The sequence below is a fragment of the Pelophylax lessonae genome (genome assembly GCF_965119305.1).
Source record: "Pelophylax lessonae genome assembly, chromosome: 4".
Lineage (NCBI taxonomy): Eukaryota > Metazoa > Chordata > Amphibia > Anura > Ranidae > Pelophylax > Pelophylax lessonae.
The window spans coordinates 274,567,125-274,639,213 of record NC_138771.1 but is presented as its reverse complement, the minus strand read 5'-3'; the positions used below and the strand labels follow the sequence as shown (position 1 = coordinate 274,639,213).

At 43.0% G+C, this 72,089-nt stretch overlaps 1 protein-coding gene across 1 annotated transcript; it reads left to right on the top strand.

Moving 5' to 3' along the window:
* Positions 1-20,189: 20,189 nt before the first annotated feature.
* LOC309552607 (plexin-C1-like) lies at positions 20,190-70,570 on the top strand. Its single transcript, XM_082253550.1, has 7 exons — positions 20,190-21,213; positions 31,648-31,782; positions 35,483-35,617; positions 37,205-37,305; positions 43,869-43,947; positions 46,886-46,933; positions 70,413-70,570. Exons 1-7 carry the CDS (start codon positions 20,263-20,265, stop codon positions 70,509-70,511), a joined length of 1,548 nt encoding a protein of 515 aa, XP_082109676.1. The 5' UTR covers positions 20,190-20,262; the 3' UTR covers positions 70,512-70,570.
* The last annotated feature ends 1,519 nt before the right edge of the window (positions 70,571-72,089 follow it).

The following is a 72,089-nucleotide window of genomic DNA, read 5'->3' as shown; positions in this document are numbered from 1 at the left end:
ATTAAATCCTTTGGAAGGAGGCAATTCCACTATAAAGTCCAAGGACACAACTTCCCATGGAGTTTGGGGTATTGGTAGACTGCATAGTAGACCGGATGGTCTCGTAGTGTCAATTTTGGACCTGGCACAGACATTGCATGAAGAGACGAATTTTTGTATAGATGTTTTCATGTCAGGCCACCAGAATTGCCTGGCAATCAGATTAATAGTCTTTGTCATACCCATATGTCCTGCCATTGGCACATCATGCGATAATTCCAAGATCTTGGTGCGTATGGTAGGTGGTATGTAAAGTTTGTCGTTGTAGTAGAGGAAGCCTTCTGCATCAGTATTTAGTTGTGGTGGGGGTTAATCCAAACTTATACCATGCAAAACCTCTTCCTTCAAGGAACGGACAACTCCAATAATGCGTTTGTGAGGTATTATAGGAACGGAAGGGATTTCGAAGTACAGTAAAACCTTGGTTTGAGAGTAACTTGGTTTGAGAGCGCTTTGCAAGACAAGCACATTTTTTAAATAAATTTTGACTTGATATACAAGCGATGTCTTGATATACAAGTAGCGTCATGTATAAAAAAGAGAGGAGCCTCTAAAGTGTAGCAATATGGTTACATTTAATGAAGGTTCAATATTTAGCAACTCATATGGTTGATGATTAAAACAGGCAACTCTAAGTATGCAGGCATCCGGGGTAAAGCTGTCCACAAAAACCATCCTCTGCACAGAGATCTTCATCATCCCTTCCCCGCTGCACTCCACGAGTGATCCAAAGCCTCACTTTCAGATCACTCTAATGCAGGCTATTCTTCCCGGTCACGATTGCAGACTGACAGTGGTGAGAGTCAGTGGTTCAGAAGATGGTCTATGTGGACAGCTTTACCCCGGATGCCTGCATACTTAGATGTGCCTCTTTTAATCACCAACCATGTGAATACTAAATGTTGAACCTTCATTAAATGTAACCATATTGCTACACTTAGAGGCGCCTCTCATCTCTCTTATATTCTGTAGCTCTGCTAGATTTTGCTTTTAATCCCTTTGGGAAGGCTGCATATTGTGGATGGGCATTTTATGGTTACACAACCTATCACATTGCTATAATCTTTGTATATAGACTATAAACTGAAGGACTTGTGGAACGAATCATCTGAGTTTCCATTATTTCTTATGGGGAAATTCGCTTTGATATAAGAGTGCTTTGGATTACAAGCATGTTTCCAGAACGAATTATGCTCGCAATCCAAGGTTTTACTGTAGTTTTCTTCAGTTAGTCGTGATATTGCATCCGCCTTTTTGTTCTTAGCTGCTGTGGAAGAAGTGGAAGGTCTAATAAAACCTTTTTCCAAATTCTCATCCAAATAGTCTTTGAGATGGGAAAGTTCATCCTGTGAAAGAGGATAAACATGACCGAATGGCAATTTGCTATTTGGGAGTAGATCAATGCTACAATCATAGTCTCGATGGGGAGGTAGTGCTTGAGCATTTTTCTCAAGAAAAACCTCAGAGAGATCCTGATAACATAGTGGTGCAATCTCATCTGTCACCACAGACAGGATCTTCCCGAAAGACGGGAGGTTACACTTACCCTCGCAATAGCAAGAGAGGAAGGTCAGGGTCCGTTCCTTCCAATCTATGGTTGGTTGATGTGTGTGCAACCAGGGAAGTCCCAAAACAATGGGAAAGTGGGGTGAAGATATTAGATCGAAGGTAGTGGTCTCCATATGAGACCCGTTAGTAGTGACTAGGAGTGCCTGTGTCTGATCAGTGATCGGACCAGAGGATAAAGGAACACCGTTAATAAGACTCACTGAGACAGGTTTAAGTTTAGAAATAATAGGAACTTTATTTAAAGCAGCAAAACGTATGTCAATATAATTTCCACAAGATCCTGTGTCAATCATGGCCTTAGTAGTAATCCTGTTCTGGTCCCACTGTAATGTCAAGCAAACAGAAAGGTAAGGGTTAGTGATTGAAGTTGTCAATCCCCCTAGGAGGACATGTGAACACTCACCCTTCTTTTTGTAGACTAGGGGACAGACGTTTATCTTGTGATCCGGGGATGCACAGTACAAGCAGAGATTACCAGATAGTCTTCTGGCTCTTTCCATAGTTGATAGAGGTGGGCGTATGGTTCCTATCTCCATAGGAACGGGGTCAACGGCCGAAATCCGAGAAGAACTGGATAATGGCATTCCCATTTTCTCAGCCTTTCTTTCTCGTAGTCTTCTATCTATGGTGATACTGAGTTGTATCAATGCATCCAGGGTTTTTGGCAGATCCGCTCGGGCGAGGTCGTCTTTAACGGCCTCTGATAGGCCAAGCCTAAATTGGGTTTTCAGAGATGCATCATTCCATTCTGAATCAAGGGTCCATCTCTTGAATTCTGCGACAAAGTCTTCTACAGGTCTCCCACCCTGTTTCAAGGATCTTAATTGAAGATCGGCAGTACTCTGCCTATTGGGATCATCATATAGGCTAGTGAGTTCTGCTAGGAACAAGGCATAGGAGTTGAGAAGCTTTTCTCAAAAAGAGAGTCTGCCCAGGCCCGAGGATCGCCTGTTAGGTAAGAAATAATAGTACAAACCTTAATGTGATCAGTAAGGTAGGTGCGGGGTTTTAGCAAGAAAAGTAACTCACATGCGTTTTTAAATTCGCGAAATTTTTTGCGATCGCCTGTAAATACCAAAGGAGGATTTATTTTGGGTTCAGGGGACTGAGCAGTGGTAAGTTGTGTCAGTCTAATTACCTGCTGCGACAGAGCCTGATTGTCTTCTTTTAATTCAGCAAATGCGTGTATTAACGCAGTTACTTGCTGTTTTAATTGTGTCATCTGAGTGGTTATTTCTGCTGAATCCATTTGTGGTTCGTTCAATCTGTAACGCTCCTGCGTTTTATGTATGATGGGGATTTTCAGCTGCAGAAATATTCCACTTCAGTAGTCATGTAGAGAAACGCTGAGACACCATTCCCAACTCTCAATGACTCATCATGTGTGGAGGATCTCAATTCAGCAAGTAAATACACAAACTCAATAAGATGTTTCCTAGAGTGGCTTATGTATATAGTAACACAGTGATGATAGGCTGAAGAGACAGGTTGGGTAGAGATGGTAGATGACAGACACTTGAAACAAAATGTTCTTGAAAGTAAGATAGTAGCAGATGAGATGCAGATAGGTTTAGCAATCATGTATGGTAGCAGATGACAGAGTAGCAGGTGGACATACAAGAGAGATCAACCCAGTGCAAGAACAGGTGGTAGTAGGCTCAAGAGTAGTAATAGTCCTTAGTATGCAGAGCTAGATAGTGTAAGCTTTAGTATGAAAGTTATAGAGGTTTCCCCTACAGGGTACTTATCACTAATAGCAATGTAGCAGAGGAGAGGTTCGGCAAGAGCGGATGATCCGGTAGCGGGATACAGGGATCAGCGCAGCGTGGTTCCGACAGCGAGGTAAGCTTGCAAGCATGAGAGCTTCAAGACAGGTTAGCATCAAGGCACAAAGCAGTTTGAACGAACACATGTGAGTGAGAGCCGGCGATCTAAATAGCCATCAGTCCGGCGCTCAGTGATGACAGCATCAGTCTTAAAGTTGTATGCGCACCTTACCAAAAGAGAATGGTGGGGCGCATACACTTATGAAAGAGTAATTAGGGTACCCAAAGGTACCAGAACATTACATTGCGCAGGTCTGTTTTTGGTTAGCACCAATTGTTTTGCGTTCATAGAATTTGAACGCCTCCACAGGGCCCTGCGACCAAGAGCCAGAGACACTGATCCCCCCAGAGACATTGTGTGCTGTCTTGTAAACTACAGAGTGAAGGAAGACATACTCAGACGTGCCAGAGATCACCGCACACTCCTTTACCATGGCTCAGAAATAAAAATATACCAAGACCTATCACCCATTACGCTTCAACGCAGAAGAGATGTCCGCCCACTACTGGAAGCGCTCCGCAATAGAAATATCCAATATCATTGGAAGATCCCGTTTTGCCTGTCTGCTTCATGAAACGGTCGCACCGCAAATCTACGCGTCCCAGAAGATTTAACCACCTTCTGCAATACTCTGGACATCCGACATGTCAACCTCTCTGACTGGTACAGAAGTCTTCAACCTCCCTCCCTTCAGAGAGCAACATCTATGGACACAATCCCTGAACGGGGCGAATTTCACCTGAGACGCCGCAGATCCATGTCCCCTAGACAAGATCATCTCTCACAACCACGTCCAAGTAACATCGAAAGTCCAACTGCCCCCCCTGTTCACAGGAGACCGCGACATGGAGAATCAGACTAGAATCCACGAACTCACATTCATCCGAAGATGTCTATCCACCAGCTTACCCCTTTACCATTTTTCACTGCTTTTCGCCCTCCTTTTCCCTTCTCTCTTTGGTCTGTTCTGGTCTTTTTTTTTTTTTTTCTTTCTCCCCCTTATCGTCCACGATACAGGTTCCTCAAGCCGGCACTGACAATTTGCTTCAATACAAGACATCTCTCACAAGAACTCTTGCGAAACACCAGAACGAACATCCTCAGAAAATCATCAAGAACCATACAGGCCTACAACGCATTCTACCTACAGATGTGAACAACAGCACGGACTGAGAATCTGACTCATCTCCGAAATATTCCTCTTTATAAAGTATGTAAAGACTGGTAATGTACAGAATTCATATATATTTAAATCCCCAGACTCACTCTCTACCCAACAATGCTACCTTGCTAATCCCATGTTGTTCTTCTCGAGGGCTGCATCCACACCGCTCTTGTGAAAAAACAACACACACCCTCTGACTACATGCCTGATTTATCCCCTTAACCCCGTTACTACTCATTTCCTTCTCATTCAGATTTTTGATGTACCTCTTTATAAAGTATGTAAAGACTGGTAATGTACAGAATTCATATATATTTAAATCCCCAGACTCACTCGCTACCCAACAATGCTACCTTGCTAATCCCATGTTGTTCTTCTCGAGGGCTGCATCCACACCGCTCTTGTGAAAAAACAACACACACCCTCTGACTACATGCCTGATTTATCCCCTTAACCCCGTTACTACTCATTTCCTTCTCATTCAGATTTTTGATGTACCCCTCATATTACTTTCCACCTAACACATCCCCTCTGTGAGTCCCTCAAAAGACAGCCACCACATTGGGGTCCTAAGAGGAAAAAACGAATATTGATAAACACACTGTACTCCTACGAACTAACTAACATGCTCTTCATTTCTTATAGAGGTTATATTTCATTTTGAAGTTTATTGTATGGCTCTCTCATGTAAACGTGCGGATCAGCTTTCCGGGACTCATGTCCCTCACGTACCTACCTTCAAGCATTCACCTCATGTAGACCCGAACCCACTCTACATCTCTCACTACTCTCCGCCCCCAACCCCTATCAACATACCAAAATGTAGACACTCTGAAACTGTTGATCTCAGACGGATGGTCTTTCCCTTTTTTTTTTCTTTTTTTTTCTTTTTTTACGATCACTCAGCCCAATTGGGAGTCCCTGGAGAGCCGGTCCCCACAAGAGATTTGTTTCTTCTGTAACATGTTTGCCTTTCTTGACAACCCCCCCTCCCCCCGTCATGCCTTACCTAAAGTGAGATTAGAAATGGTGCCACTGACCGTTCCACTCTTACTGTCCAACCTTACACTCCAGAAGTAACGCCTCCACCATTAAGGAGGCCCTCCTTCAACACTCCTCACCCTCTCAAACACGTGGCATTTGCTCTGCTAGTAAGTGCTGTCTCTCTCCTTTTAGTTTTGTAAGACCCCCTCAGAACTACTTAGGCTCAACAACAAATCTCGCTAAAGACTAAATTAAATCCCTACAGCTTTTACATGTCTTTCTGCTAATAATTAGCTCCGGAAATAATCAATTTACCCCACACGGACCCATTGCCTACCCCCTTTTCTGTACATCCCCCCATAACTTACCTTAATTTTTAGCTACTATTCTAAACAGGCGAGGTACACACCAGCTTAGAACCCCTCTCCCCTGGGCTGGCCGGGATATCCCTCTCGATACGTTTCAGTACCGAGCGCTAAGTGCACCTCCAAGACACTGAAATAGGAAATTTCCTTTCCACGTCGACTCCTTCCGACCTGTACATAACTAGCTAGGATGGGGTTTTTCTTCCCCCCTAGTCTTGGACTTTCTCTCTTTCCTTCTTCTTTCTCCTTCTCATCCCCCTACTCTCCCATCCCTGACCCCCTCCTTACCTACCTGACCCTTGAATTCACCTAACCTCCCCCTCAAACAAAAAAGGGAGGGGGAGGGAAAGAAAAAAAAGAAAACATAAGAACACATTTGAAACTCGCGTGGTCTCTGTCCCTTCACCGATTCTCTACATTTACGCCCAACCATCCCAAATCAGCTTTCACATAACCTTCATTCCTCTTCCCAACTCACTCACACCTGAAACCAAAGATGACAAACGTATCACACACTCATGACTCCAAACCTCTCAAAATAGTGTCACTGAACGCAAAAGGCCTCAACATTCCAGAAAAACTTACACAAACACTCAACCCCATGAGAAAACTCAAAGCAGACATTATCCTACTTCAAGAAACCCATTTCCATACCAGAGATACACCTAAACTTTACATCCACTTATACAACACTGTCTACCTTTCCAAGAACCCTTTAGGCAAATCTAAAGGTGTTGCCATACTCATCTCCAAAAGAGTTGATTGGACTCTCCTCGACTCTATAATCGACCCAGAGGGCAAATTTATTTTCTTAAAGGGAAAAATAGCGAACAAACCTTTTACGCTAGCCAATATTTACAGTCCCAACTCGTCCCAAGTTTCTTTCTTTAGGAAAATTGCACATACCCTATCTGAGTTCCAAAAAGGTACCACCATCTTGGGTGGAGATTTTAATGTAGTGTTATATCCTCTTCACGACACTTCGTCTGGCACATCCTCCTTACCCTACAGAGCATTGAAATGTATCAGAACCCAACTTCAGGACCTCTTACTCCATGACTCCTGGCGTACCTTATTCCCCTCTACTAAAGATTACACTTTTTTCTCTCCCCCCCCCCCCCCCCACAACAGATATTCCAGATTAGACTATATTTTCCTTTCCCAAAAAGACCTCCCACTTATTAAAACAGCATCGATTGAACCAATGGTCATATCAGACCACCACCCGATCTCACTGACCATCTCTCTCCCATCACACAGCCCTCATCCAAAATTCTGGAGACTAGACTCTTCCCTCTTGACCAAAACACCAGACATACAGCACATCAAAACAGCAATTTCTGATTTCTTTATAAACAATGACACCTCAGAGACATCTCCGATTAACGTCTGGGAAGCACACAAATGTGTCTTGAGGGGCATTTTAATAGCTCTCAAAACTACTAAGAAAAAAGCACACCAGGCTAAAATCCACTCTTTTATCCAAAAAATTAAATCACTTGAGTCCATACACAAACGCACACAAGCAGTTGACACTTATAATGATCTCATTCAGCATAGACAGCAACTCCTTGATGAACTACACATTAAGGTCAAACGAAAGTTTATACTACAACAAAAACTATTCTACAAATATGGTAACAAAAGCGGCAGATACCTAGGAAGAGCACTCCAGGCTAAGAAAGCTTCTACCTCCATACATACTATTAAAAATAGCCAAGGAAACACTTTTACCAACACCCCAGACATTGCTGCCCAATTCCAACAATACTATTCCAACCTTTACAACCTCTCCAACAACCCTCCAGGAACGGACAAAAAAACCCTTATTCGTGACTTTCTTAACAAACATTGCCCACCACATATTACACCCTCAAAAACTGAACGAACCTATATCCCAGAATGAACTCCTCACGGCAAACAAACAACTTAAAGTAGGCAAAAGCCCCGGCCCGGACGGCTTCACCGCCCCTTATTATAAAACCTTTATAGACTTACTTTCAAACCCAATGGCGGAAGCCTTCAATTACATGTCAACTCTCCCCCTCCCTCCCAACAGATTACTAGAAGCCCATGTAACTGTCATACACAAGGAAGGCAAAGATGCCACCTCTGTAACAAACTGCAGACCCATATCTTTACTGAATGTAGATATTAAACTATTTGCTAAAGTGCTCGCAAATAGATTGCTTCCTATCATCCCCAGCATAATTAATAAAAACCAAGTAGGCTTTGTCCCAGGTCTGTGACAACACGATAAAGGCCATCAATGTACACAATTGGATATCATCTTCTAAACTTGAAGGCTTCATGCTCTCTTTAGACACTGAGAAGGCGTTTGACAGGCTTGACTGGACCTACATGGCAAACGTTTTGAAACACCTAGGAATTCCTGATAAGATGTTCAACTTTATCATGTCCCTATATTCAACCTTTTCCATTAGCAATGGAACAAGGCAAGGTTGCCCACTCTCGCCAATCCTGTTCATCCTCACCCTGGAACCATTCCTCCGCTCTCTTGATGCCAATCAAGATATCCATGGAGTAAATATTGGTTCTCACATATATAAAATAGCCGCCTTTGCAGAAAATATACTGCTTTTTCTCGCTAAACCACTCCTATCTATTCCTACACTTCTATCCCAATTCAAACTTTTCCAAACCATCTACAATTTCAAAATAAATTTTTCAAAGTCACACGCACTCAGCATATCTCTGCCCACAGACTCAGTTACCCAATGTAAAAATAACTTCCCATTCCAATGGCAACGTGATTCTATACAATACCTTGGCATTCACCTCCCGTCCAAATTATCAGACCTTTTTAATAAAAACTTCTCCCTAATACTTAAAGACTTTAGAGATGACATCCAAAAATGGAACAAAACCTTCTTTTCCTGGTTCGGCAGAGATGCAATCATAAAAATGAATATCCTCCCACGCCTCCACGCCTCCTATACCTACTCCAGACGATCCCAATTAGAATCCCATCATCCTTTTTCAAATCCTTTCGGTCCTTATGTACAAAATTTCTTTGGTTCCAAAATAGACCCAGACTCTCATTTGAATTATTAACAAAACCAAAACTGAAGGGCGGCATTGGTCTTCCTGACCTAAAAAAATATTATTGGGCCTGCCACCTCACAAGAATCCTGGACTGGTCTTTACATGAAAAAAACAAAGACTGGATAACTTTAGAAAATTCACTTGATATCACCCCCATTCAATCTCTTCCTTGGATTACCCCAAATAACATCCCACAATCTTTAAGAACTCATCCACTAATAGGTGCAACCTTATGCACTTTCAGAGACGTCTGCAAACATACTTCCCTATCCTCCACCCCGGGCCCCCTTATGCCAATAAAACACAATCCTGACTTTACCCCAGGAATGTCATCATCCTTCCATCTAAAACACTGAAAACATGACATCATCTGTGCTCTTCACTTCTACAAAGATGGTTCCCTCTTAGATCGCGTTCACCTACCAACCACTCCAGGCTCTCCTCCCATACCACAATGGACATACCTACAAATTCGTCACTTTCTCACTTCCCAAATCCGTTCAGGAACCATTGCCAGAAACTTAACACCATTCTAAAGCATCTGCCTAAGTAAAAATCCCCAACGCCACTTAATTTCCACTACTTATAATCTCCTCTTTTCAGACTCAAGCTTAATTACGCCCAAAACTCTGAAAGCTTGGGAAACAGACCTAGCACTCCCCCTCACAGAAAACGACTGGAAGAACATCTGCACAAAAGTTCCCTTAATGTTTCAATGCAAGAATCCTGCTACAAACTCATAACCCGATGGTACAGAACTCCGGCTACTTTACACATATATTACCCATATCTATCAACTGATTGTTGGAGATGTCACCAACACCCGGGCACACTTTTCCATATATTTTGGTCCTGCCCTTGAATCCAACCTTTTTGGTCACAAATCAACGAGATTCTCACTACTCATCTCAACATACCAGTTACGTACTCACCCGCACAATATCTTCTCCATCACACCAAAACCTCTCCACACGGCTTTTGCAAAACAATAACCCCCTTTCTAATCAACGCTGCACAGTGGCGTAGCGTGAGGGGTGCAGGGGGGCGGCCGCACCGGGCGCAACATCTGGGGGGGCGCATCCGCAGTGTCACTCTGTCTGTCTGACTCTGACATACACAGTTCACACACTGTCTGCGGGTTGGGGCGGGGCTGCACTGTGCCTCACCTGTCCATTGGTGTAGGGTGGGGTGGCGTTGCAAGCCAAGCCCCGCCTATGCCGCCTCTCCTCACTGCTCAGTCAGTTTAGCAGCGAGTGAGTTAGCAGCCTGCCACTGTCACAGAGTGGGGTTTTTTTTTAATCACCTGATTAGAGCCAGAGGCTCTAATATGCTTCAAAAAAGGGTGGACCCGGGGCGCAGAGCAGTGCGCCCCAAGCCCACCCATTGTGTGACAATAGCGAATGAAAATTTGCTATTGTCACACGGATCCTCCTCCTGGCCAATCAGGAAGCGGGTCCGAGACCCGCTTCCTGATTGGCGGAAAGGCGAACGCATGCCATTGGCCGACGAGGAGGTGGGAGGACTCGAGGAGACGCCGGGGAACTGAGAAGCCACCGCTGCAGGTAAGTCTCTCTGCATTGAAGGGGGCACGCTGGTCTGTCTGCAGAACGGGGGCACGCTTGTCACTCTGCATTGAAAGGGGGCACAATGATCTCTCTGCATTGAAGGGGGGCACACTGGTCATTCTGCATTGAAAGGGGGCACGCTGGTCATTCTGCATTTAAAGGGGGCATGCTGGTCATTCTGCATTGAAAGGGGGCACGCTGGTCATTCTTCATTGAAAGGGGGCACGCTGTGGTCATTCTGCATTGAAAGGGGGCACACTGGTCTCTCTGCTTTGAAGGGGGGCACGCTGGTCATTCTGCATTGAAAGGGGGCACGCTGGTCATTCTGCATTGAAAGGGGGCACGCTGGTCATTCTGCATTGAAAGGGTGCACGCTGGTCATTCTGCATTGAAAGGGGGCACGCTGGTCACTCTGCATTGAAAGGGGGCATGCTGGTCATTCTGCATTGAAAGGGGACACGCTGGTCATTCTGCATTGAAAGGGGGCACGCTGGTCTCTCTGCATTGAAAGGGGGCACGCTGGTTATTCTGCATTGAAAGGGGGCATGCTGGTCTCTCTGCATTGAAAGCGGGCACGCTGGTCTTTCTGCATTGAAAAGGGGCATGCTGGTCTCTCTCTGCATTGAAAGGGGGCACGCTGGTCATTCAAACTTGTATTTAGATGCATTTTACTTTAATTACATCAGTATTTTCATAACAAACAATATACAGTGGGTACGGAAAGTATTCAGACCCCCTTAAATTTTTCACTCTTTGTTATATTGCAGCCATTTGCTAAAATCATTTAAGTTCATTCTTCTTCCTCATGAATGTACACATAGCACCCCATACTGACAGAAAAACACAGAATTGTTGACATTGTTGCAGATTTATTAAAAAAGAAAAACTGAAATATCACATGGTCCTAAGTATTCAGACCCTTTGCTCAGTATTTAGTAGAAGCCCCCTTTTGATCTAATACAGCCAGGAGTCTTTTTGGGAAAGATGCAACAAGTCTTTCACACCTGGATTTGGGGATCCTCTGACATTCCTCCTTGCAGATCCTCTCCAGTTCTGGCAGGTTGGATGGTAAACGTTGGTGGACAGCCATTTTTAGGTCTCTCCAGAGATACTCAATTGGGTTTAAGTCAGGGCTCTGGCTGGGCCATTCAAGAACAGTCACGGAGTTGTTGTGAAGCCACTCCTTCGTTATTTTAGCTGTGTGCTTAGGGTCATTGTCTTGTTGGAAGGTAAACCTTCGGCCCAGTCTGAGGTCCAGAGCACTCTGGAGAAGGTTTTTGTCCAGGATATCCCTGTACTTGGCCGCATTCATCTTTCCCTCTATTGCAACCAGTCGTCCTGTCCCTGCAGCTGAAAAACACCCCCACAGCATGATGCTGCCACCACCATGCTTCACTTTTGGGACTGTATTGGACAGGTGATGAGCAGTGCCTGGTTTTCTCCACACATACCGCTTAGAATTAAGGCCAAAAAGTTCTATTTTGGTCTCATCAGACCAGAGAATCTTATTTCTCACCATCTTGGAGTCCTTCAGGTGTTTTTTTAGAAAACTCCATGCGGGCTTTCATGTGTCTTACACTGAGGAGAGGCTTCCGTCGGGCCACTCTGCCATAAAGCCCCAACTGGTGGAGGGCTGCAGTGATGGTTGACTTTCTACAACTTTCTCCCATCTCCTGACTGCATCTCTGGAGCTCAGCCACAGTGATCTTTGGGTTCTTCTTTACCTCTCTCACCAAGGCTCTTCTCCCCCGATAGCTCAGTTTGGCCGGATGGCCAGCTCTAGGAAGGGTTCTGGTCGTCCCAAACGTCTTCCATTTGAGGATTATGGAGGCCACTGTGCTCTTAGGAACCTTAAGTGCAGCAGAAATATTTTTGTAACCTTGGCCAGATCTGTGCCTTGCCACAATTCTGTCTCTGAGCTCTTCAGGCAGTTCCTTTGACCTCATGATTCTCATTTGCTCTGACATGCATTGTGATCTGGAAGGTCTTATATAGACAGGTGTGTGGCTTTCCTAATCTAGTCCAATCAGTATAATCAAACACAGCTGGACTCAAATGAAGGTGTAGAACCATCTCAAGGATGATCAGAAGAAATGGAAAGCACCTGAGTTAAATATATGAGTGTCACAGCAAAGGGTCTGAATATTTAGGACCATGTGATATTTCAGTTTTTCTTTTTTAATAAATCCGCAACAATGTCAACAATTCTGTGTTTTTCTGTCAGTATGGGGTGCTATGTGTACATTCATGAGGAAGAAGAATGAACTTAAATGATTTTAGCAAATGGCTGCAATACAACAAAGAGTGAAAAATTTAAGGGGGTCTGAATACTTTCCGTACCCACTGTATTTGCTTAGGGTTTCTTTAACTAATCTAGTGGAAGAGACTCGAGTGCTAAAATCCTGCGGGTTAGGGGCGCAAATTACTTGCCTTGCCCCGGGTGCTGACAACCCACGCTACGCCACTGACGCTGCAAGAACGTGTATACCCACACACTGGAAATCTCACTCCCCACCCTCCATAAATGAATGGATACAAAAAATCGACAAAATTGCAAAACTAGAAGAATTGATCGCGATTGCCCGTGACTCAACTGACAAATTTGCCCGCATATGGGACACTTGGTCTACTCTTACCTCTTCTGATATATACAAATCCCTGTTAACATAATCTACCCCTATTGACTCCCTGACCCCCCAACAATCAATAGCATCCTACCATCCTACCATTCTAACGCATATCTCTCTTATTACTCCTCCTTATACTTAAATTATCATCATGGAAAACCCCTTTAACATCACCAATTCCTACTAGAAGACACTCTAACCCCTAAACCAGGGTAGAAAGTGAGAGTTATTCCATCTTGATACATCCCTACCCCTTGGGGAACTCCTCCTACTATCTATTAGTTTCCTCCCCTGGAAAACCACCTTCGACTCTCCGATGTGCATTAGCGTAGACGGGACAGAGGCCAAGGTGATTCATTACCCCCCCCCCCTTCCCTCTCCCCTATACCCTCTTACCTCCCCTTTTTACCCCACCTCCTCCACTCACCCTCCCTCCTCTCCCCCTCTCTCCCTTTATCTACTAACTACACATGATTGGAAGAAGGAGGTGAGCCCAACTCTAAAAGTTGGACCCCTCCTCTCCCCCTCAAACCTTTTCGTACAGCAAAATTTAACTATTAAAACCTTCCTGAAAAGGTACATCTACCTAATGTATCTTCTCAAAAACTTGACTAATGTTACACGTATATCTTAAACCCGAGTTAGATCTCAAAGATCTCTTATCGTTGACGTTATACTTTGATCTTCTCCCAAGTCATTGGGTTACCTTGTATTGCACCTCTCACTCATCATCTATTCGAACTTGGGCTTTATCAGTCAGTACCCCACTTATTTTATTATACCAATGACTATGTTCTACACGTTAGTTACCCCTTTATGGGAATGACACACCTTGTTTGATGCAACAATCTAACACAGTTCTAGAATCTAGAATCTAGAAACTTCCTTTTTCTTTATGTAAAGTTTATACACCTCCTGAATGTTTTTAATATCTGCTGTATGACCTTTTCATATTCTTCAATAAAACAATTTTGGAAAAAAAAAAAAAGAACACATACAACACTTGATCTTTGCCAATTTCAAATTAGTATGGAATTTTTACCAGCAGGCCCCGTTGCTGCGCCCAACAAGAGTAACTGCGAGGTGTTCAGGCTCCACCAACACCCAAGGCACAATTTTTCTGCACCTCTATGACAAGTACATGCGATTTCAAATTTGTATGGAATTCTTACCAGCAGGTCCCATTCCTGTGCCCAGCAAGAGTAACTGTGATGGGTTGGTTATGGTGTTCAGGCACCACCAACACCAAAGGCCCAATTTTTGGAACCTGTATGACAAGTACATGAGATTTCAAATTTGGATGGATTTTTTAGCAGCAGGCCTGTTCCTGCGCCCAGCAAGAGTAACTGTGAGGGGTTACGGTGTTCAGGCACCACCAACAACCAAGGCCCAATTTTTCTGTACCCGTATGACAAGTACATGCGATTTGAAATTTGTATGTATATTTGTATATGACATTTCTTGCTTTAGAAATGTCATTATTGCTGCAGAAGGCTACATACATAGTAGAGATGCACTACTTTACAGGCACATTCAGGGGACCACCCGGGCACGATATTTGAAGGAATTTTTCATTTTTATAGTTTCGCTTTAAGCCTCATTAAAATCAGTAAATCACTGCTCCTTTAAAAAAACAATTGTTTTCAAAAACATTTTTTTTCATTGCTACATGTTCCCCAGGTCAGTACCCGGACCCCATACACTTTTTTGGGGCAATAACTTGCATTTAAGCCTTCAAAATGGGGTTCATTTATTCAAACAAACTTTTCCTGTGTTTGCGGTGTTGTGGTGCGATCCGAACCGAGGGGGGGGGGGTATATATATACACAGTATCTCACAAAAGTGAGTACACCCCTCACATTTTTGTAAATATTTTATTATATCTTTTCATGTGACAACACTGAACAAATTATACTTTTCTACAATGTAAAGTAGTGAGTGTACAGCTTGTATAACAGTGTAATTTTGTTGTCCCCTCAAAATAATTTAACACACAGCCATTAATGTCTAAACCGCTGGCAACCAAAGTGAGTATAACCCTAAGCTAAAATGTCCAAATTGGGCCCAATTAGTAGTTTTCCCTCCCCGGTGTCATGTGACTTGTTAGTGTTACAAGGTCTCAGGTGTGAATGGGGAGCAGGTGTGTTAAATTTGGTGTTATCGCTTTCACTCTCTCATACTGGTCACTGGAAGCTCAACATGGCACCTCATGACAAAAAACTCTCTGAGGATCTGAAAAAAAGAACTGTTGCTCTAAATAATGATGGCCTATAAGAAGATTGCAAATACCCTGAAACTGAGCTGCAGCATGGTGGCCAATACCATACAGCAGTTTAACAGGACAGGTTCCACTCAGAACAGGCCTTGCCATGGTCGACCAAAGAAGTTGAGTGTGCGTGCTCAGCGTCATATCCAGAGGTTGTCTTTGGGAAATAGACATATGAGAGCTGCCAGCATTGCTGCAGAGGTTGAAGGGGTGGGTGATCAGCTTGCCAGTGCTCAAAACGGTCCCAGAAGGAAGCCTCTTCTATCGATGATGCACAAGAAAGCCTGCAAACCGTTTGCTGAAGACAAGCAGACTTTGGACATGGATTACTGGAACCATGTCCTGTGGTCTGATGACTCCAAGATAAACTTATTTGGTTCAGATAGTGTCAAGTGTATATGGCGGCAACCAGGTGAGGAGTACAAAGACAAGTGTGTATTGCCTACAGTCAAGCATGGTGGTGGGAATGTCATGGTCTGGGGCTGCCGGCACTGAGGAGCTACACTTCATTGAGGGAACCATGAATGCCAACATGTACTGTGACATTCTGAAGCAGAGCATGATCCCCTCCCTTCGGACACTGGGCCACAGGGCAGAATTCCAACATGATAACGACCCCAAACACACCTCCAAGATGACCACTGCCTTGCTAAAGAAGCTGAGGGTAAAGGTGGTAGACTGGCCAAGCATGTCTCCAGACCTAAACCCTATTGAGTATCTGTGAGGCATCCTCAAATGGAAAGTGGAGGAGCGCAAGGTCTCTAACATCCACCAGCTTGGTGATGTCATCATGGAGGAGTGAAAGAGGACTCCAGTGGCAATCTGTGAAGCCCTAGTGAACTCCATGCCCAAGAGGGTTAGGGCAGTGCTGGAAAATAATGGTGGCCACACAAAATATTGACACTTTGGGCCCAATTTGGACATTTTAAATTAGTGGTGTACTCACTTTTGTTGCTAGCAGTTTAGACATTAATGGCTGTGTGTTGAGTTATTTTGAGGGGACAGCAAATTTACACTGTTATACAAGCTGTACACTCACTACTTTACATTGTAGCAAAGTGTAATTTCTTCAGTGTTGTCATATGAAAATATATAATAAAATATTTACAAAAATGTGAGGGGTGTACTCACTTTTGTGAGATATTGTATATGTATATATATATATATATATATATATTAGGGATAGACCGACATGTTTTTTTCAGGGCCGATACCAATACCGATATTTTGGTCAAAACGTATCAGTATCGGCCGATATGGGCCGATATTTTGTACATGTAAAGTTTTGAAAAATAAAGACAATTTTTGACACAAATCTGGTACTGAACATGTTAATTTTTGTTTAATGCTTAATGGCTGGCTTTCTGGCATCCTGTGGTAGGTGGCTGGCTGGCTGGCACCCTGTGTTGGGTGGCTGGCTGGCACCCTGTGGTGGGTGCCTGGCTGGCTGGCAGCCTGTGGTGGATGGCTGGCAGACTGTGGTGGGTGGCTGGCTGGCACCCTGTGATGAGTGGCTGGCTGACTGGCACCCTGTGATGGGTGGCTGGCTGGCACCCTGTGGTGGGTGGCTGGCTGGCACCCTGTGGTAGGTGGGTGGCTGGCACAGGGGATGTGGGTGGCTGGCTGGTACAGGGCCTGTGGGTGGCTGGTACAGGGCCTGTGGGTGGCTGACTGGCTGTCTGGCACCCTGTCTGTGGGTGGCTGGCTGTCTGGCACCCTGTGGTGGGTGGCTGGCTGTCTGGCACCCTGTCTGTGGGTGGCTGGCTGTCTGGCACCCTGTGGTGGGTGGGTGGCTGTCTGGCACCCTGTCTGTGGGTGGCTGGCTGTCTGGCACCCTGTGGTGGGTGGCTGGCTGTCTGGCACCCTGTGGTGGGTGGGTGGCTGTCTGGCTGGCACCCTGTGGTGGGTGGCTGGCACAAGGCCTCTGGGTGGCTGTCTGGCTCGCTGGTACAGTGCCTGTGGCTTGCTGGTACAGGGCCTGTGGATGTGGGTGGCTGGCTGGCACCGGGCTGCTTTGGATGGGTGTATGGCTGTGATACACTCCCGTGAGACTAGTCCCGACTCCAGACAAGGCTGTCCAAGGCGAGAGAGGCAGCCTAAGAAGGCAGAATGACGTCACAAAAATATCGTCAATATTGGTCAGTTCCGGGGCCGATACCGATATATCGGGGAAAGTGCATATCGGCTTGCCGATAATCGGTCTATCCCTAATATATATATATATATATATATATATATATTTTTTTTTTATATATATATATATATATATATATATATATATATATATATATACAGAACCAGACCCTTCCATACAACCGGAGACATACAGCTTATCAACAATATGTAAGCAATACACAACCAGTATATCTCTATAGTAGAGAATATTTCTTATTATATTATTTTTACAATTCTCATAGCATTCTTTTGTGTGTCCCCACATTCTGACTTAAGTGGGGTACACACTAAGAAAATCGGCCGAACGATTGTCCAGTTTTCCTCGTTGTTTCACAGCAAATCGGAACTGATGAAAGAAAATTTGTACAAAAATTCTCGTACGATAAAGGCTTTTTTTTTTGTTTATTGTTTATTGTTTTTGATTATGCAAAGTCTTTCCTTTCTGATTTTTCTCGTGTGAAAATCGTGAAAAAATGGTACACATTAAGCGAAAATCGGTCATTCTGTTCCCGTATGAGAAAAATTTTGTTGCTTGTCCCTTTGGAAATTTTCGTTCAGAAGGTTGGATTTGACTGTAGAAAGTTGTGTACACACTATACGAAAGTTCTTCTCGCCTGATTGTGTACGAGCCTTTTTGAGCCTCTGGCAGTCCATCAGGAGAGTTCCCATCTGGTCATGGGGTTGGTGCTGAACTGACGGCGTTCGCCTTATAGGCCGGTGTTCGGGATGTGGAAAACAGTATATAGGTGCATGTATTTGTTTATTATTATGTGTTGGTTTACTACATGTTCTAATAAATATATGTTTTTATTTAAATAGATTTGTTAAAGCTCCTGAAGAAGCGGCTATATGTCGCAAAACATGTAGAGCGAAACATTTGAGGACTAGTCTTACCTCAATAATTCGAGGATTGGTATATGTTGATATATTCTATGTTCGCAACAAGCATTATTTGTGATACGTTATCCTCTAGGGCAGGGGTGTCAAACTTAATTTCATCATGGGTCACATCAGCATTATGGTTGCCCTCAAAGGGCCAGTTATATCTGTAAGATTAGATGTCCAGAGCACTTCACACCCCCTTACACCCTTACATGAGATGTCAAGAGCCCCCCACCCTTCCTTACATCACAATGCACCCCCTTACCTTGTGCTACTGCCAGGAAGAAGATGTGGGTGAATCTGGGAAGAAGAAAGTGCAGGGTCTGGAGGTGGACCAGAGGAGGGCTGGAGTCAGCTTCCAGAGTCTGCTGAATTCTGAGACCAGGGAAGGCAGAGACAAGGTGGTGTTGCAGTTGCACAGAGAGGTGCAGGATCTATAGGAGGAGTTCTGCCCTTCTCTCTGCTGCTGAGACAGGGGGGTGGGCAAAGAAGAGCCTTTCTGAAGCTGCACAGAGAAGCACAGGATCTGGCAAAGGAGTTCTGTCCTCTCTGCTGCTGACTGAGACTAGGGGGGGGGGTGCTGCAGCTGCAGGAGAGGTGCGTGGGCCACATGAAATTAACTGGGGGGCCGCATTCGTCCCGTGGGCCTTGTATTTTACACCTGTGCTCTAGGGGATCGACATTGTGTCTAAAAGTATTTTAAGAATTTTTCTATTTCTACCACTGTACTGTATACAAATACATTTTAATGTAGATCACTACATTGTTAAATTTTACTTATGTGCCTATAAAGCCCATTATTTCTTTTCCTTGAACCTCACTACATGTACTTCTCAGGATGAAGCACTTCTAAGGTTTAGGTGCTCATTAGCCACCAAAGGGCACCACACTCATTCACTATAATCACAAGTCCAGAGGACAGCTGCCTCCTTTCAGCCTCCTCTGAACACAGCCCAGTTTGCGAGTCAGTCTTTCTAGACCAGATCCCTTTGGTGAAGTCCTACAGTCACTTCCAAATACCAACTCTTCCACCACTGAGACCTCACAGAACAGCAATACAGGTAATTGCCCTCTGAGTCTTGGAACTCTCCTTGCTGGGGAAATCCCTCAAGACTCCAGGCTATTTAGCAGCTTCCCAGCCACCATCTGGGCACACCCCACCAAGGATTGTCTAGGTCCTGATCAATATTCAGGCTGGTTTGTTGAATTCTCCCTGCCCCTGCCTAAGCTCTAGAAACTTCTTCTAGATGCAGGGGGAAGCAATCAAATCCTCAGCCTGTGAATCCCTGAACAGACCAGACCAAACAACCACTGCTCCCTTACTTGCAGAAGGAGCCAAAAACAAAATTTACCTAACATCCTTGGCTAGGAGGGTGCTACGTATACACGCATCAATAATAAAGAAAAGAGAGGATGCATAGTTATGTATTGAAGCAGGAAATTAAAGTTTTCTATGTGAAGAAAGGAGTTCCGGTTACTCAAGAGCTCAGAATGTATATTTCATGAAAATATTATCTAATTCCCCTTTAGCTAAAGTGGTCTTTTTTTTTGTTAACAAGTTGGTTATGGACAGGAACATACAGGGGATATGTCATCAAATTTTTGCTGTTGCTTCACTTACTATTCAGGAACTTGCAGTAAAATTGAAACTAAGCTCTTCATTATATCATTTAAAGTGTTTGATTCCTGTTCAGTGTAGCACAGCTGCAGACATCTCACACAGCAGTCATCTATGGGCCATGTGCGGGGAAACAACAACTACAGGATGCCCATGTCTCCTTCTGCCAGCATTCTACTGTTTCTTCTCATTAGATTTACAACAACAGATCCTGTGCTCAGTGAGGGATCCTTCAGATTCACTCATCCTATTCAAAACATTGCAACTGGGAAGGAACACATTGTAGTAGCCACAGAAGACAATCTGCATCTCTTTAATCATACGCTTCAAATTCAGGCAGTAAGAAATCCAGGGCTACTCGATGGAAGAAACAAAAGTTGTAAAGGAGAAGGAAAAGAAGCCGAGTCACAGGTGTACCATAACAAAATTTTACTTGTGTATAACGATACTGTACTCAGTTGCTGGAATAAAAATTCAGGGGCGTGCAGGGAGTACAGTGTCAATAACCTCACTCTTCTTAAAGGATACGGTGAAGATATTGTGTCCTGTAACCCTGAACATACTGCTGCAGGCTTTATTTTCCAAAAAGACAAGAACTTTGTAACTGCTGCACCTACCGTAAAGGGAACATCTGGAAGAAGAACAATAGTAATAAGAGAGAAGAACTATGATGACACATTTACACGTATTGACAGTGTTGAACTAAAATTTCAGTCCCCTGTCCTAAACTTTGTTGATGCATTTGAATGGAAAAGGAAGTTTATATTTCCGTATTACTCATTGAATGAAATGAGGGCAAGACTGTTTGTTCTGGATTGGCATGATGGAAGTCTTTCATATAACTCTCAGTATAATCTAACATGTGGGACGGAGACTCAGAGAGGGGTGATTTTGTCTTCGTTTGCATTCGCCAGCTCTGGGAGTTTCTTCTGGGCTGGAATTTTTAGCACAAACAATAGTACATCTCTAGATAAGACTGCTCTTTGCATCTACAACATCACTTTGCTGGAGAACAGACCAAAAGGTTGCATCTATACCGACTTTGTTGTTGATAATGATTCCTGTGTGAGTATTAATAGTATTTTATTCATTTCATATTATACCTACAACACCACTTGCTTAAATATAGCTCATAACTATTGAGGAGATAGTAAATGTAACTGTTTCTGTCACTGTATTGATATTGGGCCCATGAGTGCTAGGTATTTCCTAGCTGCCATGTTTTAAGTACTGTATTTATTGCTTATATTAATCACCATAACTTCTAATACCTATTTTGCAAACAGTTTCATATGTTTTTAATGCTTTCTCAGATCAGTATTATTTATATGATAAAACTCTGTAGAAACTTAGAAACATAGAAGAGCAAAAAAATGTTCAATTGGGTCTGCTCCATTTTTCAGATTGAGTAAGGGAGAGTTTTAACCCCTGTCATTTTTTCTGGTCATCGGTGTCCCATTCGGGAGATTTTTGTTGACTTCCTGTCCCATAGCCAAAACAGGAAGTTAGGGGAGTCTCATTCAAAGCATGGGCATCCCTGGTTGTCACAAGCATAACCAGAAGTAGCGACCCCATTGGAATATTTCCCATCTTTTCCTGCACTGCTGACAATCCAAAATGTTGTCATTTTTTTTCACTTTCATTCTCGGTGATGATAATAAACAGAACAAAGAGAGAGGGTGAATCTCTCTAACAGGGACACATATAGCCATAAAAACTCAACAGGTGTTGTTACCCCTCTGCACTCTATCCAAAACAAAAAAAAAATGTTTTGCCTTATAGTTATACTTTAAAGTGGTTGTAAACCTCAGACATGATATATGAACAAAGCATATCCCTTACAGTGTTTACTTGTCTCAATTAACCACTAGCCGACTGCTCACAGTAATCCTACTGTGGCTCCCCTGGGTCCAGCGACTTAGACCTACATCGCTGGGCTCCTAGTGGTCTCGGCAGCGCGCGCCGCCGGAGGCTCGCTACCGCTGTGTTTAGATACAGCGGGAGTCGGGCCGCGATCGTCGAGGAAAGTGTGAGAAGATCTTCTCAGTGACAGACAGGGAGAGATCACAGGATTCAGCATAGCTGAACCTGCGGTCTCTGTCTGTGTCACAGAACCCCCCTCCCCCACACACGTCAGTAAGCACGAGGCATACATTTAACCCTTTGATCACCCATAGGGTTAACCCCTTCCCTGCCAGTGTCATTATTACAGTAACAGTGCATATTTATAGCACTGATTACTGTAGTAATGTCACTGGTACCCCCAAAAATGTCAAAAATGTCAGTTAGGGGTCCAATCTGTCCGCCGCAATGTCGCAGTCCCGCAAGAAATCGCAGATCGCCGCCATTACTAGTAAAAAAAACAATAAAAATTACATAAATCTCTCCCACAGTTAGTAAACGCGATAACTTTTGTGCAAACCAATTAAAATACGCTTATTGTGATTTTTTTTATCGAAAATTTGTAGCAGAAAACAAATTGGCCTAAAATGTTAAAAAATTTGATTTTTTAATTTTTTTTGGGAATGTTATATAGCAGAATGTGAAAAATATTGTTTTTTTTTTTTTTTTTCAAAATTGTCGCTTTTTTTTGTTTATAGCGCAAAAATTAAAAATCAAACAGGTGATCAAATACCACCAGAAGAAAGCTCTATTTGTGGGGTGTAAATTTTGTTTGGGTACAGCGTCGCACAACCGCGAACTTGTCCGTTAAAATAACACAGTGCCGAATCACAAAATAGGGCCTGGTCAGTAAGGGGGTAAAATCTTCCGGGGGTGAAGTGGTTAAGAGCACTAAGTGTAATTTCTGTCTGCTGCTTTGTTCCTCTGCCATCAGCATGAATCATTTCTGACAAGTTTTCCTGACACCAAGAGATAAATGGTGAGGGAAGGCACAGCCTGTGATTGACAGCCTCAGCTCTGTAAGCGGTGCGGTGTGTCTTTTTTCTCCAACCAGCTCTTAGAGCTCTCCTCACTGAGCTCTGCAGAGTGTAACTTCAGGTCTCCTTTTTTCTGGACTCTCAGGCAAGCTTTATAAATTCAGCACTTTGAACAGTTGTAGAGAAGAGAGGGCTGCAGATAGACTGATACATCTTATGTAGGAGGATTTGTTTAATCTCTGCGTATCACCTGAGGCCAGTCACTTCACTTGGCATATGGAAAGGTTTACAAGTATAGATCTATATTTTTTCTCCCAAGCATGTTGTGATGAAATTGTATTAACAAGCAAAACCATCAACTAAAGCAGGCATGTCCAACCTGCGGCCCATTACATTTGATCATCCTCTAGTTGTGTTAAATTAGTGCAGGGGGCACGGTGGCGCGGGAAGGGCGCAGCAGCATTTTATTACATACCTTAACTATGGTATATATTTTATATGCGGCCCGAGAAAATTTCTCTACACTCAATGTGGCCCAGAGAAGCCAAAAGGTTGGACACCCATGAACTAAAGCATATCAGAGGTACTCCCAAAGGTCAGCATGAAACTGTGCACAATACTGTAATAACCACTTGCTGCCAAATCCTGCACCTGGTATGTCATTTGACTTCAAATGGTTGCAGGCTGCATCTGTAGGCATCACCCCAGTACTGTTTTTTTAGAGCCAACAGTCTGCTTTCTTGTAATATCAACCATAACTGCTAACCAGTCACTCAACTGTTATCACAAACAGTGGGAGGGGGCGCCCCCCACCCCCCCTCCCACCGCCTTCCGCAGTTTTCTCTGGCTCTCCCGTCCCACCGGGAAACCCGAGCTAAACCGAGACTCGAAGAAAGCTGGGATCGGCTTTGATCAGGTCACTGCTATAGTAACCCGGAAGTGATGACATGACATCACTTACAGTTTACTGGCATCCTAACTGTGCCATTTTTTTGAAAATTAAAAGTATTCAAAAAACGCTGATCTTTTTTTAAGTGCAAAGGAGGGATCTAGATCCCTTCATAAAGAGTAACTGTCACTTGCCTATTTCTGTCACAAAGATGTTTACATTCCTTGTGCAAGCAATAAAAGTGACAAAAAAAGTTTTAAAGCAACAGTGTAAAAAGAAATAAATAAATTATATATATATTAAAAAAAAAAAAAAATTAGAATTGCCCCTGTTCCTTTGTGCTAGCGTGCAAAGGCGAACGTGTGCATTGGTCCCGCACACATGCAAAAAGCAATTGTTCCACACATGTGAGGTATTGCCATGAAGGGCAGATCGTGGGCAGTAATTCTAGCACTAGACCTCTTCTGTACAACTAAAGTGGTATCCTGTAAAGGCTTTTAAAGCATCATATGTGGATAGTAAAATTTACGCCGTCTTTGTTGTAATGGCGTGCACAATTTTAAAGCCTGACATGTTTGGTATGTATTTAGTCGGTATGACATCATCTTTTATATGTAAAAAAAAAAATTGTGTCATGAATTGTTTTTTTGCTTTCAATTTTGAAAAAGTGTATTTTGTCCTTAAAAACTGTGTTTAACTACCTCCCACCCGGGCCATAGTACATATACGGCCGGGTGGGAGCTTCCTCCTTCTGAATGGACGTTCCGGAACGTCCTTCAGAAGGAGAGAGATCGCGCCGCCGCGGGCACGCGCAGCGGCGCGATCTCGATGTGCCTGTGTCCCTAGGACACAGAGCAACGAGACTCGGCAGGAGGGCCCTGTGATTGGCCCTCCTGATCACATGACGGCTGTGACCAATCACAGCCGTCATGTAATGTCAATACAGCCGTTGTAACGGCTTCGATCTCTTCTCCTCCTGACAGATCCTGTCAGTGAGGAGAAGATCAGAGGATCGTTTCTGCACCTGGGGTGATCAGTGAGTATTTCTAATTACTCACTGATCACAGGGGGGGTCTGTGCTGGTAATCAGATGATTGATTACCAGTGCAGCCCTGGGGGGAGGGGATGCCACTAGAGCCACCAGGGATGACCACCAGGGATGCCCACCATGGCCACCAGGGATGGGAAACAGGGCTCAGAGAGCCTGCCAGTGGTGCCCCCCTATCAGTGCTGCCCACCAATGCCATCTATCAGTGCTGCCCACCAGTGCCCGTTATTGCCATCTATCAGTGCCGCCCACCAGTGCCCATTATTGCCCACCAGTGCTGCCTATCAGTGCCCATCAGTGCCCCCCATCAGTGCCCATCAGTGCCGCCCATCAGTGCCACCCATCAGTGCCCATCAGTGCCGCCTATCAGTGCCCATCAGTGCCCATCAGTGCCGCCGATCAGTGCCCATCAGTGCTGCCTATCAGTGCCCATCAGTGCTGCCTATCAGTGCCCACCAGTGCTGCATATCAGTGCTATCTATCAGTGCCACATATCAGTGCCCATCAATGCTGCATATCAGTGCTACCTATCAGTGCCCATCAGTGCTGCATATCAGTGCCACCCCATCAGTGCCACCCCATCAGTGCCACCCCATCAGTGTCTCCTCATCAGTGCCTGTCAGTGCGGCGTCATCAGTGCAGGAAAAAACGTATCTATTTACAAAATTTTATAACCTAAACAAAAAAACTTTTTTTTTTTTTCAAACTTTTCCTTCTTTTTTTATTTGTGCACCAAAAAAAAAAAAAAACCTGGCGGTGATCAAATACCACCAAAAGAAAGCTCTATTTGTGGGGAAAAAATGACATAAATTTGGTTTAGGTACAATGTTGCATGACCGCGCAATTGTCATTCAAAATGCAACAGCGCTAAAAGCTGAAAATTGGTCTGGGAAGGAAGGGGGTTTAAGTGCCCAGTATTGAGGTGGTTAAAAAAACCACTGCGCAAATATCCTGTGACATCGAAAAATTTCAAAACCCACCAATTTATTCTCTAGAGCCTCTGCTTTAAAAAAAATATAATGTTTGGGTGCTCAAACTATTTTTTCTAACTAAAACCTAGTGTTAAACAACAACAAATATTGACACTAATACAGTATACTGTATGTGATGAAACTAGAAAATCAGAATTGCTGTTTTCAGAGTATTCATTATTCATGTTGTGTGCAATGTCAAACACAATGGAAAACATTTGCCACAGGATGCAATATAAGATAAGGCAGTAAAAGACAAGAAATGTTGTTATCTACTAATTATAAGGCAGCTGACTGGCTACCTTACTAATTTAATGGATCCAGTCATTTCTGAGTCATTGACATGGAAAAAATATGCAGATCAGAAGCTCAGTTTTCACTTGCTGTATCCCTATTATATATAAAGTATAAAGTATATAGCATAGTATATATAGTATAAATTACTGGCGATAGGTCAGGTAACTAGCATTTCCAGAAAATTAAAACCTTTGGAAGTTTAGGTGAGTGAAATTGTCCTCTTAGTCAGTTGTCAACCAAACAAGTATTTCTATTGAAAGATTTCCCCTTACCTGTTTCGGGGACAGCTCTATGTTTGTTTTCTTTCAGCAGTAGAAATAAAGTGGTCATTCTAATTTCATGTACCTGGTTTGAAGAGCATGATATGATAAGGAAGGCCTCCCTTACACTACTGACACAGGTTAACAGGAGGCGCAGGACTGAAGGGTGGCACAAGTGCCTGTAGGTCCTGCTAGTAGCAAGGTAGAAAGCCACGCCAGGCAGAGGAAGTCATTAGTGGCCGTTATTATAAAAATAAAGTGCAAAAAAACAATGCAATAATGTGAAAATCAAGCAATACATATTAAGTAAAGTGTGCAAATGTATAGTAACTTATGTACTTAAAGCGGAGTTCCGGCCTCGGGGGTCAATTTGAGCTAAAAATACACCCGGGACAGTCAGGGCTAGTACATTCCATAATGGATAGCCTCTGAACTGTCCCGGGTTGCACTTACCTGTAAGAAGAAATACTTACCTTGAAAATTTCTTCTCCAGCGCTGCCATCTCAGGTGTGGGCAGCTGAAGCCGCAGCGTCCCTCTTCGTGTCCTCTTCCGTGACGTCGGAGTCCCACAATGCACTGCACCGGCCCCGCTCGTCACTTCCGGTGCAGGCAAGGCATCCCTGCACAGCTTCTGGGCATGCCCAGAAGCTGTTTAGCAGTGAATGCCGTGCCTGCACCGGAAGTGACAAGCGGGGCCGGTGCAGGCGCATTGATTTCTGGGAGCGATGACGTTCAGCTCCCAGGAATCATCGCAAACCGGAAGTGACGGCACGGGCCGCAGAGGGAGGAAGTGGAAGGAAGGTGAATATATTTTATTCTATAATAAGGTAAGTGACCAAAAAAAAATCGGCACTATCCATTTCTCTTTCAGGTTCCCCTTAGCAAGCGGATGGCCCAAAATCGATTTTATCGATTTCTGTGGCCGGAACTCCGCTTTAAGTAATCCCAGTATATGCAAACCTGTAGTTTATACTTAAGTGCAAGTAAAGCAATATTGAACCGTGCAAATCAAGCAATGGATGTGGTATGCAATAAAGGTAAAAAATATAAAAATAAATAATATCTTAGGTGCGTCTTAAGCAGGGCTTTTTTTCTAAGAAACGTAACCATGACCCCCAGCCCCCCCCCCCCCCACATACACACACACAAACCCTTAAAACCGCATCGAAAAGTGGGTGCAGAAATGGGGGCTGCGCAGGGGGTGCTTTGCATATAGAGTGCAGAGTTCAGCCTTCTTCCACAGATGCTTACCCCTGCACCCCCCATCCACATCTCACTTTCACCCCTCTTCAGCTCTGACCTCTGAATGCAACCCCCCCCTCCTCCACTGCCCCCATCTTCTCCCTTCCTTTAAAGCTCCACCATCTTCCACATGTCTTATTTTTCTTCCTTTATTAAGCTGAATAATCTCCGCCTCTCTCACTTGCAGGGAGGTCATCCAGTCTACACTGTACCTGGGCACCTGCATCTCCCTTGTCCCCATCTTACACTCAATAGTAAGCCACTGAGGAGATCAGATCTGTGGGAGCCGTTGGGAGACAAGCTGTCACTTGTAAACACAGAAGCCGTTATTTTGTGTTTACAAGTGATAATGGGGAGCAGGGAGCAGAGGGCCTGAGCCAGAGGTGGTGGAGCTGAGTTCCACCAAGTTCCAGCTGAAAAAATGCCCTGGTTTTAAGTAATCCAATATTGGTAGTCTATAAAAGAGTTCATACAGTATGATCATATAGTATGATATGTTATTTATTTCCGGTCACCTTTTGTGCAAGATGTACAGTATACACTTCTGTGTGACTTATGAAATACTGCTGTAAAACCACTGTGTTCGCTGGACTCTCACCTTCCTAATAATTAAAAAAAGCATTTAGGAATATTCCTCCAAGTGTGGTGGTCCTCCTATATCCTCTGTCTGTATTAGTACTCTAAGTCAATAGGCCTCTGCTGTATGCATATGTATCTAGGAGCTGGGCTACAGCAATATGAAGAAGACATTGCCTTTTATTCTTTTGTCCCTCTACTGAGATACTGATGGTATGCTGCACCATTCTCCACTAGCCAGCATGGGGAGTGCTAAACCAACCAAGCCTATAGACTTCTATGCAGAGCGCTGATAATCCTGGGAGTTATTGTTTGAGACAACAGCTATATAATAGGGCCAGTTGATTCCTTACACTACAGATCCCAATAGGCACTGTGCAGTAGGAGGTAAGAAAGATGATTTTTATTAAACTTCCCTAGAAAGTTCCCCCCTTTGGCAACAACAGAGTTAGAGAGAGAGCACCCCTGTCTGAATATTCACCTGCCTGTGGGAGAAGATACCAGTGGAGATCCAAGCCTTAGACTGAGAGTGAGGACAACCAGGGGCAGCGTAGCACTGCACCTGCATTGCTGCTGAAGGGAGACTGGAAAGTCCACTCTGAACCTACTGCTGATACTGCCAGCAGGGACTGAGCCACTGAGAGCAGGACACCAATGGCACTTTTCCACTGCAAGTACCAGCTCGGCTCTACTCGGCCCTGCTTGGCCCTGCTTGGCCCAGTTTGCTTTTCCACTGCTGGTACCGCATGGTACGGTGTTGGAACGGTTCGGTACGGTACGGTATGGTTTGCTTTTCCACTAAAGTAGTACTAAAGTTAAGTGGGTGGGATAACAACGAGGTGGGTGGGATTATCTGACCAATCAGTGGCTAGTAGTGACTGCATGCAAAGGATTGTGGAATATGGTACCGGGTATGGTACCTCTTGAAACCACAATCGAGGTGGTACTGTTTTTGAGAGCCGTACCATTCGGTTCCATGCAGTGGGAAAGCACCGCCGTACCGTACCGAACTGTTACTACACCATACCATACGGTACCAGCAGTGGAAAAGCACAAAAGCGAGCCAAACCGTTCGGTTCCATGCAGTGGAAAAGCGCCACAAGTGTACCCAATCCATATTGCACCCAATATTGCACGTATTCCAAACCTAGACTGCATACTAACCCTATGCACCAATGCTCCTAAAGGGCCCTAAAGTTTGCCAGGAGAAGAACATCTCAAAGGACTGCTCCTCCCGTAGTAATTATCCTGCAAACCCCCTTTGTTCCCCTGCCCCCTCCACTACCATCCTGGGCATACCCAGTCAATCTAGGACTAGCATCGCTGCCATATATGTGCTCTGGCAGTATCTTTCCAGCACTCGGTAGATCAAACTTTACTACTGCTCACTGCTGCACTTGAGGTGGCCTTGCTACTGTTTATGCTGATCTGGATGCCAAATGTCATCTAATGCCTCACCCTTTCTGGTAATCACATTGTATGCTAAATTATGTTATTACCTTGGTAATCCATTTTATGTTTGCCTAGTTACCAACCATATCCAGTGAAAATTTATGGGGCTGACATTTTTTTGGAAAAGGTCAAGGCAAAGGACAGAGAACCTGTCCTAATCAGCTGCTTCCATGGGGGTAATGCTAAATGTTTGAGCTGATAAGAAATTTGTTTGCAAAATATATTAACTGTAAATATCTAAAGGCATGGGGTATGGGGTCAGCCTTTTCACAATTTGGTTACAATGGCCTCTAATCAGTCATTTAGGCTATATGTTTGCTATTAGTTGGCATACATCTTGAAGAATTTTGGGTGTGCAAGTCGTATGGCACCACCCCCCCCCCCCCCCATCTGTATGTGAAAGCATCTGCCATTTCATCCTGTATCGAAAGTAACAGCAGAAGAAGGTCATAGACTATATCATCCCATAACTAATGCAATCGCAGACGCATTTGCTTTTATTATTAGTTTTTATTTTAGTATTAGTAAAAAGAAAAAATCAATTGATTATTTTGCTTGATAGCAGTTTTGAATCTTTATTATCATATATCTTATGCATAAGTTAAGGTTTATATTTGGACTGACTAAAAGAAATCATGTTCTCTATTTTCTTTTTGGTATGTTAATATTTTTACATGAGAAAAAATTTGCAGCGCTAAATAAATAAAGTTCAAAGTAAATCATTAAAAAATAATCCATATAGTGTTCGAACACTAAAAAGCATTGAGATAGATGGAAAGAAAGTCCATTTAAGTCATCTCCAAAGAAATGTGATTGTTTAGATAAATATCCACCTGGTGCACCTCCACCGTGATAATAAACAGGATGTGAGCTTACCATATCTCTAGACTCCACACTATAGGAGTCTAGACAAGCGTTTAAATAATGATCCAGCACTCAAAGCGAATCCCTCAGTGGTTGGACCGGAAAGGAGGGTACCATGGCCGGCCAAACAAACCCCAGGTGTTCCTCAGACGTGACTAATAAGGAAGAAAAAGGGGGTCCACGTAGTGTAAAACCGTAAAACATTTTTATTTTGAAAAAAGGTTACTAAACACTTACAGCAATTCAGTGAATAGTCATTGTTTAAAATGGTAGTTTCCAGGATAAAGTAGACTTGTATACAAGCTCAATTGGCATGGTTGTTTCAGATATAGACTACGTCCAATAGTCTGTCTGAACTAACCATGCCAACTGAGCTTGTATACAAGTCTACTTTATCCTGGAAACTACCATTTTAACCAGGGACTATTCACTGGATTGCTGTAAGTGTTTAGTAACCTTTTTTCAAAATAAAAGTGTTTTACAGTTTTACACTAAGTGGATCCCCTTTTTCTTCATTATTGATCAGGTCTGAGGAACACCTGGGGTTTGTTTGGCCGGCCATGTTACCTTCCTTCCTGGTCTAACCACTGAGGGATTCGCTTTGAGTAATGGATCATTTTTTAAATGCTTGTCCAGACTCCTAAAGCATGGAGTATAGAGATCTGGTAAGCTTACATCCTATTTATTATCACAGGGGAGGTGCACCAGGTGGATATTCATCTAAACAATCAAATTTCTTTGGATATTACTTCAATGGACTTTATTTTCATCTGTCACTATGCACTTTAGTGTTCAAGCACTATTGGGATTTTTTTTTTTTAATGATTTACTTTGAACTTCATTTATTTAGCGCTGCAATTTTTATCATGTATGTTTTTGCACAATCAGTTCTGTTGTGATATTGCAAGCAGCTTTATTTCACTTAGGTTATTATCACCTGTGCAGTAATATTTTTTTACTTTTTGCTATGTTAATATTTTGCATCTTTCTGATTTATTTTTCTGTAATTTGTTGATTTTAGGAAGATTTGGAAAATCCTCTGCCAATACATTCTAAACCAACAATTAGCCATGGAGACTTGACTGCAATATATGTAATGGAAGTGCAGAAGATATTGGTTCTGTTTCTTGGAACTGGAAATGGGCAGTTGCTTAAGGTGAATCATAGAAGTTCACAGTTACTATAAACATAATATTAAAGTTTATCTGAAGCCATTGCTTATTTTTTTTTTTTTTTTTTTTTATTCAATGAAGTGTAAAACAGCACAAATGTAGCACTAAAGAATCACACTTGAGTTTTTATTTGTGCTGGTTGTAGAGGGGCCAGCTTCACTGAGCTAGAGGGGATTCACTCCTTATGTTTGTCCTGGTGCCACATTGTGTTCTCTGGACAGGAAGTAAAGGAAAATCTCCCCAATGGGATACAGGTGGAAAAAAAGAACTTAAAAAAGTTGTAGCCCTTTTACAAAAAAAAAAAAAAGAGCTCCTGTTCCCTTATAAAGGATTAAACAGCACAGCACAGTGCTTGTGCTGTCTAATCTGTCCCTTTCTAAGCTGTAAAAAACCTGGCTGATCCTGCTTGCTCCTGTGTCCCCATCCGTGTGCTGACTACAGTAACCGCCCGCCCCCCCTCCTGCGGCTATCGATAGCTGGCAGTAAAAGTAAAGAACAATTACAGCCACCTCCTCTGTTCTATTAATCTCTTCTACACTGTGTAACTGTTTTTTTAAACCGATGCCTGTAAATACCTTATCTTCAAGCTGGTCAGAGGGGTTCTCAGTCCCTAGATCCGTAGATCAGAGTAATAGAGTGGCCGGAGGTCACGTGACCGGCCATAAAAGCTTGAAGATAAGGTATTTACAGGCATCCTTTTAAAAAACATTTACACGGTGTAGAAGAGATTAATGGAACAGAGGAGCTGACTGTAACTGTTCTTTACCTTTACAACCGCTTTAGAGCTGAAATTTAACCTGCATATGTTTTCTCTTCCTTAATCCCCCACCCTCATCAATATGTTAATTACAATTTTAATTAAAACCTTTCTGTTTTCATTAATACCTTATTTTAGACCTAGTGACAATAACATTGGAGCTCTGTGCTTCACTATGCACCACAGGCAGATCATGGCTGGTAGAAGGGGCCAACAGAGGGCTGTACATAGCTTCCTGAAAACATTACAGCACCCTGTCTCCATATTTCCTTCAAGTGCCCTTAGCCCTGATGCAAACAAGGGGCTGGCTTTTGGTAGTGGTTATGCAAATATCAAAATGCCTTGATGGGTGGATGTCAGTCTGGAGAAGTGAGCATTCCTGTGCAGACTGCATTTTCATGCAGACTTCCCTAAATAAAGTCCATATGTGATACTGAGCCTCCATAATTGAGAGAACAGAAATCCAATGAATGAAAGAGGTGAACCAGGGTCTGGGAAGGAAAGGACTACATGTGACAGTTGCAGCTGTCAAGCAAATTTTCAAGCCCTCAAATGGCTGCTATCATAGTTGTTCACATGTGCAGCATCATGGCAACTGCAGATCAAAGAGAGGCTAAGATGGCCCGATCCTTGGCTGTAAAGGATAGGAGGATCTAGTCGTGCTTTAACAATTTAAAGAATGTCCTATTTCCGTATTGCCATTGTGGGAACAAAAACAAGGGCACACATATCACAGGGGAAACAGAAACAGAGGGACACATAACACAGTGCTTCGGTTTCTGGTTTTCCAGTGGCAAAACACCAGTAGGCCACAGTGCAGCGCCTGCAAACTAAGTCTGCCCTTCACCACGCACACTGTTCTAGTTGCAACCTCGCTGCCCTCCTTACCACATCTCCCTTACACAAGTCCCTCTCAAAATGAGGCCTGAGCCGCATGTTCATCTCCTCACAACCTCCCCTTTCTCTGCCACTGCAGTGCTAGAGCCTGGCCCACTCATAAACAACAAGTGGTGGCAGCTTTTCCGTGGACGGCTGCCAGTCCCTCAACATACACAGACACTGTAGTGTGCACTAGTATTGGGCTCACCTTCTGCTACTCAGAACCAGAACCTTCACTGCAGTACATCCTGTGTATCTCCCCTCCTCCTAGTACACAGGGAGCTGCTGAGATCCTTGGCTCTGAGAAGCAGACAGTGAGCCCAGGATCAGGGCTCATCACCCCCCCCCCCCCTAATCTGGCACTGCTGAGAGCCTACCTCTGTCTGACAAAGCCCTGTCCTGTGCTGCAGAAGTGTTGGTTTGGAGTTCTATGTGCTAGATTTTGTTTAGTTGCCATTCAGGGAACTTGCAGTTAGTAGCACAGTGTCACCACTGCTTCAGCAACCTAAAAGCTCCAAGCACATCTCCTATCCAACACAGTGCAAACCTGCTCACTCCTAGCCACCTAAACACCCCTCCCCTGTAAGCACCTGTCACTAGAACAAGTGACCCCATTCAAAGACTTTCCTCTATTCCTGTTCCAGTAGCAATGAAAAAATTGTGATTTTCCCTCACCTTCAGTCCTAGTGACAATGGGACTAGGTCACTAAGACAAATAGAGTAGGTGAATTTCCCTGGCAGAAGCATAGTTAGAAATACAAACCTGAGAAATCTTCGAACCTTTACACCCTTCATCCATAATAAAATATTACTTTAGATATACTTAAAAAATAAACAGATATTTATAAATGTTGGTGGATAATTTTATTACCCGTACACTGTATGATTCTTTTCACAGCCAGTTGTGAACAGAACACCCAGTGGTTGGGAATCCATTAATGTAAATGAGCCGTAAGAATACACAACTGTACAAAATAAATGCTTCTGAAAGCTATGCTTCAACACACACACACACACCACACATCATACACCACACTTAACACAAACACATACCGATGTACATACATAATTGCCAGCATATCGCGGATCATCAAATGTCATCTGAAAGTTTTCGAAGTTGTGCAGGACCCCTTCATCAGGTATGTCATCAGATGCCTGACGAAGGGGTCCTGCACAGCTCTGAAACATTGCACCTTGTTCTTTGTGATGTGATATTCAATAAAACTTTCAGATGACATTTGATGATCTGTGGTGTGCTGGCAAATATGTACATTGACCTGTAGGGTCTCCAGTGTAGCACCCTCATACAGTAGATATGTTTTCGGTAGGAACATTTCGTTTTTGCCTAGGTGGTAGTTATCCCAGTTTTTGATTTGTGTAGTTGTGCACTGAGTTTCTCCCTAATCTCAGTGGGGTTGTGATCTCTCACGTTCGTCAGTATGTGTCACTGGTACCACTGATTATAGTATGAGGGTTCCCTGCTAGTCTGAGTTATGAATATGCCTATTTCCCTCAGCAAGCCTAGTAGGAGGTTCAAGCCACTGAGGCATGATGGGGGAAGGTTAAAAAAATATGGGGAAGGCCATGTGCTCACCCACTTTCCTTAGGCTAAGGCCTGAGGAACTGCTGTCGGGCTGTTCAAGCTGCAAGGCCCAGAAGCAGCACTGGGGTCTAGCCTGCCTTTTTGGAGCACTGAGTCAGTTTGCGTGTTGGCGGGCTCTGCATAAACAAGAGAAGAACTCTGATTGTCATCATCATCTGCGTGACTGTACTTTTATCATCTTTTATCAGCATTACTCATTGGCCCTTATGGGGGTACCCCTACACCAGTCTCCAGCTGGCTGTTGCTGGAGCACCCACTACTTCTGAGCCCATTCCAGAAATGTGTGTGTGCGATGGGAATATTGACATTACAAACACATACCATACGCCACATTCCACATGCACACTACACGCCACATACCAAACACCAAATATGCACACTACATCTGATGATGCCATTGACTTTTTTTGCTTTTTTTTTTCATTGTAATTATGCCCAAACCCAGGTTATTTTGGATTCAAACTATACAGCAAGCTGTCCACAAGTTTTACATACATTTGAGGCTAAAGCTGCGGTCTTCAAAACAATGCACCTGGATCCTGTTGACAATAATTACCTGTATGTAGCCACTGTGAATGAGGTTGGTATTTTCTACTTGCTACAGTGATATCATAAACATATTCAAAATTTTTGCATGTTACTTCTAAGTTTTTAAAGCAAAAAATAAAAAAAATTGAAGAGCACAGACTTTTATTTTAGTTTCAAGAAAATCGTACCTTTGACAGAACAGTATTCTAGCCTTCACAAAATACATCTAAAACTGTGTGTGTGTGTGTGTATAGACACAATATATTGTCAAAAGTATTAGGATGCCTGCCTTTACACACACATGAGCTTTAATGGCATTCCAGTCTTAGTCCGTGGGGTTCAATATTGAGTTGGCCCACCCTTTGCAGCTAAAACAGCTTCAACAGGTTGGGGATGGCCCCTTCTTGTTCCAACACTATATTGTCAAAAGTATTGGAACGCCTGCCTTTACACACACATGAACTTTAATGGCATCCCAGTCTTAGTCCGTAGGGTTCAATAATACGTTGGCCAATCTTTTGCAGCTATAACAGCTTCAACAGGTTGGGGATGGCCCCTTCCTGTTCCAACAGGAAGGGGTCATCCCCAACCTGTTGAAGCTGTTATTGCTGCAAAGGGTGGGTCAACTCAAAATTGAACCCTACGGACTAAGACTGGTATGCCATTAAAGTTCATGTGCGTGTAAAGGCAGGTGTCCTAATACTTTTGGTAATATAGCGTATATACATACATAAGCACACAGTACTGTGCAAAAGTTTTAGGTTGGTGTGAAAAAATTATGTAAATTAAGAATGCTTTCTGAATTAGAAGTGTTAATACTTAATAATAATAGTGGTATTTCTCAGCATTGAGGACGCCATTGATCCTGGCCAAATCTCCAACTCCATTTGCAGAATTGCAGCCCAAAACTGTTATTTTAGGTTTTTGAAGGATAACTGACAGTTGAACCACCTATCAATCTTTTATATTTCTTGGGGACTCTATTGATAAAATCTCTGCCCTTATGCTGCTGCTGGCTGTTAAAGGGACCCCGTTCTCCTTGCTAGATGTAATTATTTTAAAGGAGAATGCAACAGAAGGGACTGGAATACACAAAGGTCCCATGTGGCCAGAGTTTGGAATTATGGCAGAAAGATCATTTCTGTAGGAATCTTCAGGATATACAGTATAACAAGCCACTGAAATTCAGATTACACACATTTTTATATTGCAGTGGCTTCATGGTAATAAAAACTGCGGAAAGTTTCAATCCTGGTCACATAAAATGGATTCCTACTAATTAAATTATTAGATGTTTTGTTCTTGTGTCATATAGGCTGTCAATGTGTTTTATAAGGCAGTCATTTTTTTATTTTACATTTTTTCCGGTGATGCATTCATGTATTCATTCCTGTTTAAATGGTATAAATGTAGATTATGGATTATGGAGGAATAAAATAAGCTATTACAATAAAAGGATTCCACCGTATCACCTCTCATCTTTTTAAACCCTTACTACTTTTGTCTTATGATACTTTTGATAACCTTTGGCTTAAATCTATATTCTGTATGGGTCTGTCCACTACTTATGGTGTTTTACATCATATTTCCTTTAGGTATTTTATTTGTAGTATACTAAAAATATCACTTGTCTGCCTAGATTAAACGGGTGAGAATTGCAAAATGTGAACACCATCAATCCTGCAGCGAATGCTTGGCTGCAGCGGATCCACACTGCGGGTGGTGCCAATTAAAGAAAAGGTTTGATAATTGGTATTTTTTTAAACAATCTTATGCAGAAGACTGAGAAATATAAGCTAAGCTCTGATATACCTAAGCAGACCTCTCATGTTTTTTTTCTTATGACCTGTTTATGTTACAATTGCCAATTGCTGCCAATGTTTTCTGTTTTTTATAATTACCTTTTCTTTTTTTTTTTTTTTTTTTTTTACAGGAAAAAAATATTTTTTAGAGCTTGTGTACATGGACTTTTGTTTGCATCTGAACAGTTGTTCTCCCTATATAAAATAATGGAAATGGAAAAGCAGCTTGAAGCAATTTAGGAGGAGGTCAAGTGTACCAGTGAAGGAATTCAGAAGTGTTTTAAAGTTCAAACTGATATCAAATGCTACCTGAATGCATCTCAATGTATGCAGCATTTGGCCCTCTACTCAAGCCCTTAAAACGGTTGTATACCCGCTTGGTTATTTATACCTAAAGGTAAGCCTATAATAAGGCTTACCTGTAGGTAAAATTAATATCTCCTCAACCTACACGGTTTAGAAGATATTCACCCTGCATGCAGCCCCTGACATCAGTTGCGCATGTGCTCTGAAGGTCCGGCGTATCGTACTGGAACTTCAGAGCTCCTTGCTGGAATGGAGTGCTCCCGCGCACATGCATGAGAGTGACGTCATGGCTGCTCTGGCTACTCACAGCGCCGGAGCCTGCGAACCCGGAAGAAATGCCGAGGGAACATGTCAGCTCCCTCGGCGGTGACCGGACGCCGCTGCGGGGGCTTCATTCTAAGGTAAGTATTTTATAACGTGCTATTATGCCATGCACACTAGCACATTATACTATTGTCTTGCAGGGTTTTTTTTTTTTCAGCGGTTTACTACCGCTTTAAGGGATACATTACAATCAGGGTCAAAAACATAGCATGGGTATGTCTACAGAGAACACATTGTGGTTTTGATTTTATTGTTAAATTTAGCATGGGGCTGAACTTCCTAGATTTCAACCAATATCACGATCCTATGTGCATATTACTTATACCACTAATAAACAAATATGAATATCCTTAACAGTCTCTTAAATGTACATCTTGTGTCTTGAATGATTTTTCTCTGTGAAAAATCATCAGTCTGTGCTCATACTTCATCCAACTTTCTGGGTAACCACCACCAGATATGCTCTCACCTAGACACCATGACCTCACATAATATGTTGGATCAAAGACAGCTTTTGTCCCTTCAATGGACCAGTTAGTATCTTTCAGGTGTGATTGGAACCCTCCACTGCCACTGGGAATCCTCCAGTCTTCCAATATCACTCTCCTTTCTCCTGGATTTCCAACCAGTACTCTCCCTTCCAGACATTCTCCAGCTCTCCCCTCCCCTCAACACCACATAAAGTAAAAGTACTAAAATAGTGCATTATCCTTAATAAAATGTATTCTGCTGTTAAATGTAGAAATACACTCACTTTAGCAAGGTTCTAAATTGCACTAGATAATGCCAGCCTATACAATATCTTACAAAAGTGAGTACACCCCTCACATTTTTGTAAATATTTTATTATATCTTTTCACGTGACAACACTGAAGAAATTACACTTTGCTACAATGTAAAGTAGTGAGTGTACAGCTTGTATAACAGTGTAAATTTGCTGTCCCCTCAAAATAACTCAACAAACAGTCATTAATGTCTTAACCGCTGGCAACAAAAGTGAGTATACTCCTAAGTGAAAATGTCCAAATTGGGCCCTAAGTGTCAATATTTTCTGTGGCCACTATTATTTTCCAGCACTGCCTTAACCCTTCTGGGCATGGAGATCACCAGAGCATTACAGTTTGCCACTGGAGTCCTCTTTCACTCCTCCATGATGACATCACGGAGCTGGTGGATGTTAGAGACCTTGCGCTCCTCCACCTTCTGTTTGAGGATGCCCCACAGATGCTCAATAGGGTTTAGGTCTGGAGACATGCTTGGCCAATCTTTCACCTTTACTCACAGCTTTTTAAGCAAGGCAGTGGTCGTCTTGGAGGTGTGTTTTGGGTCGTTATCATGTTGGAACACTGCCCTGCGGCCCAGTCTCCAAAGGGAGGGAATCATGCTCTGCTTCAGTATGCCACAGTACATATTGACATTCATGGTTCTTTCAATGAACTGTAGCTCCCCAGTGTCGGCAGCACTCATGCAGCCCCAGACCATGACACTCCCTTGACATGACACAAACTCGCTTGACTGTAGGCTAAACACACTTGTCTTTGTACTCCTCACCTGGTTGCCACCACACACGCTTGAAATCATCTGAACCAAATAAGTTTATCTTGGTCTCATCAGATCACAGGACATGGTTCCAGTAATCCATATCCTTAGTCTGCTTGTCTTCAGCAAACTGTTTGCGGGCTTTCTTGTGCATCATCTTTAGAAGAGGCTTCCTTCTGGGAAGACAGCCATGCAGATCAATTTGGTGCAGTGTGCGGCATATGGTCCTAGCACTGACAGGCTGACCCTCCACCCCTTCAACCTCTGCAGCAATGCTGGCAGCACTCATATGTCTATTTCCAAAGGCAACCTCTGGATATGACGCTGAGCACGTGCACTCAACTTCTTTGGTCAACCATGGTGAGGCCTGTTCTGAGTGGAACCTGTCCTGTTAAACCGCTGTATGGTCTTGGTCATCCTGCTGATGCTCAGTTTCAGGGTCTTGGAAATCTTCTTATAGCCTAGGTCATCTTTATGTAGAGTAACAATTCATTTTTTCAGAGAGTTCTTTGCCATGAGGTGCCATGTTGAACTTCCAGTGACCAGTATGAGAGAGTGAGAGCCATAACACCAAATTTAACACACCTGCTCCACAATCACACCTGAGACCTTGTAACACTAATGAGTCACATGACACCGGGGAGGGAAAATAGCTAATTGGGACCAATTTGGACATTTTCATTTAGGTGTGTACTCACTTTTGTTGCCAGCGGTTTAGACATTAATGAGCTATTTTGAGGGGAAAGCAAACTTACGCTGTTATACAACCTGTACACTCACTACTTTACATTGTAGCAAAGTGTAATTTCTTCAGTGTTGTCACATGAAAAGTTATAATAAAATATTTACAAAAATGTGAGGGGTGTACTCACTTTTGTGAGATACTGTATGTACAAACATATTAATAATGTGGATCGACATTCTCAGCATGTATTACTGCACTTCTCCATTGACCGTAGCGTTGTGATGTCAGCCAGCAAGCCCACCCCTACGTGTTTTGTCACAGGGACACGTGACTTCTTCAGGGGGAAATCACATTTTCATTGTGTTTTTACATATATGCTTGCATTATCTTGTGCGATTTAGCACTCTCTTAAAGCGGTAGTATCCCGCTTTTTGACACTTTTACCTACAGGTAAGCCTATAATAAGGCTTACCTGTAGGTACAAATAATATCTCCTAAACCAGCATGGTTTAGGAGATATTTACAGTGCATGCAGCCGCTCGCGCGAGCGGCGCATTCGCTCTGAAGGTCCGGGGGGACCTTCAATCTATTTGCCGGGAGCTTGCCGGAAAATCACTCCCGCACGCATGAGCGGGAGTGACGTCATCGCGGCTCCGGCCAATCATCGCGCCGGAGCCGTCTCTTTCAGCCAATCACCGCGCCGGAGCCGCCGAACCCGGAAGAGACGGCGAGGGATCATGGCAGCGCCCGCAGCGATGTCCGGGGGTCCGTGTCGGGGCTTAGTTCTAAGGTAAGTTACACATAATGGGCTAGTATGCGATGCATACTAGCTCATAATGCCTTTGTCTTGCAGGTTTTTTTTTTTGTTCTTTGGGTTTACAACCGCTTTAAAGTAAGTGTATTTCTACGTTTGTAGAAATGCAGTAGGAATACATTTTATTAAGGACAAAGTACTATTTAGTACTTTTTCTTTATGTGGTGCTGAGTGGAGGGGAGAGCTGGAGAGTGCTTGGAAGGGAGAGTACTGGTTGAAAAGCAAGGAGAAAGGTAAGTGATATTGAAATACTGGAGGATTTTCAATGGCAGTGGAGGGTTCCATTAACACCTGGAAGATACTAACTGGTCCATTGAAGGGACAAAAGCTGTCTTTGACCCTGCATATTATGTGAGGTCATGGTCTTCAGGTGAGAGAACATCTGGTGGTGGTTGCACAGAAAGTTGGATGTAGTATTAGCACACTCTGGTAATTACATCATTCAAGACACAAATATATGTTTAAGAGGTTTTTAAGGACATTAATATTTGTTTGTCCGCTGCCATATTTGGCATCTTGTGGAGGGGAGGGGGGAGGGGGGAGCTGGTACCTGTTTTTTGCCCGGTACATGCTCCCACCTGTTAAAGGAATAATTGGACAAAGCAATTAATTCAAACTAAATGGGGCTTAAAAATAATTAATAACAGTTTTTTTTTTACCTAGCCGGCGTAGCTTTCTTTTTTTTTTTTTACAAGTGCAGTTTATTTTGCATAAAACAATTCAAGCAAAATACCATAATTCCAAGATGTGAAATGATACAAAATAAGTACAGATCAGTATATTATTACTAAAGCAATTGCCAGCGTCTATATTCAGAATGCAAGTTACTCAGTTCAGGAGCTTTGTTTTATTTGTTAAAAGCTTAACTAGTAGGGAAGATGGAGTAATAGGTACCAAATCCAAGTAGAAAAAAGGTGAATGGAAGAAAAGGGATAGGAGGAGGAGGAGGAAGGGGGAGGGATGGGGGGGGCAGACCCAGAAATCACAGGGACAGTCCTCTCGCTTCAATCCATGCACCCCACATTTTTCAAACTTTTTCGGTCAGTTCCGACCCAAATATGTCAGTTTATAAAGGGGGCAGCACCTGGTTCAATAACTCTCTCCACTGCTTAACCGTGGGGGCCACAGATGTCTTCCATTTAAGTAGGATAAGTTTCTGTGCATAAAACGTTGCATAGAAAAGAAAGCACCGTTGATGGAAGGAAACCTCCAACTAGGAACCCACCCCAAGTAATAAAAAGGCAGGCTCCAGTGGGACCTGTTGTTGCACAAAAACACCCAGCTCCTCCACCACCCCCTGCGAGTAAGGCTGAAGAACAGGGCAGGACCAGACCATGTGTATAAATGTGCCCACCTCCGTTCCACATCTCGAGCAGGAATGATCGACCCCAGGGTATATAGTGGATAGTCTTTGCGGGGTATAATATGCACGATGCAAAAATTTCAATTGGATGAACCTACCCCTTGCTGAAATCATCTTAGGTATAAATTGTTGTATATCCTCCTCCCATTCCTTTGCAATTAGGCCTGAAATGTCCTTTTGCCAGGTCTGACATAATTTAGTCATCTCTTTCCTGAGATCTGGAGATAGAGAGAGGAGAGAATCCTATCTGTATTTTGAGAGATCAAGAAGTGCTTAACTGAGTGTGATTCAACTGTAACCAGGTTTGGAAATTGCGCCCTAACAGCATGGCGCAGCTTTAGATATCTAAAGAACAGTCGATTGGGCAAGTTAAATTCCTACTTCAGCTGGTCAATAGTCAATAGAGAACCATCTTTAAAAATGTGTTTAATGGTGGTGATACCTAATCTAGCCCATATTATGAGTGCACACACTCGTGGAAGGACGACAAGCTACGGTACTTAAAAATCTCCATAGGCGACGCTTTAAAATTGGCAATGATTACCTGTTTAGAGTTATAGTAATGTGACTCGTTAATGTTACATTATTGCTCTGGCTCTAACGATCGCAGCAATACCTCACATATGTGATTGAAAAAAGTCTTTTTTTTTTTTTTACACTTTAAAAAAAAAAAATCCTAATCAATTTTCTTGCTGTCACAACTGGAATGTAAACATCCTTTGTGACAGTAATAGGCAGTGACACGTACTTTTATGAAGGTATCTGGGTTCTAAAAGACCCCAAACCCCTCCATTGCACTTCCAAGTATTCAAAACGCCAAAATCTGCATTTTTGAATACCTTGGATTTTTCAAATCTGGCGCTGTTGGCTACTGAGTAAACCAGAAGTGACGTCGCTTCCGGGTTACTACATTGGAGATGTGCCGGCTGGTCACTCTGCTCTCCCAGTGGGAGATTGTCAGTCAAACTATCACAGCACTGAAAATAAAAAATTGCCTGGTAATGAAGGGGTGTATTAAAGGCTGGTACTCAAGTAGTTAAGGTTGTTTTTTTTTCTTATCCTGAGTGACTATTTTTATGGTATACAGTGGGGATCGAAAGTTTGGGCACCCCAGGTAAAAATTTGTATTAATGTGCATAAAGAAGCCAAGGAAAGATGGAACGCCATTTTTTTTGTTTTCTGTAATTTTGAAGAGGTCAATGATGGAAATAAAATCTAACTTTTGTTGACATATAAGAATGTCTAATCTGTAATTTGATGACTTTTGGAGATTTTTCCATCTTTCCTTGGCTTCTTTATGCACATTAATACATATTTTTACCTGGGGTGCCCAAACTTTCGATCCCCACTGTAGTATTTTTACCAACATAGGTTGACTAATTTAAGGGATTATGGGTAAATCACATCTTAAATGAATGCAAAAATACTTTTTAAAACCTTTCATGCATTTGGTTTATTGTATTTTATTAGTTGTACCATGAAGGCAGAATGTTCATCAGATCCTTTATTGGAAAATTGGATTGAGAAGTTTTCTGCGGATATGAACCAGGTATTCTTTTCAATGCTGCTTAAATTATTTGCTCTCATTTACTATATGAGAAGTGTAAAATGGAACCTTTAATAGTGGTGTTAAAAGACAAAAATTAAATAAACTCTGTAATCATTAATACAGTACATCATTAAATGTATCTTTTTAAATGCAAGCAGTCAAAGTACCTGCATTTGACCTGGTATCAGCCTCTTGCAGTCCTTCTATAGCAGGGCTGGAGTGTGACATGAAGAAACATCACAAGGAGTCAATGAGTTCATGTGCTGAAAAGAAACATGTTAATAAGAAGAGTAATATGCTTCTCCTTATCCATGCTTCTACTTATCCTTTCAATGTCAAGGCACAGGCTGGGGTGGGTCCAGGATGACCTGGGCTCAGAGGAAGGGGTTCAATTCTGCTTTCCATCAGACTAATGACATCAAAGCAACAAAAAAAGAAAAGGGGGGGGGGTAGGGGGATCTCAAGATTAAAAGGTAAATACCACAGCAAAAGCTGGTTTTGAAATTTTGCATTTTCAAAAATTATTCATTATTATAATTTTATTTTAAGCTGAAATTCTAGATGCAATACATCCGTGACTTTTGTGGCATTCTGCATCATAAAAGCTATAATAGGTCAACTTTATTTTACTCCATTTAAAATTTTATAGGTGTATAAATGCATGTTTTAAAAAATTATCTTTACCACTTGAATAGTAAGCTGCCTTGCTTATAATTCTATAAACTCAATAAAACTTTTGTAAGGTAAAATATACAGAGTATATTGCACGCGCCACGTGAGGAGACCTATGAATATTTAGGACCTAAATAAATAAATAAATTAATGTGATTCACAGCTGCTATAGTAAAGTGCATGTGCTAAGAAGTGAATGAAGTAATCAGTGGATAGGTGATTACCTATAGCGCTTGCTTCAATTAATAAACCATCTAATAAATTACATATAAAATTTCATGAAATATATCAGTTGAGTGAAGCTGAAAAGTAATAAATATATATGTTGTGACGATAAAAATAAAAATCTGTGATAAACTAGATATATAAAATGTATATAAATCACTCTCAAGAAAAGTCCTTAAAGTTCATGTGCAAAAAAATTTGTTAGATAAACGATCCATTAAATAAAAGTGCAAAAAAAATTACAACACAGTAGTGACTTCTTGATAAAAAATGTCCAAAAAAATAAAGTGATTAGTGCTGGTGCTCCATAAATATATTTGATCACTCTTGCCCTGGTGTCCCTTCTAGTGTTTCACCGTGAAAGATAGATAAATTTCACACTCACCTGAACACGTGGGTCCTATATGTCTTATGACACTAGGACCAATCATTATTATAATGACCCTCTCCAGGTCGGGGTGCGTTCCCTCCAGGCAAAACTGTTCCTCTGCAGTACCACTCCTACTGCTGATCACCTCCAAACGGGTGCGTTCCCTCCAAGCAGACCTGTTCCTCTGCGGTAACACTCCTCCTGCTGATCACCTCCAAACAAAGGGGACATGTAGAAGAAAAAAAACAGATAGTGCAGTAACATTTTAAGTGGTTTTTATTGCACACAACCCTGGTCAACCCAAAAAATACAATCCCAATGAAGTGATAAAACAGATAAAAACAGGGAAAATCCAATAAAAACGGTGAAAAGTCAGTGAGAAACAATATAAAACAGAAAGAACGACGTCACATATGTGAGCTGCGAGTGGAGAGCGGTACTTCCGGCTTGCGTTCCACTAAGCTCGTGTGACGTTACATATACATATACACATGCATACAGTGCATACATACATACACACACACACACCTTTTTGAAAAATAAATGTTTACATTTTTCTTAAAATAATTTGTGTTATTACGTGTTCAAGCATATTGAAAGTCCCATACCCTATATCTTTTTGAATGATGTGCTACTTATGTTTGCTTGTTTTGGTCATGTCCACGAACACTATTTGTTAAAATTCTTTGCTGCTGGTTTATGCTCTCTTAGTGCTGCTTAACTGAACTGTGGGTCTTCAGGCTCAGCTCAGTGAGTCTGTTAGCTTTTATACTGGAGGAGGAAGGAGGTGGGAGGAGCAGAGGCGTGTCTTGTCATTCTAGGTTGTGGGGCTTGGTGTCTCTATTGATGCATACAGTGTACAGAGATACAACTCTAGTCCCTTCATGTAAGGGTAGCTCCATAGGACACTGCAAGGGAAAGGAGCCACCCTGAAAGAGGAAACCTGTGGCAGTGGTCATGGCACCAGATTAAATTGTAATGTAGACACGGATTAAAAGTTAATTAAGCTGTGATTAAATGTGATTAAATTACCTGCTGAAAGTGCTAAAAAAAAACTAAGGGTTTAATATAAATTTAAAACAGTTATAGATCTGTTTCTAGGGCAGTGAGGAAAGTAAAGCTGCACCAAAGCCAATATCAACCTTTTATATTTGCATTTTTCTTATTATTTTGTCACTTCTACCTAGCTGTGGGTCATTCAGCAGAACTGTAGTGTCAAGTTTTTTGCAGAAAGGAATCACAAGATTTTCTGCAGCTGTTTAAATTTGTAGCTTTCCATTGGTGGATTGACAATAAAATGCCAACTCTGCATAAACCCCTGCCAACATTCTCCGTCCATATGTGTATTCTACATTGTAGTCTCCACCTTTGCAGCGATGGGGATAAAACATTAGATTCGGCAATCTCTTTTCACCAAAGCCCAACATCTAAGCGCAATGTATTTGGATTAAAAATGGCAGCCGCTGTGTATACATTTGGTATCTGTCATCTTGCATTGGTTTTTCCAAAAATCTTTAATAGGAAAGTGTCAGGGCTTTTGGTGGTTGTAGGAACAAGCTGTAGGGCCCCTCATAAGTAATTGTCACTCCCAAAGAATGTTGATTGTTGATGTCAGTACCAAAGTACATCTGTTTGTAGAGATCTGATTTTTTTTTTTTTTTTTAACTTTAGACTGATTGCAAGCCTTTAAAGCATACGCCAGCCTTTGGACCATCATGTGTAAGTTTTAATTAACTTTTATTTTTTTCTCTAATAACTTTGAAGATCGAAGTGGAAGACTATACCGTCAGAGAGGTGCAGAGACTGATATATAGGTGGCTTATATTTGATCAGATGATTTTTTTCACAGAATTTCAAAGAAGTTTAAAGAGCCCATAGGCATAAGATTATAGCCATACTGGGCAACCATTCCCACTTTGTTAAGCCCCAATAGATGGCACCAGTCTAACAGCGGTTGGTCCTGTTGGATAATGTATGCCAATCTCTACTGATTTTCCATTAGATAAGCAGGTGCTCGAACACATTTCTCCTCCCCATTCCACAGCCATGATTAGTTATATAGGTTTAAGCTTATGTAATTTTCTGTTAAAAATATATATTTTAGAGGCACATGATACAGGCCTTAAGCTCCCCTCAATAATAGTTGCAGTTTTAATCCAAGATGGTGCAGATCCTCTATAGCACAATGTTCTTATAGCTTTAATTATGGCACTGCTAAATTGCCTGTCTTAGTAGACTCCATCCCTTTTCCATGGTTTACCATTTTCCCCACACTTCCTGAAAAAATCCTCCACTGCTTAACCTTGTCCCCCCCCCCCCGACCCCCCTTTTCCTTCCCTCTTTTTCAGTCCCTCCTACTTTGGCTCATTTTCTGCAAACTGATGGCAGACTAGCATGTTGTTATAACTTCTGGCAGTCACATATTCCTAGAGGAAAATCTAAAAAAGTAACTGTCCTCTGCATAGGTGTGTTTAATCCTTAGAAACATAGCTTAGGGTCTTGCTGCCCTCTCAGGACCATGGGTATCCAAATATACTGAAAGACAATGAAAACAAGAGAAAGGCGCCTAGTGCAATTCCATTATAAACAAAAAGAAAAAAAAAGTAGCTCACATAATACTCACAAACACATGATGTATACACGCATGTCAAAAAAATTAGAGGACAAGTCACCTCCAGGAGTGCTAAAATGTTTCAATGAGGCAAGGAGACCAGATAGCGTCCATGATGGCTTGGCTGACATGTTTCAAGGGAGAACCCTCTTCCTCAGAGCCAAAAGAGCAAATGACCCACCATGCATCTATATGTGTGTAGATCCACACTCTATACAGGCCTCATTGGTAAGCCCCTCCCTCCAATCAGCAATGGGGGTGTGTGTCTCTCCAGGAACCACCCAGATTGACAAAAAAGTGGCACCAATTGAAGCTAAACATACAGTGTAATACTTTGTAGTATAACCATGATATGCACATACAAAATAAATAAATAAATAAATAAAAATATACATTGCTCAAAAATTTTAAATGAACACTTTTTAATCAGTATAGCATCAAGTCAATTAAACTCCTGGGATCTTGATATGGTCAGTTAAGTAGCAGAGGGGGTTGTTAATCAGTTTAAGCTGCTTTGGTGTTAATGAAATTAACAACAGATGCACTCGATGGGCAACAATGAGACGGACTCCATAATAGGAATGGTTTTACAGGTGGAGGCCACTGACATTTTTTCCCCCTCTCCTCTTTTCTGACTGTTTTTCACTAGTTTTGCATTTGGCTAGGGTCAGTGTCACTACTGCCTGCATGAGGCGATACCTGGACCCTATAGAGGTTGCACAGGCAGTCCAACTTCTCCAGGATGGCACATCAATACATGCCATTGCCAGAAGGTTTGCTGTGTCTCCAGGCACAGTCTCAAGAGCATGAAGGAGATTCTAGGAGACAGGCAGTTACTCTAGGAGAGCTGGACAGGGCTGTAGAAGGTCCCTAACCCATCAGCAGGACCAAAATCTGCTCCTTTGGTCAAGGAGGAACAGGATAAGCACTGCCAGAGCCCTACAAAATGACCTCCAACAGGCCACTGGTGTGAATGTCTCTGACCAAACAATCAGAAAAAAACTTAATGAGGGTGGCCTGAGGGCCGGCATCCTCTAATGGGCCCTGTGCTCACTGCCCGGCTCCGTGGAGATCGATTGACATTTGCCATTAATCATTAGAATTGGCTGGTCCCCCACTGGCGGCCTGGGCTTTTTACAGATGAGAGCAGGTTCACCCTGAGCACATGTGACGGACATGAAAGGGCCTGGAGAAGCCGTGGAGAACGATATGCTGCCTGTAACATCATTCAGCATGACCAGTTGGGTCGTGGGTCAGTGATGGTCTGGGGAGGCATATCCATGGAGGGACACGCAGACCTCTACAAGCTAGACAATGGCACCCCGACTGCCATTGGGTATCGGGATGAAATCCTTGGACCCATTGTCAGACCCTACACTGGTGCAGTGGGTTCTGGGTTCCTCCTTGTGCATGACAATGCCCCACCTCATGTGGGGAGAGTATGCAGCCAGTTCCTGGAGGATGAAGGAATTGATACCATTGAATAGCCCCCACACTCGCCTGACCTAAATCCAATGGAATGACTCTGGGACATTGTTTTGGCCATCAGATGCTGCCAGGTTGCACCTCAGTCTGTTCAGGAGCTCAGTCCAGATCTGGGAGGAAATACTCCAGGACACCATTTATCGTCTCATTAGGAGCATGTCCCAACGTTATCAGGTATGCATACAAGCACGTGGGGACCATACAAACTACTGAGTACCATTTTTTGAGCTGCTGCAATAAAATTTCAACAAAATGGACTTGCCTGCTGCATCATTGATTCACTTTGAATTCAGTCATCTGCAGGTTGGTCCTTTTCATTTCCGTCAAACGATGTGGCATTCTTTCCATCCTAACACATTAACCAACTCCATATCAGTATAGATATCCAGCATGAGATTTTTCCCCATTGAGATCTGATGTTTTTTAAAAGTGTTCCTTTAATTTTTTGCGCTATATATATATATATATATATATATATATATATATATAATGTATATATATATATATAATGTATTTTTCCTTTTTTTTCCTTTTATGTACATATCACGTACATACTACAAACTATTACGCTGTATGTTTTGTAGCATTTGGTGCCACTTTTATGTCAATCTGGGTGGTTCCTGGACACACAAACCCCCACTGCTGAATGGAGGGTGGGGCTTACCAATGAGGGCGGTATAGACTTTGAGTCTACACATGTATAAATGCATGGTGGGTCATTTGCTCTTTTGGCTCTAAGGACGAGGGTTCTCCCTTAAAATGCATCAGCCAAGCCATCACAGATGCCATCTAGTCTCCTTGCCTCATTGGAACATTTCAGTACCCCTGGAGGTGACTTGTCTTCGAATCGTTTTGACATGCGTGTATACATTATGTAGCACTTGATCCCCAGTATTTTGGAGCAAAAATTTTTATATGCCGATATGCAGTGATATATTTGACTCTTGTCTCTGCTCTGAAGCACCTGTGCTGAAAAGGCCAGGACCTGATGGCTTCTCAGCTTCCTATTAAAAAATGCTTTCTGACCATTCTTGCACCTCTTTTGAAAAACTTCTTTAATGATCTTCACAATTAACAAACTTTCCATCCAGAATCCCTCTTATACGCCATGATCCCCAAAACTAACTTAGATGATACAAATTGGTCTAATTTTCGACCGATCTCTCTTTTTGAATGTCAACATTAAACCTCTTGCCAAAATCTGGTCTACCAGGGTAAATCAAAACATAAGAGGCCTCAGCCACTAACGTCAAGTCAACTTTGTGCCCACTAGACATGTTAGTGACAATATAGGCAAACTAGCCCTCCTGGTTGAAGTCTCCAAGAGACAGAAGATAGCACTCATGCTCCTCTCACTTGACATACAGAAAGCCTTCAATACTGTATCCTGGCCTTACCTATTTTTTTTTTTTTTTCAATAGTATTTATTCAAGAAATAAGTGAACATAGCATTGGAATACAACAACAATGTTGAGAGAGTAACATAACTAGGAAACAGACCAATAAGATCAGTACAGGGTGATCAATAGGAAAACATCAACATGAGCACATAGAAGCAGACTGCGTGGAGGATCCTAAGCAAAAACCTCGCTCTTAACATGGCTATATGGTAGAAAACAGTACAACTAATAATGGTAATGCAAGATCTAATATTGCAAATCTGCCAATCGGCTCACTGCCCGGAAGGAAAACATGAGTGTGCCAAGTAAGACAGTACTCCTTAGGAAAAAGCTTAACATGCCACCCAGATTCCGATAAAATGCAGGGTGCCATCTCCCATCGTAAATGCAACTGTATTGAAATCTGTTATCTCTCGTAAACCCAGAGAAGAGGCCAAGAGGCCTAGAAAATCGCTAGGAAGCAGAGGAGACTAGGTAGAAAAAAAAAGGGGAAAAAAGAAGGAAATGGAGGAAAGAAAGGGGAGAGAATAGGAAAGGAGGAATAAGGGCACAGCCAGTCCCCAGGAGCTGACAACAGAGGAAACTAATTCAAGGTTACTCCAGGAATCAGAGATATGCCTACATATGTCGCCCAGGGCTCCCAGATCAGTTCAAACCTGGGAACCGTGTTGGACAATACGCTGACCATCTTTTCCTGGGTCATTATCCAGGTGATCTTATTCCTAATTTTCCTGATGGAAACTGTAGGCGATTTCCAGGAACCCGCAATGGATAGTTTGACACCTAGAAGGATATAGTGAACCAACTTTTGCGTGTGTTTCGGTATACCAGGAGGTTTTGAATGTAGGAGTGCCACCAGGGCAGTGTTAGGAATCCTGTGACCGGTAACTTTAAATATCATGTGAAAAATTTTGTTCCAAGTACTACGCAACTTTGGGCACTCCCACCAAACATGTAGCATAGAACCGGGTATCTGGCATCCCCTGAAGCAGAGAGGAGAGGAAGAGGGATACATTTTGTGTAGTCTGACAGGTACAAGATACCACCGAGTCAATACTTTTAGGCTCGCCTCCATCAGAGGTACACTACCGATTCCCTGAAAGGAGCGAAAGCTTGCCCTACCCCATTCCTCCACCTCCCAGGTGACCGCCAGATCTTTCTCCCAAGCCTGCATATACGGAAGCTTCGCTTGGTCAGAGACTAGAGATTGATAGATTATGGAGATGCCCCCTTTCTGCTCCGCAGGATTACAACACCATACCTCATAGCTTGTGAAAGATAATGGAAGAGTTTCATCCTTCGAGATGGTTGTGAGAAAGTGAGAGATTTGTAAAAATCTATATATTTCCGATGGTGGCATCTTAAGCTTGTCGGAGCAATGTTTGAGGGTAAAAGGGCCCTTTGGGGTGAAGAAGTGACCTATGCGGTAAATCCCTTTATCTAGCCACCATTGGAAAGCCTTGATGTCCATACCGGGTTGGAATGCTGGATTATGGAACAAATGTGCTAGCGGTCTCATGCTAGACGTGAGGGAAGAGGACTGTTTAACAGTATCCCATAAAGCGAAGGAAGACGACAAAACTGGGGACATTATAGGGGGTCTCTGTCGAGAGGGGATCCATAGGAGAAAGTCCAGAGTGTGTGAAGGGACCGCCTGCCTCTCGATTTGTATCCAATCAGGTTTTTCAAATCTAGAGTAGACGACAGAAAGTTGAGCCAACCGCGCTGCCTGGTAATAAAGCCAGAGGTTAGGCACCCCCAACCCGCCCCTCCTTCTATGAGTATACAAAACCTTGCGGGAGAGTCTATGACCATTGCCCCCCCATATAAATTTGATTATTAAGTTTTGGAATTTGCGCAATGGTTCCCTTTGGAGGGGGATCGGCAGAGCCCTAAACAGGTAGAGGAGTCTAGGAAGTAAGTTCATCTTTATAGCATTGATTCTGCCTAGCCACGACAAGCGGTAGAGTGACCAACCCCGTAAATCCCTGCCTAGGGATTGGTAGATAGCTGGGTAATTTATTTTATGTAGATCCTCGATCTTAGCCGTGAGGTTAACCCCCAAGTATCTGATATGGGTATCAGACCAGGAAAAACCAAAGGAGGATTGTAGACGCTTGGCTTCCTCCTTTTTCACCGAGACATTCAAGATAGAAGACTTGGCTAGATTTACTCTAAGCCCGGATACGGTCGCAAAGTTCTCCAATGTCTTGCAAATATTGGGGAGAGAGATGGCGGGGGATGTGACGAAAAGTAGCAGGTCATCTGCGAATAGAGCGCATTTGTGTTCCTGGGGACCGCAATTAACCCCTTTAATGTCAGGATGGGATCTAATTGCGATGGCGAGGGTTTCGATCGCAATCGCAAATATGAGCGGTGACAAAGGACACCCCTGCCTCGTCCCCTTGGAAATTGGGAACAAGTCATAGTAATAGCCCTGGTACCTAATCCTTGCTTCGGGGGAGGAGTAAAGAGCCTTGACTATACCGAGGAAGTTTGTACCAAATCCCCATCTTTCCAGTATCGAGAATAAGTATGGCCATTCGACTGTGTCGAATGCCTTTTGAAGATCTATGGAAAGGAGTAGGCCTGCCTGCGGGGACCCCCCTACCCAGCCTGACTGTAATATAGAGATAATGTCAATAGCTCGTCTCACTTGGTCGGGGCCCTGTCTGCCGGGGATAAATCCTACCTGGTCTTTATGAATGTATAGTTTGATGAAGGATGCCAACCTATTCGCTAGTAGTTTGGTGAGTATCTTCAAGTCATTGTTAATAAGTGAGATGGGCCTATAGTTGCTGACTTCCCCCGGGTCCTTGTCTGGTTTAGGTATGACCCAGATGAAGGCCTGATTATTTTGCTTGTCAATCGGTGCACCCTTTTTAAGAGTGTTAAAGTACCTGACCATGTACGGGGAGAGCAACCCTGAGAACGTCTTGTAGTAAAGGTTAGGGAAACCATCGGGTCCCGGTGCCGAGCCTAATTTAAGGTCTTTTATCACACCCATAACTTCCGCTTCAGTGAAGTGTGCTTCTAAGATCTCACTATGGTTCTTGGCTATATTGGGGATTGGTAAATTGTCCAGGAAAGATGTCAGGGCTTGTGATTTGTCGGAGCGGGCATCGCTATACAATTCTTTAAAAAAGGCCGCAAACTCCTGTAATATGCGTTGTGGATTTTGGGTCTTGCCTCCCCCCCCGATGGACATTTTGGGCATTGCATGGGATCTCATTCTAGGTCTAAGTTTCAGGGCCAGTAAAGTCCCTATTTTGTCCCTCTGGTGGTAGAATTTAGCCCCCTGCCATCTAACGTGTTTTTCAGCTGAGCTGGTCAGAGCCATATTGAGGTCGGCTCTGGTTGCATCGAGAGCCTTCAAGGACGCCCTGGTGGGTTTACGTTTATGTTTGGCACTTAAGGCAGCAAATTCTTTTTCTAAGCGAATGATGTGAGCATTCCTTTCCTTTTTGATGTGTGACGAGATTTGTATGAGTTTTCCGCGGATGGTCGTTTTTTGGGCCGCCCAGAGAGTTTCAGGAGAGATTTCAGCCAGGTCATTCAGCGAGAAATATTCCGTGATGGCACGTTCTATTTCCGAAACCCTGCAGGGTTCGCTGAGAATGGACTCATTAAGTCTCCAGTGGAAAGGACCTCTGGGGGCACAAGATCTAGCTATCCTGACGATCACCATCGAGTGGTCCGACCAGACCACATCCTTGATAGAGGCCATCAGCAGGGAAGGGATCAAGGCTTGAGAGACTAAAACGTGGTCTATACGGGCAAAAGTCTGGTGGGGGTGAGAGAAGTGTGTGTAGTCTTTCGCGGTTGGATTCATTTCCCTCCAGCTATCCACCAAACCCATTTGATTAATTAGTTTAGCAATTTGCGAGCTACGTTTGGGTGGCTTAACTGTTCGGGAGCCCAGTGGTTTGGATTTGTCCAAACCATAGTCAAAAGCTGTATTGGAATCCCCCCCGAAGACCACACGACCCTCTAAATGCGGCAGAAGCCGGCTAAACATATTCTGGAAGAAGTGAGTTTGATTCTGGTTAGGTGCGTAATATGAGATAAATGAGTACAATTGTTCTTCTATGGTCCCCTTAACTAGGATAAATCGACCCTCAGGATCCCGGTGCTCGGAGTGGAGGGAGAAGTTGCATGACTTGGCAAAGAGGATCGCTACTCCTCGCTTTTTGTCCTCTGCGCTAGCTAGAAAAAAAGTGGGATACTTTGCATGTAGGAAAGACGGACAGTACGATCGAGGAAAATGAGTCTCCTGGATTAGTAAGACCTCGATCCCCCTGCGATAAAAGTCCTGAAAAGCCTTCCTTCGCTTTATGGGAGAGTTGAGACCCTGGGCATTGTGGGATGCTATTTTAAGGTATGGGGCTGTAGTCTTAGAAAGAGCCATGGAGCAGATTAAGTGGATGCATCTGATAAATCGTATCACTCACCCATCTCCGAAACAAGGTACCTGAGGCGCTCATACGCCACCGCATGAGGATCCCGGTTGGTTCAGACGTGTTGAGCATTGTTCCCCTGGAGACCGGCTGTGGAAAAAGAAGGGAAGAAAAGAGAAAGAGGAGCAAATGAATAAGTAGTAGTAGAGAGTGCGTAGGAGCTTGTGGACCTGCGTCCAAAAAGGACTTCCAATGTCGGATTGAGGTCCACCACAATCCGACAGGGTTGAGTACAGGGTTCCAGCCCCCTAACAGGGGGGACTGGAGGTAGTCACCCGGGAAAATCGAGATCTTCCCGCGTGACTGGTGGAGGCGTCATCCGACCACTCCGGCGGGACTCCCGCCCATAGTATAATGCTGTGACAATAAACAAACAAAAGCAGCCAAGCAAAATGGTAAGTGACCCCCAAAAATGCATAGCCCTCCAGAGCTCTGCCACCAGGCAATGACCCGGCCGGGAGAACCCCGAGGGCAACGCTAAAGAGCACCTCAGTCCATGAGTCCGCAATTAGTCATTGGGTATCTTCAGGGATATTCTGGTCAGGGACCCACCATCCGAGGGGGGGCCCGCCCGATTGGCTGAGGCCTAGGTAGCAAGCCCCAAGAAATGCTAAAACTTGGAAAAGCAAAATAGAATTTTAAATAATAAAAAGGGGCAAAAAAGCAAAACGTCATCTTAATACGACTGAAAACCAGTCCAACAGAGGTACGGCCGAAGAATGCCTTGGTGTTCCATAAACATCAGTCAGGGGTAAGGAGAAATAATTCAAGCGGAGTAACTCCAGTCCACAAGTGTGGGATAACTTGCATGAAGTCGCCACGATATTAATCAGGGAGGTTTGCCGTCCTTAGAGCGCTTGAACTTGGATCCATGCCAAAGGGGAGCAATGGGGCTTGACGGGTTGGGGCGTTTTGCTGAGTTGGAGCTGGCGGAAGGGGCCATGTGATCTGTGGGTTGTGGTAGTAGCTGCAGATGGGTAAGCAACCTTTCTCCCTCCGAGAAGCTAGAAAAGGCATGAGTCTTATTCCTGTAGGTAAATTTGAGAGCGAAGGGGAATGCCCACCAGTATTTGAGCTCCTTTTGGGACAGTATGGACAGAAGCGGCTTCAAGGATCTCCTGCGTTGTATTGTAGCCGGTGCAAGATCAGTAAAGATCTGGACCGCATGACCTTGACAGGTGAGAGTTTGGATCTTCCTGGCTCTGTTAACAATTTCTTCTTTCACGGAGAAGAAGTGGGGCTTAACCACAATGTCGCGCGGGTTACCATCCCGCCGTGGGGGTCCCAGTGCCCTGTGAGCCCTGTCAAGTTCAAGTTTATGTGAGGGGATATCAGGAATGAGATCAGTGATGAGCCCCTGTACAGCGGAATGCACATCAGAGACTGATTCAGGCAGGCCCCGCAGCCTAAAATTGTATCTACGGGACCTGTTCTCAAGGTCCTCCACTTTGAGGAGAGCTGAATCCAATTGATCCTGCAGTGACTGTATAAGGGTAGTGTTTTGATTGGTTTTGGACACAGTCAAATCAATCTTATGTTCCATTGCTTCCATCCTGTCTCCGAGGTTCTGAAAGTCCATCTTCAAATTAGTAGTTATCCTGTCAGCAATCTGGGATATCCCCCTCTCCATCATTGCAGACATTTTGAGCAGGAGGTCGTCATGCTCGGAGTGAGGAATCCCCCTAGGTCCCTCTGTGGTAGCTGTGCTAATGGGAGCTAATAGTGAGACACTGGCAGGGGAGAAGTCCCCTAACACCCTGCTCAGGAGGGATTCAGTGGACGCTGGGGAGGGGGTTAGGAGCAGCTGGTCACTCACTGTGCCCTCATGTGTGGAAGTAAGATGCCCCCTTAACATGTAGTCCTTTTGTGGCTGAGGAGATTCCCCCTCCTCCATCGCCTCACGCTGCTGTGCCGGATCCGCCATGTTGAGGGGAGCGGCCTCTGGACAGTCCGGGTCAAATTGCCTTTCAATGTTCCTCCTGACCCGATTCTTGTGCATGGGGCGATTCCCGCGGGTCTAGTGGACGTTCGTGCGCCCGTTACAGCAAGCCGATGTGCTGCTTAGCCGCGCCGGGCGGGAGAGACTGCCGGGGTGGCGCGGAGCTCCGGTCCTAAGCGGCCATATTGGGAGCTGCCGCGCATCCTGGCCTTACCTATTTTACATATTAGAGAAGTGGGGCTTTGGCCCAAATTTCTTCTGTGGATCTGGAGCTTATACAACTCTCCTTTAGGGTGTGTAAAGTACACAGGCTTCAAATTCCCCACTTTTTCCTATCAAGCAAGACACTTTCGCAATTAATTTGGGGATTCCCAAACGACTAACGAAGGCTGCCCACATCTACAAACTGAGCCTCTTCACAGAAGACATAATTTTGACAATACAAATCCACTAATCTTGCTGCCCAACCAACACAAAATTCTGGGGCATTTGGCTCGTTCTTGGACCTGTGAAATCCAAGGCTCTCCCCTCCTCATCTCAGCACTCTCCAACAACATTTCCAATACCAATGGGAGCCCCAAAAAATCCTATATTTGGGTTTATTCTACTCTTGAGACCAATTATTCCCCCCTCCTTCGGAAACTCAAATGTCTCTTGCAAAACTAGGCAATTACAACCTGCCCTGGATGGGACACATAGCAGTTGTAAAAATGACATACCTCTGAGAGCGGTATGCATCCTTGTGGCTACTTTTCAAAGAAATTGCCTCCTGCAGAATGCAATTGCGAGATTGGGGACAGTGAATTGCTATCATTTTAGCTCTTAAAGAGTGAAGGCACTCCCTCAACGGTAGCACTGTGCTGGTTCCCAGTTTGACTGACCATAAGAATTTAACATTCTTGTCAGAGGCTAAACACTTATCTTCTAGAAGGGCACTATGGGCTATTTTTTCTGTCAAGCTTTAATTACATACTGTAGTGTCATTCTTACCCGGTACTAAAAATGATGCATTGTCATGTCAGTTTTCCTTCTCCTCCAAGATGGAGTTGGTTCCTACTCCTTTGATACCTCCAGATCGCGTTCTAACCATTATTCGCACTAGTCTCACTTAACCTTTGCGTGACACAATTCTTGCGCTCAGATCCATTCTCCTCCTGAAAAACCTTGTGACCGCTTGTTTGTCCCCAAGAATCTCCACACTACTTTGCTCCAGACATACCATTCTCCCAAGGCAGCTGGTCATCCTGGGAAGAATCATTCATTTGGTCTATTTCTCAAAAATTCTGGTGGCCTAATCTCCACGCTGATGTAACCACCTTCATAGCCACTTGTTCCTGGTGTGCTCAGAGTAAGACACAACAACACCTTCTAGTGGGCCTCCTAAGCCCTTACCCAATGGAGAGAGGCCTTGGACCCACTTGTCTATGAACTTTATTGTGGAGTTACCTAACTCCCAGGGCAACACAGTTATTCTTATGGTGGTTGACCGGTTCTCAAAGATGTCTCATTGTATTCCAGTTAAGAAGTTGCCTACATCCAATTACATGGGTTACCCAAGGTTATCATCCCGGACAGGGGTAGCCAGTTTGTGTCCAGGTTTTGGTGAGCTTTTGTGCACAGTTGGGAATTCAGCTTTCCTTCTTCTTGGCGTATCACCCACAGTCCAATGGGGCCGGAGAACGAGCCAACCAAGCCTTGGAGCAGTTCCTATGTTGCTATATTTCTGACCACCGTAACAACTGGTCAGACCTCTTACCTTGGCGAAGTTTGCTCACAATAGTGTCGTCAATGCAGATTTTCTCAGTTTATGATAAATGATGGTTTCTACCCATCCATGTTGCCGGATACATTTGTTTCTCAGAGAATTTCTGCATTAGAGGAGCATCTCCGTTATCTCTGTTCTACTTGGGTGCAGGTCCAAGAGTCCTTGCAATGTGCTTGTAATAGGTACAGACTCTTTGCTGACCTCTGACGCCTACCTACGCCTTCCTATCAGGTTGGGGAGAGGGTCTGGCTGTCATCTCTTAACCTCCAACTCTGTGTTCCCTCACTGAAACTGCTGTTATAATTGGGCCTTTCCGTATTATCCGTAGGATCAACTCTGTGGCTTGCGCGTTAGACCTTCCTTCGAACATGCGTATTTAGAATGAATTTCATGTTTCCTTATTAAAACTTTGGTGTGCAACCGCTTCACCACCTTGGTACCATATCCTCGCCCAGTACTGGTTGAGAACCATGAGGAGTATGAGATACAATCGATCATTGACTTCTTTAGATTCTGTGGGCGCATACAGTACCTTCTTCATTGGACAGGGTATGGTCTGGAGGAATGCTTTTTTATCTCATCCCCGTCCTTTCCATAGACGTTTCCCGCTCAAACCTGGTGCCCCTCCGAGGGGGAGGGGGTCATTCAGGAGGGGGTACTGTCAGGGCTGGGCTCACAGCAGCTCTTTTCTCTGTGCTCAGGCTGCTCAGCTGTTGGATAATTGTCAGCACTCATTGTTTCCTCAGTGGCTCATCTGTTTATCATTGTCTGCTCATCAGTCCTGCCTATAGTCAGCCTCTTCTGCCTATTTAAGCTGCCTTGTTTATTCCTTTCCTGCCTTCGCCTGGTCAAGATATCCTGAGTGTCTCTGCTGTGTTCCTGTTTATGCCTTTTCCTGGCTGACATCCCTTCTCGTTCCTGATCTCGACCTTCTGCTTCAGACTATGCTGATTTCTGGCTCCCTAATCACTGGCTTGTCTGATTTCCCGTACCCTGGCTTATGTTTTGACTACGTTCCTGATCTGTACTATTTTTATTACTACCTTAAAGGGGTGATTTTTACTGAATTTTCTGCCTCAGTCTGATTCATGGTTCCTGACAGTATGGATGGGTGAGTTTGCTTTAAATATTGAAAGTGAATTGAAGTGGAGCTCCACCCAATAGGGGAAGCTCCGCTTGTTTTCTTCCTCCCCCCCCTCCGCTACCTCATTTGACAAGGCGTGAAGGCCCGCTGTCCCCACGATGTTCTGATTCAGTTCAGGACCGATCAGTCATCAGGTCCAGGCCAATAATTTTTGACTTGGACCTGTTGATCGGTTTTGACCAATTGCAGAACGTCCTGTGCCTGTGTATTGTAAAATCAGGCACAGGAAATGATGCAATCTTCTCTCCTAGAGCCCTTTTTGGTTCCAGCGTGAGAGAAGAGAGCATCTACCGTGAGTACACAAGCACTACACTGACACCAGTACACATAGGCACACATTTAACCCCTGATCACCCTCAGTTAATTATTTTACACCTTGTCACAGTGTACACTATATACAGTATACAGATAATTTACTGATCACTGTATTAGTGTCACTTGTGACTTCAGTTAGTGTGAGAAACAGTGGTAGTTAGAGGCAGTCCCAGATAGGTTTAGGGTACCCGCCATATATCCCATAATAATAATTTAACCCCCTGATCACCCCCAGTTAACCCCTTCATTGCCCTGTCACAGTGTCACTATTATAGTGTACAGATCTTTTTTCTAATAACTGTATTAGTGTCACAGGTGACATCAGTTAGCGTCAACGTTACTTAGCGTCAATACAGGATAGCGTGAAATTACCCACTGCATATTTAGTAATACATTTTAACCCTTTGATTGCCAGTGACACACACACAGACACTAATCACCTCCAGTACTAGTATAGTGTCTGAAGAGACCTGTGAGTCACACTAGGTACCTATAAATTTATTGGCCAAAATGTCCAAACAGAGGTACACTAGTGAAGAGGCCTACACGATGCTAAGCATGACAGAGGAGAGCAATGGGGAAGCCTCACTGTTAGAATCAGGCTCAGTATTCAAACCTGTAGAGACTAGCGGCACCCTGACAGATAGCTCTGGCGACGGAAAAGTGGTCCTTGCTAAGGTCAGGCGTACCTGACCCCATTCTTCTGATGCTGAGATGCAACATCCGCAGGGTAATCGTATGCAGCAGAGTGTTGGTACTAGTGCCGCTCAACCTTCTGGTGAACTGGCAAGCACCAGCGGCCTAGTACATCCTGGTCATAGTCAATCCAGCACTGCAGTAACACTTGGTGACGTGGTGAGTCCCATAAGTGCAGTTCAAGCTGGTGCGGTGGCTAGCACAAGTAGTGTCCCACAGCCACCAATAATTCGAAGACAGGGCATTAGAGCCCATAGTGTCCTTCCTGATGTGCTTGCAAATCCTGATTGGGAGCCCACCACTTCTGCAGTGCCCGTACTTCCCCTCTTTCGCTGGCCAACCCGGAATTTAGGTAGAAAAAGCAGATTTTACTCCCCTTGGTTTTTATGAGCTGTTTTTCACAGAAGATCTGTACAGATCTATTGTGGACCAAAGTAATTTATATGCCGATAAATTCATTGCCGCAAATCCAAATTTGACCCTTGCCAGAAAATTTGCATGGAAACATATTACTGTTTCCGAATTTAAAACCTTTCTGGGCCTATCCCTCCTCATAGGGCATTACTAAAAAAAGAGTAAGTTGCTATCATATTGGTCCACTGACCCAATATGCCCGTGTTCTCTGCTGCCATGGCCAGGACTAGATACAAGCACATCTTGACGTTCATGCACTTCAGTGACAATGAACTCTGTCATCCTCGGGGTGACCCTGGATATGACTGGCTCCACAAAATTCGGCCCCTCGCAAATCACTTCAACCAAAACTTTGCAGCCTTGTATACGCCCCAACAAGCTGTCTGCATTGATCAGTTCCTGATTAAATTTTCTGTCCGCCTTGCTTTCAAACAGTTTCTCCCCAGCAAGCGTGCCAGATATGGGGTCAAGATGTATAAGCTCTGTGACAGGGCTAAAGGCTATACATGTCGTTTCTGGATTTATGAGGGAAAAGATAGCAATGTGGAGCCCCCCAACTACCCAGACTACATGGGGAGAAGCAGCAAGATTGTTTGGGACTTGGTGTCACCCTTATTTGGAAAGGGGTACCATTTATACGTAGACAATTATTACACAAGCGTGCCACTTTTTAGTCACCTTTTTGATTTTGGAATTGGCGCATGTGGCACTGTGCGACCTAATCGCCGGGACTTCCCCCAATGGCTTGTAGATTCCCAACTTAGATGGGGGGAGAGAGCCTGCTTTAAATGTAATACATTGATTGCAGTGAAGTGGAGGGACACATGGAATGTTTTCCTTCTGTCCTCCATTCATGCAGATACGACAGTCCAAAATACAACTGCGATTTGGTGTTGTCGAGAAGCCCCTCCTTTTCCACAAATACAACCTTAACATGGGAGGGATGGACTTCAATGACCAGATAATGGCGCTGTACTTAATTGCATGTAAGGCCAGACGCTGGTACGAAAAAGTGTCTGTATACTTATTTCAACTGGCTCTGCTAAACGCCCATGTGCTATACAAATCATCAGAAAGAAGTGGATCCTTCCTAAAATTCCGGGAAGAGATCATCACAGCCTTTCTGTATCCAGAAGGTGCTGTGACCCAAATTCACAATCCAGATGCAGTGAGCCAGCTGCATGAGGCGTATTTTCCGGATGTCCTTCCTGGTACCCCTACCCAAAGAGCACCCCAAAGAAGATGCGGATATAGGCATGACACCCGCTATTTTTGTTCCTCCTGTCCTGGCCAACCTGGTCTCTGCATCTGGGACTGTTTCTGTCACTACACTAGTAGAGTATTAGTATAGGGTACAGCACGGCACAGTTGAGGGCACACTTTCACACAGGGTCTCAAAAGATGTTAGATGGCTATCGCATTTTGAGAGACCCTAGCCTGGAACAGTTTTTTTACTGTTACAAAAAAAGTGTAAAAAAAAATACAAAAAATTTTTTTAAAAAAATTAAAACAAAGCCAAAGATAGTTGTCGTTTTATTGAGTTAATTTTCTGTTCTTACTCTACTGTACTTTATAATATACTGTTATACTGTAACGTTTTAATGTTAACCATAATTTTCTTTGCAGATAACACCATTCTACTTTTTTACTGCACTGTATACTTTTTTATTGTAATGTTTTATTGTTACTGTGTTTTATTGTTAACCATTGTTTGCTTTGCAGGTACTGCCCATCAGCTGCAGCACTGATTTGTTTATTCTGACAGCAACAGCATTTGCTCTCAGCATATAAGTAAATCAGTGATTGCAGCGCTGTAGGAGGTGATTTCACCACCACAGTTAAAATAAAAAGAGCATATATGACGAAGCATAGGGGATGGGGTTTGCCATATAATTTTTAACACTTTTCTTGGCAGAGATTTCTTCATCCACATTGATCGATGCGAATGGAGGAATCTGCTATGTTCTTTCTTTTCGTTCACCCTGGGGCTGAACGAAATAAAAGAACATTGCATGTATGCCCATCATTAGAAGTGGGTGGATGCTGGCAAGTCTAATGGTGGGCATACCACACACATTCTGGTATCGTTTTTTACAGCCAGCGGTCGACTTTCATGTAAAAGCAATCCTAGCAGATAATTAGCCTCTAGACTGCATTTACTAGCAGTGGGAGGGGACTGTCCCCTCCTGCCGCCTTCCACAGTTTTCTTGGGCTCTTCTGTCCCACTGGGTAACCCAAGACTGCAGCCGATGGTTCGGTCAGCTGACCATAGAGCTGATTGGAGACCAGAATGCCTCCAATCATCTCTATGGCCTAAGATACTGGAAGCTGCGAGCATTTCATGACTTTGGTTTCGCCAGATATAAACAGCGCCGTTGGGAAATTGGGAAAGCATCTCATCACACCAATCTTGGTGTGGTCAGATGCTTTAAGGGCAGAGGAAAGATCTAGAGTCTAATAGACCCCAATTGATTTTTAAAAAGAGTACCTGTCACTACTTATTGCTATCGGGGGGTATTTAAATTCCCTGTGAAAACAATAAAAATTATAAAAATAAAAAATGAAAGGGAAGGTGTCAAAACAAAAAGCAAAAAAGCAAAATAAATAATAATAATAACAACGCAAGCATCGGTCTGGTGTCGTAGGCAAACAGCAATTGCAGCATGCATGTGAGGTATCACCACGAACGTCAGATCGAGGGCAGTAATTATCGTAGTAGATCTCCTCTGTAAATCCAAAGTGGTAACCTGTAAAGGCTTTTAAAAATGTACGTAGTTTGTTGCTGCTGCACGGGCATGCGCAATCTTAAAGCATGTCATGTTTGGTATCTATGTACGTGGCATAAGGTCATATTTTATATTTTACCAAACAATTGGGCAATATATAGTGTATTTGTGCATTAAATTTAAAAAAAGTTTTTTTTTTTCCCCCAAAAAATTCCATTTGGAAAAAAAACATCCACCATTTTCTTCTGTAGGGCCTCTGCTTTAAAAAATATATAATGTTTGGGGATTCAAAGTAATTTTCTAGTAAAAAAAAATGTTTTTCATGTAAGCAAAAAGTGTCATAAAAGGCTTGGTCTTCAAATGGTTAGAAGAGTGGGTGATGTGTGGCATAAGCTTCTAATATTGGGCATAAAATGCCAGGTCAGTTCAAACACCTCCCAAATGACCCCTTTTTGGAAAGTAGACACCCCGAGCTATTTGCTGAGAGGCATGTTGAGTCCATGGAATATTTTATATTTTGCCACAAGTTTTGACAAAATGACAATGTTTGTTTGGGTTTTTTTGGGGTTTTTTTACACAAATTTGTCACTAAATGATGTATGAATGAAAAATGTTTATTTTTCCCTTTAATTGGTGATTTTTGAAGAGCAGATTAGAACACAGCAGTGTCTAAAGGCTTTATCTCACAATAACATATAAAGGAAAAAATGAAAAAAAAAAAAATGTTTCCCTTTAACCACTTACCGCAGTGACGTATGGGTACGTCAGCTGACTTTGCGGGGTTATACCTGAATGATGCCTCTAGCTAGATCCCGGTACCGTTTTTTAGAGCCGGCGGTCGGCTTTCCGGCGGTAATGACCGATGCGGCTCGGGAGCCGCTCGATCGTTACCCCGGCGAGCAGGAGGGGACGCCCGCTCCCGCCGCCTTCCGCGGCTCTGCCCAGGTCTCCCGTCCCACCAGGAGACCCAAGCAACCAGCCGACACGTCCGCTGGCTGGATGTAGTCCCGAATCAAAGCCGGATGCGGCTTCGATAGGGTCTCTGATGACGTAACCCGGAGGCGGCATCCATGACGTCACGTCCGGGTTACACTGCTGCTAAAGGCGGCAGATTAAAAAATGAGTGTATTCAAAAATGCAGTTTTCGGCGTTTTGAATACATGGAAGTGTAGTGGAGGGTTCGAGGGTCTTTTACCCTCGATCCCTCCATAAGGAGTACCTGTCACTGCATATTGCTGTCACAAGGGATGTTTACATTGCTTGTGACAGCAAGAAAAGTGATCAGATTTGTTTTTTTTTAAAACCTGTGTTAAAGTTAAAAAAAATAAAAATAAATAGGAAAAAAATAAAAATTTTAGCTGCCCCCATCACTGTTAGCTTGCGCACGAAAGAAAACGTATATGGAAGTCGAGCCATGAATGAAATCACTGTTCAAACCACACATGTGAGGTATCGCCGTGATTGCCAGAGCATGAGCAATAATTAAAAAAAAGAGCTACACTCTAAACTGGTAACCGTTAAAAAAATGTAAAGCGTCGCCTATTGAGATTTCTATTGACCGCAGTTTGTCGCCATTCCACGGGTGTGTGCAATTTTAAACGGTAACATCTTGGGTATCAATTTACTCGGCGTGATATCATCTTTCACAATATACAAAATGGGCTAACTTTACTGTTTAGTTTTTTTTAAATGCAGTGAAATGTGATTTTTCGTAATTTTTCCAAAAAAATAGCGTTTTAAAGACCGCTGCGCAAATACCGCGTGACAAAAAATATTGCAATGACCGCCATTTTATTCTCCAGAGTCTTTGCTAAAATATATATATATATATATATATATATATATATATATATATATATATATATATATAATGTTTGGGGGTTCCAAGTAATTTTCTAGCAAAAAATACTGATTTTAACTTGTAAACAAAAAGTGTCAAAAATAGGCCTGGTGGGTAAGTGGTTAAATTGGTGATTTTTGAATAGCAGATTAGAACAGCAGTGTCTAAACGCTGTATGTCACAGTAAAATATGCCGGAAAAATTATTTTTTTTTTTTTTAAATCCAGATTAAGCAGACACATATGCACTGGGCTTGCATTACATGGCCGCTACACGCCACACGCCGCCCACCTAACAGGTTGGATACTGTTGTTGTTCTATTCCGCAATTGAATAAAAACCCATTTGAATGAAAAACTGAAAAATATTTTTTTTCCCCTAAAAACTGAAAAATAATTATTGTCCCCTTAAATTGGTGCTTTTTGAATAGCAGATTAGAACAGCAGTGTCTAAACACTGTATGTCACAGTAAAATATAAAGGAAAAAACTTTTTTTTTTTAAATCCAGATTAAGCAGACATATATGCACTGAGCTTGCATTACATGGCCGCTGCTTGCCACACGCCGCAAACCTAACAGACTGATAAAAGTGTTTTTTTTTTTTCTCCCTCCTCCTCACTGGGCTCAGGTCAGGGCAAAAAGATTGTGCACTGCACCCCCACACAATAAAATTGATGTAGATCACTGTCTGATTAAAGAAGATTCTTCCTATTCTTTCCCTGAAAGCAATCTCCAGCCTGCCCCTACAATAATCTCCTATCTCTCGCTCAGCAGCATCAGGAACCTATCCCTACAGTAGTTAGAGTGACGTGCGGCGCTATGTGACTCCAGCTTATATAGAGGCTGGGTCACATGCTGCACTGGCCAATCACAGCCATGCCATTAGTAGGCATGGCTGTGATGGCTTCTAAGGGCACACTAGTTAAACGCTTGTTGATTGGCTGCCCTGCAGCTGTTGAAACTGCGCCATTAAAACCGTGCCAAAACATTAAAACCGCGCCAAAACATGAAATAAAATTACCGAACGACGGACTGTATCCTGAATATACAGTAAAATGTTCGGGTCCATGTCCGGGTACCGAACACCCAAAAGTCCAGTACGATCCCGAACAAAACTTGTGTTCGCTCAACCCTAGTAGAGAGTAATCTCACTATTGTATGTTTGAAGCTGTTTTTCATGCAGATAACATAGTTCTATTGCGGCAAAATCCGTGGCTTTTAGGGCCCAGTTACTGTGTATTTGTTCTATTTAATCCCTTACCCAAAATGGCGCTTTTTAGGCCTGAGGAAGGAGCGCAAGCTCCACAAACGCGTCGCCTGCGCCTATACGTCACATCCGGGAAGTGACGCCAGGAGATTCCTCTGTGCGTTCCAGACACCAGGAAGCACCGATTACCACCAGCTGCTGAGGAGCTGTGACCGCTCGAGCCATCCTGAACTACTATACCGGTCTGACGGACCAATACATTATGAATGCCTTCATGCTCCTTTCACTTGTCTGTTTGTGAGTACTCTTGTATACGAATTTCACTCCCAATAAACCCTTCCTACTACACTTAGAGTGGCGCTTGTGTTCTCTTTGCAGCTGCTTTCAAGTCCCTTCTTACTTGCCACCAGAGCAGCCTTCAGTGTATATGGAGAATATATGGACTTTTATATGGACTATTTCATACAGATTGACATCCTTCATTTAGGTCCTTAGTGTGGAAACTGAGGGTCCCATTCTTTTTCTCTCTTGTGCCAGTATTTATGTAATTTTTTCGAAGGACATAAATCGTTGATTTCACTCCTCACTACCTATCACAGTTTCAGAGGCCATGAAATGCCAAGATAGCACAACCCCCCCCCCCCCTCCCAAATGACCCCTTTCCGGAAAGTAGACACCACAAGGTATTTGCTAAGAGGCCTGGTGAGTATTTTGCAGCTCTCATTTGTTTTGGAAAATAAAGAAAGGAAAGGAATTTTTGTTTTTCCTTTTTCATTTTTCAGAACTTTGTGACAAAAAGCGATCTGCAAATCACTCAAAATGCCTCTCAGCAAATAGCTTAGGGTGTCTACTTTCTGAAAAGGGGTCATTTGGATGGGGGGTTTGTGCTGTTTTGACATTTCATGGCCTCCGAAACTGTTATAGGTAGTGAGGAATGAAATCAACAATTTATGCCCTTAAAAAGCCTGAAGGCAGTGATTGGATTTCGGGGTCCTGTGCGCGACTAGACTGCCAAAAAGTCTCACACATGTAGTATCCCCATACTAAGGAGAAGCAGCAGAATGTTTTTGGGGTGTAATTCCACATATACCCATTTCATGTGTGAGCAATATATAATTTCAATGACAACTTTGTGTAAAACAAAAAAAAAATTTTTCAAACACCTGTGACAAAAAATTTAATATTTGATGGGCTCAATATGCCTCTCAGGAAATTCCTTGGGGTGTCTACTTTCCAAGAAGGGGTTTGTACTGTCCTACCATTTAAGCACTTCAAGAAATGAGATAGGCAGTCAGAAAGTAAAAGCTGCGTAAATTCTAGTATATACACCATAGTTTTTAGACGCTATAACTTTTGCACAAACCAATAGATATACACTTGACATTTTTTTTATATCAAAGACGTGTAATTAAATACATATTGGCCTAAATGTATGACAAAAATTGCGTTTATTGGATATTTTTTAAGAAAAATTAGAAAATGTTTTTTTCTTAAAATTTTCGGTCTTTTTTTGTTTATATCGCAAAAAATAAAAACCGCAGAGGAGATCAAATACCATCCAAAGAAAGCTCTATTTGTGGGGAAAAGGGACATAAAATTTTAATTGGGTGCAGCATTGCATGACTGCGCAATTACCAGTAAAAGTCACGCAGTGCCAAATTGCAAAAAATGGCCTGGTCATTAGGGGGTGAAACCTTCCTATCCAGAAGTGGTTAAATAGCATCTTTGGTTTGCGGTGCTCAGATGCAGTGCAGTTCTGCGTTAGGCACACCACAATGCAACCACACTGCATGCAGAAAAAGAGATAAAGTTTTTAAGTCTACCAGATACCAGATGTGATTATTCATGAAATTTTACCAGAACAACACTAATTATTTCATTTGAACTCTAAGGATACATTTCTGTCAAACAGGGAAGGCCACACAAAATATGTTGATCCCTTCTGAACTAGACACATTTTGATCTGTATATTCTAGCTTAAGGTCCTGTGTTAAACGTTTATTCTCGTGAAGCAGGTATAGCCTTCCTATGTGGGAATGCACATTCTGCTTGAAGCAGGACAAATGCAGGTTAGAGGAAGTTAAGGTTTAGGTGTAATGCACTATGAATGATCCCAGTAGCATCTAAAACTGATGTCAAAATAATTGCATTGGCACAAGCCCAAAGCCCATCCACATAGACCCTAATGTTAGCCAAGAAGATTTAGATAGGAAGAATCCCCACCGAGAATGAGAGGCAATAAAATATCTGCCCTTTTTGCTTTTGTCGATGGCAGCACAATTACATTGAAAGCTTCATTCAAAATGGAATTACACCATGCGATGTGATGAATGCGATAACAATTATTTCTAATGATCTAAAGCACCCATTCTAGCACTCTTACACACCTGAATATTCCAAGCAGTGTTAGAAAAAATCTAATTTTCTGCCTCTATGACATGAATTGCCTGTCCCAGGCTTTTGCTCAAGAGTCTTTTTGTCCATTTCTAATCCATAATTTTATTACTGTGTGTGCCCCTGTTAGAGAGATTCACCCCTCTAGTTGTCCTGTTTTCTGTTGTCCCCCAAACAGTAATAAAGTAAAAATATTCCAATGGGAACACTGGCTCTGGCAACCCTGGTGACAATCAGGGTTCCTTCACTATGAAAGGTTTCCTCTCAAGTCCTGTGTGGGCTCTGGGACAGGGCATGAAGGGAAATCTCCCTAATGGAACATAAATGGCAAAAACTAACTGGAGTTATAATCCTTCTTTACTCTATCCAAAATGGAAAAAAAAACGTTTTGTTTTAATTCTATTTTTATGTACTCAAAAACAAGTCAAACACAGAAAATTAGCTTGCTTTTTGAGACCAGTATGAGATCAGTTCAGGGTCATTATGATCAGTTTGAGACAAATTTGTGATGTGTTCATACTGACTTGTAAGGGAGTATAAAGCTAAATAATAGCAAAAAACACAATGAATGCAAGTTTACACTGCTCCAGACACTATTTTTTGGCTCGACAAAGGGATGTCAATTTTAAGTTTATGGTGATAGATCTGGTGCCTAGAGTGGGACAAGGAGGGGATCATATCCCTGACCTGAGACAAAAAGATCTCTGGATCTTTGATTTGAATATGGTGTCTCCTAAAAGGGTTAAACTGTAATTTTGATCTGTATTTGTTTTTGTAACATATACTTATTTTGTTTTTTGTTTCAGGCTGCACCTGAAAGTGTAAACACTTTGCTTATCCCGATACTCGACTGGTGTTTGCTCCTGTTGTTATTACACTGTTGTATTGATATATTGTTATTTTAATATCATTTTTAAACCTGCCAACAAATGGTTACTGTATTCTTATGCAAGTAATTTCCGGATTTCCTTCTTTTAACCACTTGCCGACAGGCCGCCGTACTTATACGGCGGCAGGCCGGCTCTGTTCCGTGAATTGACGTACCTATTCCTGTACGTCGTTTTGCTGGGCCACTAGTGGGGGCGCACACACGCGCTGATTGGCTATAGGGGGAAACAATAAGTGGGTCCGGCAGCCGCAATGTCTGCCAGGCACCCGCGATCGCTCCCCATGGAGACAGAATGGCGGTCTGCCATTGGAAACATGACATAAAACTTTCCCCTAGTTTGTAGACGCGATAACTTTTGCAAAAACCAACCAATATACACTTATTGGGATTTTTTTATACCAAAAATATGTAGGAGAACACATATTGGCCTAAAATGATGACAAAAATTAGATTTTTTGATTTTTTTTTATTGGGAATGTTTTATAGCAGAATGTGAATATTGGTTTTTTTTAGAATTATCGCTTTTTTTGTTTATAGTGCAAAAAATAAAAATTGCAGAGGTGATCAATAAGCACCAAAAGAAATCTCTAATTGTGGGGAAAAAAAAGGACATCAATTTTATTTGGGTCCACCGTTGCACGACCGCGCAATTATCAGTTATAGTTACGCAGTGCCATATCACAAAAAATGGCCTGGTCATTAAGGGGTTAAAACCTTCTGGTTCAGAAGTGGTAAAGAAGCATGTCTTATGTCATTAATTAGCTTGGGAAAGCGCATGGGTGGCAGAAAGTCGCTGCTGTCATTTATTCACGTGTGAGCAAAAAATGTAGCTTTTCTGCTACAATCCTTTTCTTTTTGTTTATTTTTTTTTTTTTTTTATAGTTAATTAGTTTGTGTTAGTTTATTCTGAACATATAAAAAAATAAATAAATAAAATAGAAGTAGTAATCATTCAGTAGTACACAAAAACACAAAACAACTAGTTACAGGAGAAGACAAAAAAAGAGCTATAAGCAATAATTTAGTTTACATATCCAAAAAGGAGCAGCCAGATCAGTGCCCTTTAGCTCAGCCTTACCTGTGCCCATCAATGCCTCTGAAGATGTCATAGATGTTTGACGATACGCGTAAGGCGGACGTATCAGAGCTGAGCACGCTACATACCGCGGTTTTATTCATTGATGCTGTTATATGATGTCTACTATGTAAGTGCATTACTTTTTAATAAATTTATGTGCCTCGATGTACTTCACGATTGGTTGCCCCTCTGTCTTTTTTCTGAGCCTGCATGCGAAAGACACTTCTGTGGGGTCCTGTGAAGGCATTGTACATCTGTGAATTGTGAAGTTCTCTCTCCCTGCTAAGGAATGTGAGGAATGTGACTAGGAACCACCATTTACGCCGAGCGCGGTTTGCTCTTATGCCTGTTTGACCACTCTGTGACAGGAGGGTCAAAAGTTCCGGTAAGAGGCTACAGGTGTCAGCACAGGGTGTAACTCATCTCTCTCACTATTCACTGGTGATTGGCTGATTGGATCTGGTCCTTTGTTTCTACCTGCAGTTCTACTCCATTAGATTGTTCATGGACTGTATT

Excerpts from the sequence above, each read along its gene's own strand:
- LOC309552607 (XM_082253550.1), top strand. The coding sequence starts at position 20,263 with ATGGGCCATGTGCGGGGAAACAACAACTACAGGATGCCCATGTCTCCT. Across the intron at positions 43,948-46,885 it reads TTTCTGCGGATATGAACCAG|ACTGATTGCAAGCCTTTAAA; the intron begins GTATTCTTTTCA and ends TTTTAACTTTAG. Across the intron at positions 46,934-70,412 it reads CAGCCTTTGGACCATCATGT|GCTGCACCTGAAAGTGTAAA; the intron begins GTAAGTTTTAAT and ends TTTTTGTTTCAG.